The sequence below is a fragment of the Pimephales promelas genome, chromosome 12, assembly GCF_988280905.1.
Source record: "Pimephales promelas chromosome 12, fPimPro1.hap1.1, whole genome shotgun sequence".
Lineage (NCBI taxonomy): Eukaryota > Metazoa > Chordata > Actinopteri > Cypriniformes > Leuciscidae > Pimephales > Pimephales promelas.
The window spans coordinates 24,823,485-24,895,573 of NC_142780.1; the positions used below are offsets into that span (position 1 = coordinate 24,823,485).

General features: G+C 38.6%; 1 long non-coding RNA gene across 1 annotated transcript; it reads left to right on the forward strand.

Annotated features, from left to right (window-relative positions):
* Nucleotides 1-18,915: 18,915 nt before the first annotated feature.
* Nucleotides 18,916-44,088, forward strand: LOC120484658 (uncharacterized). The gene is made up of 3 exons (XR_016145866.1): nt 18,916-19,018; nt 23,075-23,175; nt 43,957-44,088. It is a non-coding gene; the product is annotated as an uncharacterized LOC120484658 (long non-coding RNA).
* The last annotated feature ends 28,001 nt before the right edge of the window (nt 44,089-72,089 follow it).

The window sequence follows — 72,089 nt, forward strand, 5'->3', positions numbered from 1 at the left end:
CCAAAACAATTAAGCCTACATGTAAATGTGAGTGTTGTACAGAATGTGTGATTGAGGGGAGGGCCTCTTATTTTATGTCTTTATAGGCTACATCACTTATTGCATCAGTATCACTATGTGTTGATAAAGCATGGAAAATTAAAACCTCAGCAAAAAAATACTGGTATTTTACAGCTGTGAATGCGTTGGACATTTTGAGTGAAATAGAAACTTTAGATATCCATGTTTCATATTCATTTGTTTATTCATTTACGAGATGCTTTTATTCAGAGTTAATTATCTGTCACTGCATACTGAAGTTCTTTGCTACTTCTTTTTTTACTATTCTGCTTATAGTCTATATCAATACCATAATGAGAGTTAGTTGACATGTAGTTGCAAAGTTACTTATAGTTAGTATGACTAAAGTGAAATATCGAGATAATGTAACATCGTCGTTTCACCTTTAGTCTGTATTTGCATGTGCTTTTCTACCTTTTCCAAATCCAATTTTCCTTGTCCCATGAAACTGGCAAACTTTAAAGTGACTACCGTGGCTCAACTATGTTTATCAAGCGACGAGAATACTTTTTGTGCGAAAAAACGATCAAAAAACGTGAGAATTGCGATCTCTTTCAACTACCTCAGTTCAGTTCTCGCGCATGCGTCGTGGAAATCTAAGGAAGTCTCGTTTCAGGCCAACAATGAAGAAAAGGAATAGTCGAATAAACTCGTTATTTTTGTTTGTTTTTTCGCACAAAAAGTATTCGCGTCGCTTGACATACAAACATATAGTTGAGCCACGGTAGTCACTTGGGATATTTAAACATTTTCTTCATTGACTTTCTGGGCCGTCAAGAGGCAGTCCCCTAGGCAGCCAATGTGGTAGTTATACAGCTCTCAAATTTAATCAAAAATATCTTCATTTGTGTTCCGAAGACGAACGAAGGTCTTACGGGGTTGGTACAGCATGGGGGTGAGTAATTAATGACTTAATTTTCATTTTTGGGTGAACTAACCCTTTAAGACCTTGTTTTAGTGGAGATAAGCAGACAGTCCATTCACACTATAAATTTAATGCAGTCCCAAATATAGCTTGAGTGATTGGATCACAAAATGTTTCAGGTCTTGTTTTCCTGTGTTTTGTGCAGATGAAGATGTTCACACCTAGTATTAAAAGAACATTTCACCCAAAAATACAAATTCTGTCATTTACTCACCCGACAAAAAACAATGAGATGTTCCTCAGAGTATCTTCTTATGTGTTCCACAGAAAAAAGAAAGCCATACATTAACAGATTTTGTTTTGTTTTGTGGTGATTCATTGCCTTGACAAGACAATCACTGTTGCACCTGTGGCTAAACGGTTAAGACTAGGTTTGTCTCGTTGAGCTGTGTTGCTTATTTGAGGAATGCGAGTTGAGTCCTGGCAATATTAAAGTCTGTCATTAAAAGGCTGAAAAAAATCATTTGGGACATCCCAAATTTTGCCAAGACTCCTAACGGCTCAACACCCCTAACAACAGAACCTTCATTTGTCTAATCTGGTTCCCACCCACTCCAGACACACGCTGATTTTATTCCCATCTGTAAATGTGTGTCCTAACCTCTCATGCATGTCCGTCTGTGTGTGTGTGTGTGTGACTGAGTGTGTCTGTCACCTCTTAATGATGTATGCCTGACCAGTGGAGAGGTCACTGTCATAGACGGGATGGTCAATTGCCCTTGTTCCGCGAGCAGTGTGGTGAACGCTCTCTCTGTAGACTCTGCCATTAAACAGCACTGCGGCCCGGCCCAGACAGAGACGTATTAGCTCTCTATCATTCTTATTGATCACTGGAAGGCACGAGCTTCTGTCTAATCAAATGCCCATTAGTCTGTGTGTGTGCGTGCAGTGCTGCTTTTTGTAGCCAGACAGACAGTGAGATCATGCTATTCTCACTGTGTGTGTGTGTGTGTGTGGCATAGAGAGAAAGGGTGTATTTGCTCATCGAAGGAGCTCTAATGAAGCTTAAGCAACATTGACACAGTCGCCGTTTCCCGAGTCCTGGAAGTGCAACGTTGTCTTTCTTATTCTATTTTGCATTCCGAAGAGGATCTTTTTAACTGTGGGATGTATTTGGATGTGGATGGAATTGAGTGAGTGCCGTTCTGTCTTTTGCCGTTTGGCCTGAATTGTGTTTATTGCTGGGATTCTGCTAATGGGTTGCTGTGGGAACTTAGCCAAATGTCCACAGCGCTGCAAGCATCACGGACCAAACCAATGGCTCTTCACATGAATTATCATGTCCTACTTAAAAAAAATAAACAAGCTTTTGGGCCCTTTGGGAGCCTTTCACACGTATAAGTTCAAACCCAAGAGTTGTTGAGCATTCTAGTATTCTGGTGCTTTTGTTTTAAATGCACAATCTGGAACTATGTGTACATTATATCAGCCAGCACAACAAAACACTTGACATAATCTGTGGCGTAGAAGCTATTATTACTGTCAGTTCTAATTAAAAAGTTGACTGTAGTATATCTCTGCCAGTTACAATGCACACACATGATGAAGCGCAAAGCCGTTTTTAATATGCAAGTTTTAGCTGTGCTCCAAACCCTAGTGAAATGCTTAAATAAACAACTGCCAACCAAGTCAGCATGCTAATGCTAATGCTAATGCCTACTGAAATGCAACCTCACAAATGCCTGAAGGACGGCAACTTAAGTGAACAATTGGTTTTAATAGAGTTAGTCATTAGCATGTTGTTAAGCTTATGTTACAACGCATTCTCACCCCAAGGCGTCACCTTTGACCATGCTTCAATATTTGACGTTTTAGGCGCCCTTTAGCGTCACTTACATGATGCGATCCTACGGCGTCATCTAAATGACGCTAAAGGAAAGCGTCAGTTAGAGGACGCGGTTAGGTTTAGGTGTGGGGTGGGGGTAGGGTACACGCGATCTTAGGGCGTCATCTACCTGACGCTAAAGGGCGCCTAAAGCGTCAGATATTGAAGCATGTCCAAATGCTTCCCAAGGCGTCAGTTAGGTGACGCCTTGGGGGTGAGAATGGGCTGTATGTTAGTACAGACATATTTTTTTTATTTATATTTTTTTACTCAACTTTCAGAAAAGCATACAGTCACATTTACAATCAAACATAAGCCAAATAGATATTTAGGGAAACATAATAGATCTTACATTGTACAGACTATAGAGTAAAACATTAAATAAATAGTACTTACATAGTACACACATATTTCATAAAATAATACATTTAAAATGTACTTTTTAATGCCTTTTACTGGATGGATACATGCTAGCTACATTTTTCATTGTTCAGCAAATTTTCAGTGATTTCAATAGAAATCAATGCGTGATCGGGATTTTTAAGGTCGAAACATTTCCCCATGCAGATTAAGCATCAGTTTGAAGTTGGTTATGTTAATTCATTGCATTTGACCAACAGAAAGCTCCTTAGTTTGAAAGTGACTTCTATGTGAGCTGTCTTTTATACATAGCCACACTATTGACAATTAACAACGGACCATTTTTGCTCATGAAATTATGTACTAGCCAGGATCTTTTTTTGCTCATATACTACCCAGGATCTTTGATTGGGTTGTGGTGTAGCGCTTGTGTCAGATGGAGAGGATAGAAAACAAACGAGTCTTGGCCTGATGGTCATCAACGGGGTCATTAAAGCCACCTTCACCTACGCGGGGTGCTTAACATATTAAAGCGCAGAGCTGCCCTCAATCACTGTGTATGTGTGTATTTATGTGTGTAGGGCGTTTATTTGGTGGGCACTTGCTTATTCTGATCAGAAATCGTAGGTGTAAAATATCTTAAATTACTGTAAGCAATGCTGGTTTGTGTTTGCCATTAATGTTCTTAAAGGGATAGTCCACCCAAAAAATTAAAATTCTGTCATCTACTCATCTTAAAGGGGTCATGAACTGGCTTTTTAGATTTTATTATATAGTTGTCTGTGGTCAACTTATGACGTTTGCTTGGTTTTTGCATTCAAAAACATCAAAATAAATAAGTAATTGGTTATTTTCTACCCTAGTTTTGAGCCTAGCTGAAAAACGCTCATTTTTTATGGGCGTCTCGCAATGAAGACTTGGAAGTAAACGCCCACTGCTGTGAGTGGATAACAGTTTTGCATATTATAATGAGTTTCAACTCACCTCGTCGATGCACGTGGGGGAAATTGTTCTGAAAACGTCCAATGTTGTAAAATGGCAACCGGAATGATTCGCCCATACATTGGTGTTGATCTTCTTCTGCGGGGGTGGGGTGTTTTATCCTCTTTGTCGTCATAGTTCCCCACTTTGAAAAACGAGTCATTTGCTGAGGCTGGTGTCAATAAAAGCTTTTGGACTAACAAGGACGTTGTCAGTTCTGAAACTTACAGGATATTCTTATAATATGATGACCTCTTAGATGTCAAAAACTCAAGGGACATTAGATTTCTCAGTTCATCACCCCTTTAAGTTGTTCCAAACCTGTATGAATTTCTTTCTTCTGCTGAACACAAAAGAACATATTTAGAGGAATGTCAGTAACCATACAGTTAATGGGCCCCATTGACTTCAATACCATCAACTGATCATCAACTGTTCCTTTATGAGTAAAATGATGCAGCTTTTCCAATGTTACAGCTTATTTATTTATTAGAATATATTGTATTATTTATTTATTAATTAATGTATGAAAATGTATGTAATTATTTATTCTTTTTTTCTAATGAAAATATGAATCCAGTCACATTTACAAATTTTTAAGTGTAACTTAAGTGTCCACAGTTGGTGACAGTTAAGTGCAGCTGCTGTATGGTCTCCCACCACATCTCAAAGTGCAAAACTTAAAGGCTGATCTTTGATTAAATTATAGAATTTATGTATGTAGGGTGGAAACCGAATACAAATTTGGTAGTTTTATGTTATGCCACTTGCATTCTAAAAAGTATGTGAATATTATGTGACATTGCATCATTCGAGGGGCTCCACACAGGTGTGTTACTATCACCGCAGGACTAAAAGAAACTCTACAACTGGAATTGTATTTATTTTTTATTTTACCTATTATTTCTGCACATTTGAGCGCTTACTGACAGCCAGTCACCAGGCTGTTATATCGAGACCAGGCTGTTTTTTGTGTGTGTGTGTGTATTTTTTGCTATATTTTAGAGAGTATTTTAATAACATTAAGGCGTGGGTAACGGTATAAGCACCTGGGAGAGAATGTGTTTGTTTATTTCTGAAGTGTGTGCGTGTGTGTTTTTGTCTCCGCTGTTTTTCAGAAGGGCATGATTACTCACGTAGCTCTGCGGCGAGCTTCCATTCTCTGTGCAGACAAGAACGTGCCTGTATCACCCAGCCGGTGCCTTGCTTTCACTCTGCCGTTGCCAGCGAGGCTCTGCGTGAGAGGCAGAGGGAGAAAGACAGAGTGACGTGGAGAGAAAAAAAAAAAGATGGAGAAACCGTAAAAGAGGTGAGGGAGGACGTGAATCTGTTGATGAGGCGATACCTTGTCCGTACACGCCAACACAAACTGTGCTGAGGTAATGGTATGGTAATGATATGCTAATGATATGCTAATCCAGCAGCAGTATTCTATATCAGCGGTGTGAGAGGATTTCAGTGAGGCCCTTCACCAGTGGGAGGAAAGGAAAGACCTCCTGATCTCACTGTACACACACACACACACACACACACACATTCACCAAATGGATGCACTCACACACTCATTTTTTTGAGTGTAGACAGTTTGGTGAGTCTAGTAGGCAGTATAAGAAAGAGTTGTGGAGAAGCTGAATACCCAGCTCAATTTCGACAAACCTCTCTGGCCCACACATACCTGTGTTTTTCTGTTATTCCCACTCACACTAGCCACAAACTAAAATTACAGATGTTTTCTCTACTCTAGAAATTCAGCTTGTACACACATCACACAAGTTGAAAGATTAAGCGTTGTGATGATGCGGCGACTGTGAGGAGGAGGAGGAGGATGATGAACTGATTTAGGCCTGTCTGTTTTTATCTATTGCATTATTAGTTGTGCTGGAATCTCTCAGGTGGCTTCAGCCTGCAAGTTATAATGCTCTTTAAACCATTACCACTGTCAAATGAAGAGTGTTCAATATGGAATTGCATGCTTTGACATCACAGGCATAAATTACATTTTTAAATATATTAAAAAAATACAATTTCAATTTGCATATTGATTGTACATTGTAATAATATGTCACAATATTACTTTTTACGGTGTTTTGATCAAATAAATGCACCCTTGGTGAGCACTTTTGAAAGTATCGTGGCTAAAATTGAGTTTGTTTGCCCAAGGAATTAGGAGTAATTCACACAGAATGTGTTCTTGCACTTAGCACCAGTTGATACTATAGATGTGACTCAATTTGGATACAAAAAGCTTCTTTTATTAATTGATGGCCATTCAAAAGTAGCGGTACATGTAAATGTACTCTCATTAAATAATTATATTTTCAAGCAACGTACTGTATCTTATATAATTCATTATACTAAATTATGGGTGATCGCTAGTAAGAGGTTTGGGACTGTGTGATTTCTTGTGGTGCCATCAGCCACTCAGCATTGTCATGATGTAATTTCTTGTGACTCCAGAGTGAGAAGGCATTTATGGCACAGATGATTGATTGGCTCAAACACTTTTGCTGTCCCATGAGCAACAATGGCAGATTTTATTAACTTTAGTGCCATGCAGATTCTGGCTATGCAGATTGAGTTATTCAGAGGGTCGTTTCTGGGCCTCTGTAGCGAGCTTGAATCAAAGCATCGGAGCTCGGATGCATTGTAAGGGCTGGAATGTGTGAGCACAGTGGCCTGATCGCATTCTGTGTGTGTGATAAAGAGAAAGCCATTCCATCACTGAAAGCTGATGTTCTACACAGAAATGTGTGATTGACAGTTCCCCCTCACATACACATCTATTAGTACACACACACATACATTCCTATTGGCACAGTGGGAGCTTTCCTCCTGGAAGTGAATGAACCAGCTTTGTAATTGTCAGTTGGGCTTTAGCTCACATTTTTGTGATGGACAGTGTCGATGGTTTGAAATGGTGAAGCTTGCAAGTGTTTTAGATATTATTATTATGTGTTTTATTTATTATGTATTGCTTATTATTTAATACATTTATAATTAGTAAAATATAATACTAATTATAATATTATTTTATTATATATTTTAAAATAATAATCAATGTTTAATTTAATAATAATTATGCAATAATTATTATTTTTCACTTAAAATGAAATAAATGTTTAATTTATAATAGATATTATGATTAAATTCTACATTTTTTTTTTTACTTTATAATATTGTAATATTAAATTAATAAATTGAAATATAATAATGAAAGCAGTAATAATAACTGTTGATATTATTATTATTATTATTTAGGTTAATTTCTCCCCAAAAGTATGTACCCTCTAGCACTTTTGATATTTCTTTCTTTATTTGTTTTCACCTTAAAACAGCAACCGTGTCTTAAAGGGATACTCCACTTTTTTTGGAAATAGGCTCATTTTACCACTCCCCCAATTGGGTTAATTGGGTTTTACCGTTTTCGAATGGATTCAGACGATTTTTTTGATATTTAGAGGAATATCAGTAACCAGACAGTTTCTGGTCTCATTGACATAGTATGTAGTTCCCTATCGAGGGAACTCAACACTGCGTCGATAAAATCGACTCTTTGGGGACGCTCCCTAAGCGTGCGCCTCTGAAGTATGAATGAAACTAATCCAATCCTGATTGGTGTTGCGTCGTGACGTAACATGTGACGGCATACCCGGAAGTATAAAAGTGACGCTGTCACAACACACACTAGCTTTCGCTCTTCAGCAAGCGCTTTATGTTGAAACTGTTTGTCTTATTTGGTGTTGTTTGTCTTATTATTGAAAAGAATGGCCAGTGAGCAGTTCAAGAAGTGTGTGCATCCCTGCCCTCGTTACATCACGGGTGGGGACGCACACTCTCTTTGTGTGAATTGTTTGGGAGTGCAGCACGCACGGGCAGCTCTCGAGGGGGCTGCTTGTGAAATGTGTGAGGCTATGCCTATTAGAGTGCTGCGCTCCCGGCTGGCGTGCTTTGACGAGCACGGTCAGGCTCGCGTTCCCCAGGGTTCCGGTCCCGCATATGTCGAGGCGATGCGGCGACTGAGATCCTGGGGTTCGCAGCGGGATCTGGCGGAGGAGAGTGAGAATGCTGAGGCATTTTCTCGCTCTCCATCGGCTGATCCCGCGGCCTCTGAGAGTGGTGTGGGAGCCCGCGCTGCGGTTTCTCCTGCCCGCGATCAGGTCCCGATGCTTGAGCTGTCTGCTTCTGAGGAAGTGGACGTGCTCAGCATTGATGCGGACGACCGTGATCTCAGTGCGCCATCACGCGGCCTGAATTATGAGGAGCTGGTGGAGGTTGTGACGCGCGCTGTGGCCAGACTAAACATCAGCTGGCCACAACATGAGCAGGAAACGCAAGTCACAAGTAAAATGGACGAGCGTTACCTGCAGCGCAGGTCACAGCCTCACCGCCGGGGTCTGCCGTTTTTCCCCGATCTCCATAAAGAGATCGCGAGATCGTGGGAAAGACCGCATTCGTCCCGTATTTCGAGTCCCAGTATAATAGATTACAGCAATGTTGTGGGGGCTCGAGATATGGGATATGGGAAGATGCCGAAGGTGGAGGAGGCTTTAGCGAGCTATCTCTCTCCCGAATCGGCGTCTTCCCTAAAGACCCCGGTGTTGCCTAGTAAGCCCTGCAGGGAAACATCTGCATTAGTGGGCAGGGCTTACATGGCGGCGGGTCGGGCTGGTTCATGTCTGCACTCGATGGCGATTTTGCAGGCATACCAGGCCGACCTCCTGAAAGATTTGGATGAGGGGGAGGGGCCTACTCCTGAGGACATCGCGGAGTTGAGGAAGGCCGCAGATTTGTCTCTCCGGGCCACTAGGGAAGCAGCCAGCGCTATTGGCCGCTCTATGGCGGCCATGGTGGCCACAGAGAGGCATCTGTGGCTGAACTTATCTGGAATTAAAGAAAAGGATAGGTCTTTCCTGCTGGATGCGCCGCTTTCGGCTTCTGGCCTGTTCGGCGACGCCGTTAATTCGGTTGTCGACAGGTTTCAGGAGTCGAGAAAACAATCTGCGGCGTTCCAGCAGTACCTCCCCCGGAAAGCGAAGGCCAAATCTAGTAGGGTGGGGCAAAGCGATCAGCCCCAGCCATCAGCCAGCTCCTCCCACAGGGCAGAGCAGAAGGAGAGCGTTTCCTCTAGAGCCCCCCCTCCGGGGTCTTGGCAACAGAGGAAACGCTCCCAAAAACCGAAGTCCTCCGGCCAGAGGGGCGACCTGAGGGACGTCATTCAGGCTAGGAGGACTTCGGAAAAGAGGTCCTAGCCACGGCAGGACTTCAGAGGGCTGCCCCCTCCGCAGTGAGTCAACCGAGGTTGTTCTCGCAGCGGGGCCCTCTAGGAAAAGATGCAGGCCCGCCGTTAACAGCGTTTCGGGCCGCATCAATTTCCAGCGAAAAGACGATTTTAAAACATCGGTTATGGTCGCAGGGACCGAATCGACTACAGCCTGCCAATATTCAGCTTCAGGTAGTCGAAGAGAATACCCTGAAGACACCAGAGGCCAGCCTCGAGAGGCTGGTACCCTTAGTAGATTTTGTAGAGGGATGGTATCATCTTCCCAACATATCTCCATGGGTCCTGCAGATAATACGAGTTGGGTACAGACTGCAGTTCGCGCACCGCCCCCCCAAGTTTTCTGGGGTGGTGCTCACTGCGGTGGTCCCAGAGCAGGCTCAGGTGCTGGAACAAGAAGTACAGACTCTGCTGTCGAAAGGAGCCATAGAACGTGTTCTTCCGGTAGACAGGGAGTCCGGGTTTTACAGCCGGTACTTTATAGTTCCAAAGAAGGATGGGGGGTTAAGGCCAATTTTGGATCTCAGGGTGTTGAACCGGTCTCTGAGAAGGTTCAAATTCAGAATGTTGACCATTCCAACAATCGTGAATCAAATCAGGTCCGAGGACTGGTTTGTCACGATAGATCTGAAAGACGCCTATTTTCACATCTCCATCCTTCCATGTCACAGGAGGTACCTGAGGTTCGCTTTCGGGGGCGAAGCATACCAATATCGGGTTCTTCCGTTCGGCCTAGCACTCTCTCCCCGCACATTTACCAAGTGTATGGACGTGGCCCTTGCTCCCTTGAGACTTCAGGGGATTCGGGTATTGAATTATCTCGACGACTGGCTCATTCTGGCCCAGTCTCGGGAGATGGCAGTTCGGCATCGAGATGTCGTTCTTGGCCATATTCAAAAATTGGGGTTAAGACTCAATTTGAAGAAGAGTGTGCTAGTACCGTCCCAGGGCACGACCTTTTTGGGAGTCGTGTGGAACTCGATTACAATGCAGGCACGTATGTCTCCCGCACGTATCGAGTCAATTCTGGCGATGGTATCCAGGGTGAAGCTAGGCCAGGCCGTCACTGTGAAACACTTTCAAAGGATGCTGGGCCTCATGGCAGCGGCATCCAACATTATTCCTCTGGGCCTCCTTCACATGAGACCCCTCCAGTGGTGGTTGAAGACCAAGGGGTTCTCACCCAAAGGGAATCCGTTCCGTATGATCAGAGTAACGCGCAAGTGCCTTCAGTCTCTGCAAATATGGAAGAAGCCTTGGTTCCTATCCCAAGGGCCAGTGTTGGGGGTGTCATGTCGCCGGGAAACCGTTTCGACAGACGCCTCCCTTACTGGCTGGGGCGCGGTCATGGACGGCCGCTTTGCCAGGGGTCTGTGGCAGGACCATCATCGCACTTGGCATATAAATTGCCTGGAAATGATGGCTGTGTTCAGGGCTTTGAGGAGCTTCCTCCCAGACCTCAAGGGTCGCCACGTCCTAATACGGACGGACAATACGTCAGTGGTGGCCTATCTGAACCGACAAGGGGGACTCAGATCGCGCCCTCTGTGCAGACTGGCGCATCAGATTATCCTTTGGTCCCAGGGGAAGATATTGTCAATAAGGGCAATGTACATCCCAGGGGTTCAGAATCGGGGAGCAGACATCCTGTCGAGGCAGGGGCTGAGGCCCGGGGAATGGAGACTTCATCCGGAGGTGGTGAAGTCGATATGGGAGAGGTTCGGACCGATGGAAGTGGATCTGTTTGCGTCTCGAGAGACGTCCCACTGTCCACTTTGGTTCTCCCTCTCACATCCAGCCCCGCTGGGGTTGGATGCCATGGTACAGGCTTGGCCGAAGCTTCGCCTGTATGCTTTTCCCCCGATCGCTCTGCTCCCAGGGGTCCTGGAGAGGGTCCGTCAAGAGGGCATCAGTCTACTTCTGGTTGCCCCGAGATGGCCGACACGAGTATGGTTCTCGGATATAATATCACTCCTCATAGCTCCGCCGTGGCCGATTCCTCTGAGGAGGGATCTATTGTCTCAGGCGGAGGGCACAATCTTCCACCCTCGCCCAGAGTTGTGGAAGCTGTGGGTCTGGCCTCTGAGGGGGTTCAGTACCTGAATGCTGGCTTATCAGCTGAGGTGGTTGAAACCATACTTAGCTCTAGGGCTCCATCTACCAGGAGATTATATGGCCTCAAGTGGAAGGTGTTTCTCACTTGGTGTGAAGAACGAAGGTTGGATTCAGTAAACTGCCCAGTGGCTTCAGTTCTGGAATTCCTTCAGGATCGTTTCTCTGCGGGTCTCTCCCCGTCCACTCTTAAGGTGTACGTGGCTGCCGTTTCGGCTTTCCACGCGCCAGTAGATGGTGGACCTCTGGGGAGGCACCAATTGGTCATTAGGTTTCTCCGTGGTGCTTGGAGGATGAGGCCGGCGACCAGGTCCAGGGTTCCTGCCTGGGACCTGGCGATAGTTCTGGAAGGGTTGTCCCTCGCTCCCTTCGAGCCTTTAGAGTCGGCTTCGCCTAAGGACTTAACGCTAAAAATGGTCTTTCTCTTAGCGATTACCTCTCTTAAGAGGGTGGGAGATCTCCAGGCCCTGGCGGTAACGCCAGCTTGCTTGGAGTTTGCCCCTGGCAAAGTAAAGGCCTTTTTGCACCCGAGTCCGGGCTACGTGCCTAAAGTTCCTTCGAGTACGGCTCGCTCTGTAGTCCTTCAGGCATTCCATCCTCCACCTCATGTGTCGGCGGAAGAAGAGAGGCTTCACTTGCTCTGCCCCGTCAGAGCTTTGAGTGTATACCTGGAAAAGTCTGCTTCTTGGAGAAGATCTGACCAGTTGTTAGTATGCTTTGGGTCACCTAAGAGGGGGCTCCCGGCGACCAAACAAACTATAAGTAACTGGATTGTCCAGGCTATTACTGAGGCTTACAAGGTGCGCGGGGTTCCTTCACCTTTGGCCTTGAGGGCTCACTCGACTAGAGGCATGGCTTCCTCTAGGGCCCTTCTGTCGGGAGTACCTCTGCAGGAGATTTGTGAGGCAGCCGGCTGGGCTACCCCGCATACTTTCATCAGGTTTTATAGTCTCAACCTTCCCAGTACGCCCGGTGCACACGTACTCGGCCCTTGCTGAGTGCCTAATCAGTTTCACTCTGGGGCGGGTCTGTTCGGTGCGTGGCCTAGTGGGTACTCATTCCCCAAAGAGTCGATTTTATCGACGCAGTGTTGAGTTCCCTCGATAGGGAACGTCTCGGGTTATGACTATAACCCTTGTTCCCTGAGAAGGGAACGAGACACTGCGTCGTGTTGCCACGCCCCTTTTTTAGACCCTTGAGCGTCTTGCTTCATCGCGAGGCTAGTGTGTGTTGTGACAGCGTCACTTTTATACTTCCGGGTATGCCGTCACATGTTACGTCACGACGCAACACCAATCAGGATTGGATTAGTTTCATTCATACTTCAGAGGCGCACGCTTAGGGAGCGTCCCCAAAGAGTCGATTTTATCGACGCAGTGTCTCGTTCCCTTCTCAGGGAACAAGGGTTATAGTCATAACCCGAGACGTTTTTCCTACTATGAAAGTCAATGAGACCAGAAACTGTTTGGTTACTGATATTATTCTAAATATCAAAAAAAATCGGCTGAATGGATTTGAAAACGGTAAAACTCAACTGTTTAACTCTGGGGGAGTGGTAAAATGAGCCTATTTCCAAAAAAAAGTGGAGTATCCAGTTGCGTGAGTTTGGGGTACGTGGGACTACCTGTTAATCCGAACACTGTAGATGGGAAACAGTTTAAGAAACGTGTTTGTGATCCTGTTTGGTGTTGCTATTTGCTAGTTGTACAGTAACGAATGCAGAGTTATACTTGCTGTATACTCAGTAACACTCATTTGTTGTTGCACAGCTCATTTTGCGCACCGGCACACTACTTGGTGTGATTTTCAGTGCTCGTTAAGTTTCATGAGATTTTGCATGTTTGTGTATTTGTCGACCTTGTGAAGTGTGAGGTGGGGGGGCACTCGCTGCTGCTGCCTTCCCCCAGCGTGAGCCCCCTCAGTGGGTGGGTGAGGCTGTGGATTCCCCCGGGTCAGTCCCGCCGCTGGACGCTGGATCCATTCATCTGCCAGAGATCTTTTCTTCTCCACTACAAAGCAACACTGCTCCCCTGACAGCAGCTCCCCTGCTGCGCTGTATTTATCTATTGTGTTTAGTTAGACTCATCTGTGCTCCCTCTCCCTCTTACTCTCTTTCTCATTCTCTCTCTTTCCTTCCACTTCGTCTGATCAACAACAGTGCACAAAAACAAAAATAAATCTCCAAACACTCGTGTTAAATATCAGATTGGCTGGGTGCATATTGAAGGCTGGCATTTCAAGCGAGGTCCCTTTTGTCCCTCTGTGTTGTGCAGCTATTGTATTAGTTCAGAGAGTAGGTGCGGACTAATGTGTGTCTCTCTCTCTCGCTCTCTCTCTCTCTGTCTTTCTCTGCATGAGGTTTATTTTGGAGCTCTGTTCAGGAGTGAAGACAGACAGCCCCCCCTTCTTGTCGAGCTCTTAAGTGCACTGTTTATTAGTGCTGCTGTATTGGAAAATAATAATAACCCACATACAGGGTTCATACTTTTCTGCTCTACAATGTTGTGTCAAGATATTACTAATTACATTACATAGTTTTTTTTTTTTTATGAAACATATTTTGTTACCTTTTCTCACCTTTGGCTGAATGAGATTTTCTCTCTTTCTAAGTTGAAGCGCTGTGATTGGCTTAGAGGCATTTTTTGTTTATCCTACATTGTTTGCATGTAATAAAATATGGGGTATAGTAAAAGTTTATTAGCTTAAGGACAGAAAATTCATAGCTTCTCTGAGGCAACTCACAAATTCTGTTAATGTAGACAACACAAATAACACATTCAGGTTTATTTGTATTTGCAAGTATTTTGAAACATTTACCATGACTCTGTATCACTGATATACGTATGATAGTCACTTTGTGAACTTTAAATACGAGGAATGAAGAGGGTTACAATTGTGTTTGTCAGTATATTATATTATAATAATAGCTCTATTTGTAAAGAATTAATCATTGTAGAATGATTGGGGTGGTCAAACCGTTCTTGTCTGTCAGTCATATAATGGAGGTTTATGGGGTCCACCCTGGGTCCACCTCATAGAGCATGCACAGAGAAGTCCAAATTAAACATGATTTAATGACTCGTAATTGTAAGTACACATTGATGGCCTAAGACACGGAACGAGTGGTTTGTGTGAGAAAACGAACAGTGTTTATCTTGTTTACCTCTTGAAACCACAGCCATGTCCAAGTGATCTGAAGGCACGGGCGCTTCGGTCTGCGCCAGCGCCGGAAGTGATCTCTTGCGCGGTTGCAAAAAAAATCAACGTTGTCTGTTGATATATCGAAATCGTCTTCCATTGCAATTTCCTGTATATCTAAATATTTTTAGATCTTCACAGTAAAGGATAACACTTCTGAAATTTCTGTGTAAACAACGAGTGACGTACACACGTGAGAGCTCACTTCCGAGCCGTGGCTGTGGTTACAAGAGGTAAAACGATATAAATACTGTTCGTTTTCTCAGGCCATCAATGTGTACTTACATTTACGAGTCATTAAATCAGGTTTAATTTGGACGTCTCTGTGCATGCTCTTTGAGGTGAACCCCATATACCTCCATTATATGACTGACAGACAAGAACGGTTTGACCTAAAAATATCAAAATTGAAAATACTGTGGAAACAAAGACACCTACAGTAAATCTTTGATGCCCTTGAGGTAAGCTAAAAAATATAAAAAATGTATTTCTAAGTGAACTATCCCTTTAAAAACATCCAAGCTTACCGCTTTGAATCGAGCTAAGGCAAGCAGATAGCTTTGAATACTTACTGGTTACGTACTTGCTCAATTTTGGATAATTTTTTACCCAAAAAAACTTACTGACTGGAGCTTAAAAACATGTGCAAGTGATAAGCTGATGGTTAATCTTTGCCGAATTGGAACCGATCAACTACGATCCATATTTGGCATCCCACATCCTTCGTGCAATGTGACTCGCAGATGCTCACATCGCCATATCGATGCTGTGGAGCCCTATTTTATACAGTAACAGTATATTATAGTAGGATAATAAATTGCATTTATTGAATAAAAACATTGCAATGTATTTATTTAAATTAATTTTAAATAAATAACAGAATTACCTAAACAACACCCCTCTCTCATTCTTCTCTGTTTTCCAGGTAGTTTCTATTGATTTTTTTAAGCATTTAATGAAGGCATCACAACCAGGAAGCAGTGAAAGTAAAGTTTTTTTTTTTTTTTGACGTGTTGTTCTGTGACAGCACAGTGTGAAAGATGTTGTGCAAAAAAGGTGGAAAATAAGGTGTTTTATAAGATGCTTGTGTTCACGTGAAGACATGAGAGAGAGAGAGAAAGAGAGATAGAATTTAAAATGTTTCATGTGAAATGGCTGGGTAAAGGTGCTTCAGGAATGTTTTTTGTCATGCATAAATAATGAGTCAAATTTTAATTTAAATCAGAATGCAAAGATATCAATAATTTTACAAAGCATGCCTTTAGCCGTATATACTTTATTAAACTCTACTTGAATTATTCCATTACTGGTATTATGTAAATGCTTTTATTTTTTTCAAAGTGAATAATACATTTCAAACGGTTATTTTCATGATCTCTCTCAAACATACACTATTCTCGTCTTTTTGTTTTGCATTTTTGTTTTCCAGCCTTAAACTCAGGATTATGTTAGCTAATGCACCCCCCCCCACCCCCCATTTTTTCTTGTCAGATTCTGATTTCAAGGTGAATCTAGTCATTTCTGCAACATTAACAACCACAACTATTCACAAAGTCAAGCTTCAAATGGTTTACTTAAATTTCTCTGCACACCAAAGCTATTTTTTTTTTAAAGCTAAGTCTCTTTTGGTCCCCTTCACGTGTTAATTTTGGACCCCTAGTAACCTCCACTGTCTCAATTACAGTTCAAAGATGCATAAATCCAGCCTAAGGCACTATTATAGACTGGATTAAAGAACGTCTGATTGTGAGATTGTTCTGAACTCTAAGCTCTGCTCATATAAAATCTCCACTTTTCATTTTCTGAGATTTATAATTTTCTCAGAGACCACTTAAATTACTTTATATGTGTGCGGAACAGCTTGTTTGGACCATTGCACCTCAGAGAATAAGCCATTCATGCTCATCGATCGTGTATTGTTACTTTTGAGTTTAAAAGGCAGGTTTTCTGGAAAGATTTTCGAAAAGGAAAATTAAATAATTATACCAAGGGATAGTAAGAATCGAAAGAGCTAAAAATCTTAGACCAAGCTTTTTCTCTCTCTGTGTGTGTGTGTCTCTGCTTGAGTGAAGGTACATTTCAGTCAGCCTGATCTCCTCTCACTCACAGCACAATGAGAGCTGTGCCCATAATGGCTGCTGGAATATCAAGCTACGGGGGGAAATGAGAAAGCAGCATCTTATGGGCTCATTCATCAAGAACTAATTGAGGCCTGGGTACACTCAAGTGCTGATAAAAATGGATGAGTGTGTGTGTGTGTGTGTGTGTGTATGTGAGTGTGTTTTCTTTTGTGTTGTCAGCTGGTATGCGAGTGTGCGCATTGCCAGTGAAGAGAAGAGGAATTCTGCTCCACAAGAGATGTTTTCCTGGTGGAAGGAAGTGACTGCGTGTGTGGCGAGCAGAGGATGCGAGCAGAGGACCAATGAGGTTGTTGGGGGGTGCGTGGGTAGCTCTGCATACTAAACGGGTCGGGGGCTACGGAGGGAGCAAGGGAGGGGTGGGGGGCAGCATTAGACCTGCTTCACTGGACCTCTCATCTGGGGCTGGAGCTATTGTGCTACACTCCACTTCGCTGTATTGATTCCACCAGGCGGGAATTCGGCGCCTCTCTCTTTTTCTCTGTCTTCCCTCCCTGTTCCCTCCTTTTCACACTCTCATTTGCTCTCTGCCACCTTTTCCTTTTTCCCTTTCCCTTTCTATTTACCTGTTCCGCTCTCTTTCTGCACCAGTCGGACTATTTTTTTTTCCTCCTCCAGGGCCGTTTGACAGCAAGTCTTTGGAGCCTGAAGGATCATGTACACACACATCACCTTTAGCCACCTTTCAGTCGATGCTTATTGATTTTGATATCACAATGAAATATATTATTTTCCCTGCGCTGGCACTCTTGATCCTTTCTTCCTCCATCCCTCTCTTTTCAGTCTAATGTAATCAAGAGCCAAAATTGTTCCACATTTTTCCGACTCAATCAAATTTACCTGCCTCTCGAGTATATGCGGTATGTACGTGTGAAGTGAGGCGACGCGTCAGCTGCAGGTGTGTGTGCATGTGCTAATGTGTAAAAAAATATTTGGGGGGGGGGGGGTAACTGAAAAATTATCTAACAATGTTACCATTAAAACATGTCAATTGGTTTACTGCCACCATATATGGTGAAAAATATATTACAAATGATTTAAATCATGATTTTTTTTGGAAGTTTAGTGTGAATGGTGGATATCTATCTAATCCATCTCAATCTGTATGTTAATAACTGATACATATAATCGTGCAAGTGGTTTTGCATGCGCATGGCTGGACACACTTGTTTCTCTCAGGTGTGTGTGCGAATATCTCTGTTGTCTGTTGAGAAGGTGTGCGTGCATGCTAATGTTTTTCTGTAGGTTTGTGTCTGCTTGTGAAGTGATTGCTTGTGTATGAACAGCTTCAGTTTTTCCATCACTGGGTCTATTATGTCTTGATTTTGATATTGATCTGATTTGAAATGATGTCAATACGATATTGACTTAGTTCTTTTTCTTTTCGGAAGAGGTGAGTGTATTCATACATATGAATAAGCCTGTAATTTAATAAGGTTTTGCCAATTGTGTCATTTCAAGTTAAAAATGAAAAGGCTAAGCAAACAATCCTTACTTTAATAACTAGTGACGCTCATTATTGTTGCAATTGTGTATTGTTAGTTACACATCATAATTTTATGCACAAGGGATAGATTAATGAACAGATTAATCAGCTAATGGTTGGAGAGAGAGTGAGGCATTTAATTGTCCCAATGTCTGTGGTAGAGGAGATCACACAAACATAATTGTGTGTAATGGAATTTATAGTTTTAGCAAAAACTCTTGCAAAATGATCCTTCTGTTGATTATAGTTTCTAGTTTGGAACACCATTTACATTATACTCATCAACAAGTGATGTAGCCTATGCTTATGTTAATATACTATTTCTTTAATAGCAAATATATATTTACAGTATATGTGAGTGTAATAAGCATAATATATGCAGCTTTGGTTTATTGTTTATTCTTTTTTTTTTTAATTGGTAAAAAATCTCTCTTTATTTATTTAATAATTGTTTGTTTGTTTTTACTAACACCCCTGAGCATTGCTTTGCTCAGTTTTTATGTGACCAGTTTTTGATGAGTTGTGTAATCTGTAATTATTCTGTTAATTTCCAGTTTGACCCATTCAGGACGATTTGTGGATGGTTGCATACAACTCATTGATAGTCTCTAGGAGGCCCCTTGTCATGTGACTTCGCCTGTACATTGAGCTTAAGGTAAGCTGTCTCATTCTGAAACTTTATCCACTGTCGCTTTAGAATGTGTATACATGCATACACTAACATTATATATATATATATATATATATATATATATATATATATATATATATATATATATATATTTCCAAGGGGGGAGTGGAGTCTTTTCCCCTCAGAGAGAACACCCCTGACACACACACACACACACACACGCATACTTGCATTGATTTGGCAACCTGCTGTCAGTGCTTGCTTGTACCGTATCTCTTAGCTACAAATCATGATTCAGAACAGGGTCGGTAAACACAAAGACACCCAGCGCAGAGACTCAGTGGTGTCAGTGTGAGGTGTGTCGTCTTAAGCTAACCTCCGCCCTTCAGGATATGACACTGGAAGACAAAGTGGGATTATCTTTTCTTTCTGATCTTCTGTCGCAAAGCCTGAACAAAATAGCAGCTAAAGATAAATAGTAGAATGTTAGATACACATTTCAATTTGAACGTTTTCATTTGCACGTTGGAAGTAATAGTGACACATGTAACTGAATGGAAATGGGCTGTAAGGAATCAGATAAGCGTACTGTATATTATAATGTGTTCCACAGAATTTTACAATTGATGATGTATTGATTTCATGATTTTGCTAAATTTGTCACTGGTCAGTCTTATACATTTTTAGGTAACTATTTGTTGTTATACAATTGCTTAATCTAAAACTTAATCTTATTTATATTTATGATAATAAGAATGTTACTTGCAACAATCAGCCTAATGATATCTGAATTATCATGTGACACTGCAAGACTGGAGTTATGGCTGCTGAAAATGTAGCTTTGCCATCACATGAATAATTAATTATTGTAAAATATTGAAATAGGAAATGGTTATGTTGAATTATAATAATATATCCATATTTTTACTGTATTTTTCTTATCAAATAAATAAAGTCTAGGTGAGTATAAGAGACTTTGAAAATCATTAAAAAAGTATTTAGCACAAAACCTTTGAACAGTACTGTATTTCCTGATATACTGTACGTTTATCTCTCTTAATTTTTTTAATGAGGCCAATGTGGTTTAAAAATAGGTTATTTTATTGTTTTATTCATTATTTTCTTTGGACAAAACAAAAGTCTTCTTTTTTTGTATAAAGTAATTTTGTCTTTTTTAGGGCAGTGTATATTTTTACTGGAAAGGAAGGCAAAAATACTAATTACTGTAATAAATGATTAGAGCATCTGGACGACATCACTGAAGTGTGATTGTGTATGTTCACATGCGCTTTCACAGCTCATTGGCTGTGTTGTGTTTTGGTCAAAATGACACTCGCCGGCCACGTAAAAATTCTTGTGACGGAGGTGAGTGTTCGGAGTCAGCATTTTTCCCCCTTCTCTGTTCTCTCTCCCCCCACCCTCCCGCTGTTTAATCCATCCAGCTGCTGTCACGGCAGGGGAGCAGCCAATCTATCACGCCATCGAGACACATTCTTCTCACCTGCTCTGTGCCGGCACCGTGCCGTACCGGCCCTTTAATGAACAGCCAACATGATCCCGGCTGACAAGCAGGAAATGGATGCAATAAAGATTGTTTCTGCATGCTCTTTGCATTCCTGATAAATCACCTTACTGTTCGACAGACACCAGCCAGCGCCGCACACAAATCTGATTTCACGCAGAGAGAGACACTGAAGGAAGGGGCATCGGGCCAGGAGGGGTCAGTTCAATTTAAATGCAGGCTGGCTCGGACACAGAGCCCATGCGACTGTTGATTGTGTGTGTGTGTGTGTGTGTGGCGGGAAGCCCTGTGTGATGGACCCGTGACATACCTCGCACTTCACCTCATTTCTTTGGACGCTGTGGGCAGCTACTACGCACACACACACACACACACCCACAGCTTCAAGTCCAGGAGAGGGGTTTATTCAGTCAAGCAGACCTGCTCTGCCCACTAGAACGCTTTACTCTCTGCAGTTCTGCGGATGATATGGGAACACGCTGGCCCTGCAACCTTGGACACTGCACTGTAATGAAAGATGAAAGCAGACTAGGGGCACATAGGGCGGAGGGAAGAACAGGGAGGGGGGCGTAAGGTGTGGGGATGGAGTGAGAGATGAGGAAGAGATGCAGATCTCTGGGCGGGTAATTTATGATCTAATCTTATGCAGCCCGTGCCTGCTGTAAGTCACACTAGGGAGGGAGAAAGAGAGAGAGAGAGAGAGAACAGTGTCTAAAGAAGTAAGGTTGTAAAGTCTCTGAATCTTGAAACTGAGAGGTTTAAATGGAGACTGGAGCCTAAGAATGAGTCATTAACTCTTTTAAATGAAGCAGACAGAGCCATTTAGATTAGGTGCTATCAAATATATATATATTTGTGTATATTTAGTTCCTAACTTACTTGCCTTATTGCCCTATTTACTTTCTTAATGCATGTTCTGTGTATCAGAATGTAGCTACTAACTTTCGCCGCATTTGAAAGGAATTTCCTTTTCAGCAGGCATCATCAAGCCCTCTCATTTTTTGACCACTCCCCTCCGACTAAACTTTTCATGATCATATCACTTTCTTAATGGATTTGAATGATATATGTATATATACTGTATATACATATCTCACATAGAAGTAAAATGGGATATGAAAAAAAAATATTTATAAAAAAATAATAATAATTTATATATATATATATATTTCAGATATTAAGATATATTTTATTTTCCAAACTTCTCTAATTTCATTAACAAATAAATGGCAAATTTACTTTTCTACTCTTTTTGAACACGCACCTTTTTTTCGAATGTTTTTTTAAATAACCTTCGTAATTTTTCTTCAATTTAATTTGTAACTTTTAAAAAAAGTTTGTAATCGTCTGTTCTGTTCCCAAAAATTTCATAAAAATGATTAAAAAAAAAAAGAAATACTAGAAATAAAAACATCTTTTTTTGTAATCTTACATCTATCCATTCATTTTAAAATCTTGTTTATCTAAAATGTTTTTGTAATCTTCCTTTAAAAAAAAGGGAATACACACACCTGCCATATAAAGATGCTTTATGAATTCATGATCCAATCAATTCATAGAATATTAAATCAGGGTTTGCCCTATAGTTTTTTCCCCCCCTCATTGAAGATCCTGTCAGGAATACACGAAAGTACAGTAAAATGGCTTGTGACCGCCGTTTCATCTTGACAAAAGGATTAAAGAACCGCCCTTGGAGGACTGCATTTTTTTTTTACATTTTATGTCACCTCAGTGCCACAGTACGCCTCCATCTCCACTGTTTACATAGCGCGCCAAATGCAGTTTTCTTTATGATTGTTTGTCATATGGAGAAAGGAAAAAGAGACACACAGTGTTCTTTGTCTTCCTCAGAGTGCTGTTCTCTTGAGGAGCATTCAAGGAAATTGATATTGGCAGCACTGCAGTGTGTGTAACAGCAGCCATATCGACTGTGTGTGAGTGTGTGTCAGTGACTGGCAAGGTGGCGTGGGAGTCATTGCCACACTCTAGGGGCCTGGAGCTCATTTGAATGCATCCCGACACTATGACACCCCCCTTCACTGCTCACACGCAGTACTCCCTCTACCTGTTTGGGCTGCAATCATTTGCATGAAATAAGATGGAAATGGAGCCCTTATTTATTTCAGCAGAAATGAACTGTATTATTAAGGGCACCATTGTGCAAAGCACCGGCCGCTATGATAATACATTACCCAGGCTATTTCTGGAGCGCGCCAGTCACACATACTAGCTAATTTACTCCATTCTCTACTCATATCGCTGCTTTGAGGGGCTGCCGCTTGGGTGGATTCATTGGTGTGTGTATATGGGTGGTTGTAGTGTTGAAACAATTCTTGCTTGTGTGTGTGTGGGCAGCGCCGACATGTATGAGTGTGTGAATTATGCATTTCTGCTGTGTGTTTGAACTGAAATCATCGCTAATTCAGTGACATCACCCTTTTTATCAGCCAATAGGGTTTTTCTTTTCACCTCTGTGGCCTGTGAACAGGAAGAGCACACAATCACCATTTCCTGTTCCTCCTTCTCCTCATTAATGCTGAATGTTTTCTCCACTGCAGGAATGCTTTCAATATTACACTGGCTGGACCCTGAATCTTGGTGGATGTCTCTCAACCCATGATCTGATATAGAACTGGCTTCCTTTACCTCTGATGTGCAGGTATGCAGTCCATCACTAAATAAGTTTCCATACACGTTGTTTATTTGTATGCTTTCCATTTCAATCCAGCATTTTTTTTTAAATAATAATAATAACAAAATAATATATTTTATTTGTAAAGCACTTTTCATAGTTAAAAACAATCCCAAAGTGCTACAGAGTATAAACAAAAATACATGCATGGAAACCCAGCCTTTGATTTTATTTATTTATTTATCTATTTTTTAGACCAAGGGTTGCGATTTATGTGACACAAGGGGCAACAGTTGGCATGCAAGCTATTAAAGAGAGATTCATTTTAAATGCATTTTATTTTATTTAGTTAAATTTAGACATGTTGATTTCCTCATATTTACGTGTCAATTTGGCACAATAACGAACAAAAAAAAAATACACAATGTCAGGTGTGTCTCCTGGGTTGCTGACTCCTGGTGTTAACAAAAAGGGTTTACAGTATTTCATTTTAAGAGATATTTCACCCAAATGTATAAATTCTCTCATTATTTACTCTTCCTTAAGTTGTTACAAACCTGTATGACTTTAAGTAGTGGAAAAAACAACAACAACCATATTTTCTCAGTGTTGTTTTTTTGTGTGTGTCTCTATACCTACTAATGAAAGTCAATGATAACCAAAATGATTTGGCTGCCAGCATTCTTCAAAATATCATCTTTTGTGTTCCACAGAAGAAAGAAAGCCACTATGAGTAAATGATGACAGAACTATCACTTTAACATCCTGTTCCGTAACGAATATCAGTTCTCAAGGAAGTGATATAATTACCTAAAGCAGATATGTTAATAAGGTAGCTAGCTATACACATGCGGACAGTATATCTAGATTTGACTTACTCTGCAAGATTCTCTTTAAACTGCTGCTTCCCATGTCAGTGAAGTGAAAGAGAAAAGTGACCATAGAAGAATAGCTGCAGCGTTGAGAATATGGTGCACACTTGGTTGCGTTCTAACACACCCGCTGTGTATGTATGCACACACACTGATTTATGGCTGTTCATTCCTTTAAAGCCTTTCAAATGGAGTTTATTAGCATCTGAACAACATTTTAGAGCATATGAAATCTGTCCTTGTTGAAGGGTTGGCACTTTTCAATCTGGATCTGGAAAAATAGTCTTATTAGAGGCCTATTAAGCTGAGAACTCGCATGCACATTCACAAAGAGTTTGAAAAACATTACTTGATATTTTCCAAGTGAAACATAAGACATCTGTGATGTGATGTACTAATCTCTGGCTGACAGAAACAGCATCAACTTTTAAAGACATAATCTGCTCTTATACAGCTGTTGGGCTTGACTCATTTGATGTTCTTATTTGGTAAATTCTCTCTCCCGCCTCCCTCATCTGTGTGTCACATTTGTGCACATTAGTTCAATGTATATGTTAGTGTTTGTAAATGTGTGTGCATGCGTGCATGTGATTGCATTCAACTTTTGCCATGTGTTTTGGAATAGAAAAAAAATCTTTGCTCATGAACGACACTTTCACTGTATTGATATTTTTGTGGCTCTTTCAGCCTCTCTGCAAAATTCAGCCAATTTCAAGTTATTACCATTGATCAGAGGCAATGGCAGATCTCAATGTGAAGACCATTGGATTATATGACACACAGCTAAACACCAAAGTCTGTAGAATTTTAAATGCAGTATCTAGCTTGTAATTACTGTAATAGCCTAAAGCCTATACTAATGTACTAAGGTTTTTAATTGTGGGTGGACTGTTTACATGTAGTACATATTGTTGTAAAAGGGTGCTTTGTCAATGCTTTCTTATGTATTTTCTGCAATCATTACTAATTTACTCGTTTGTAATTTTGATGATGCTGCTTTTTGAATGCACTTACTACAGGTTTGAATCTACAGTCTGTCAGAAACTTCTAGATCTGATCCACTATGCTAGCCACACAACCCATTTAGATGCAATTAATTAGGGCTGTTGAAATTAACGCGTGCAATTAATTGTATATGTTTAACAGAACATTATTTATTATTATAATGTCATCGAACCTCAACAAACATGACAACACCCACAAAATAAAAAAACCTTTTTGTTATTTATTTATTTACTATGATTATATATGAAATTATGGCAGATTTGCATTTAATTCAGAGCATTTCCTATGCATTAAACAATTTGTTTAAAATTGGAATTTTAAAAGTGCATTAACTTGTTAACAGTAATTTAAAATGTAAGTTGTGATTAATTTTATTATTTATTTATTTAATTGATTAAAAATTACTTAAATAAATACCTTATAAATATGTGTTTGTGATAAGGAACACCATACTAATACTGTGTTTGACCCCCTTTCGCCTTCGGAACTGCCTTAATTCTATGTGGCATTGATTCAACAAGGTGCTGAAAGCATTCTTTAGAAATGGACATGGTCAGAAACAATGCTCAATTAGGCTTTGGCAATTAAACAATGCCCAATTGGCACTAAGGGGCCTAAAGTGTGCCAAGAAAACATCCCCCACACCATTACACCACAACCACCAGCCTGCACAGTGGTAACAAGGCATGATGGATCCATGTTCTCATTCTGTTTACGCCAAATTCTGACTCAACCATCTGAATGTCTCAAAAGAAATCGAGACTTATCAGACCAGGCAACATTTTTCCAGTCTTCAACTGTCAATTTTAGCCTCCTTTTTTCCTATTTGTAGTGGAGATGAGTGGTACCCGGTGGGGTCTTTTGCTGTTGTGTTGTGGCTTCACATATGCTTTGCTGCATACTTCGGTTGTAACGAGTGGTTATTTCAGTCAAAGTCGCTCTTCTATTAGCTTGAATCAGTCGGCTCATTCTCCTCTGACCTGGATGTTTTTCCCTTTTCACACCATTCTTTGTAAACCCCAGAAATTGTTGTGTGTGAAAATCCCAGTAACTGAGCAGATAATGAAATACTCAGACTGGCCCGTCTGGCACCAACAACCATGCCACGCTCAAAATTGCTTAAATCGAATCTCGAATTTAGTGATCTTAAAGAACGCGATGGATTGTAGGGAGATAGAAGGTCCATTAAATACACAGGAGCTTGACCATTTAGGGCTGGACCAATAAGTAATACACTATATTAATTCATATTCAATATTTTACTATACACCCCTAATATATAATATATTTGTGCATACTGTATATAGATGTATAGTGTACATATCAAATGAATGCACACTCAGAGGCATTAATTTGATAAGTGTTTGGCCATGTTTATCAATAATGCCATAATTAATGTTCTTATATCTATGTGCATGCATAGTCGTTGCTTTATACATCAGTGTAGTGATGGATCATGCCAGATCTGTGTTTACCTAGTTGGTGATTTGGGTGTGCTCGTGGCAGAGGCGTGGAGCAGGCCAGGATGGATGAGGTTTCCAGGGTTGAGTGAGTGCTCTCCATCATGCCCCTAGCTGCAGCTCATCGCCTCCCAGAGGCCGACACTAGTGCTGCTAATGCATTTCTTAATTATTATAGCACAATACGTCACTTAGCGGGTTGTGGTACTCATGTTCGCTTAGTTTGCCGTTAAAGCATGCTCAAGAATTTAATAATCGTGACTTTAATTGTCAGCAATTGTGAAAGTGTGATTGTACTGTTTGACATTAATAGGTGCAAAGTTCAAGAAAACAATACAAAGATACAAAGTTCATGCAGGCTGTGCTCTATAGTATAGATTATTCATTTTGTGAGTTTAGCAACGGCCCTGCTTTCAGCTATTAGAGTGTGATTGTATCGTAGTGTGTAATGTGTTATAGAAAGAGCTTGAGAGAGATTTGATGTGTGTGTGTGTGTGTGTGTGTGGTTTTTGTATGTGTGTGGCGGTAAGGGACAGGAGGGGCAGAGCAGAAATCAAATCACTTAATTGCTGCATTTTTCATCTCCATCTTTTGTTTTATGGCAGAGCGGGGCTCTAGAGTAGCCGCATGTGATTCATGGTTGTCAGGCAAGCAGTGAGCAGTGCTATCCCTCACCAGGCAGCGCCGGCCCTGCACCACACCAGCGCTATTACCCAGATGAATATGACTGCTCTGCTTCATACTCCCCAAAGCCCACACACCCAAAGAGCTAATGCTAACGCTGAGCACAGCTACTGGGACAACAAACTGTGTGTGACAGAGGACTGAACAGAAAGACAGAGAAATAAAAAATGTGGGCATGGCAGAAAGGCTAATTAAGACATTTCATGACAAGATTTGATGCGTGTACAAATAGGATAATTCCTTTTTAGGATGTATCGTTTCTTTTTGAGGATTTATTAAGCATGACCTGGGTTCAAATCCAGACCTATGTAGTTTTTCTAGTAAAAAAAAAGTGAAATTGTTGCCAATAATCCTCATGCTTTTTCATTGTAAAAAAAGTAGGTTTTATATTTTATTTTATTTTGTAGTTTGTGAGCCATAGATGACAGAATTATAAATCTTTGTCCTCCATTTTTCCCCCATTTATTTTATAAAGCACATTTCAATACAAGGTTGCCCTGTGCTGTAAATCAATAATAATAAAATAAATAAATAATGAAACAAGTAACAAGGAAACAACATAAAACTATCACACACCTAAGAACCCGGGTGATTGAAATCCGTCATTAATAAATTAGCTTTTAGCAAAGATTTAAAACTGGAAATGGTCTGAGACTCTGAGCAAAGTTTGTGGCCGGCAACTGAAAAAGCACGATCCCCTTTTAGTTTTAATCTGGATCTGGGAACCAGAGAAACTGAACAGATGATCTCAGGGGCCTCACAGAGGAGTGCCAGTTCACTAATGTCTCCAAAACTTCAAATAATAGCCCTGGCTTTTATTTTCCCAAATCGTCAAACTGCACCAGCTTGTATTTGAGACAGGCGTCTATATGAGACTGGCCTTTGTAGTTTAGTGTTGAGATGTTTTTCATTGAGTTTCTAATGTCTAAAAATCTCCAAATGCTCCATGAGAAACTGCGGTCTCCCAACCTTTTACTATTGTGTCAATTGATTTGATTAATATGTGAGGGTGTACGCTCGTGGCTGGGGGTTTCTCTCTCTCTCTCTTTCTCTCTTTCACCAATTTGCTTTGGCGGCCACAGAAAATTTGCTTTTCTGAAGGTTTTAGAAGATTAACAACCCGAAACTTGAAAACAGACCCGGCCTCTATTTGAGACCTGCTTTTATTTACCCAAACCTGCAGGCACACAAGGCGTGCAAAAGAGATGGGAGTCTATTTGGGACTCGGCTATTATTTGAAGTTTTACGGTATGCACAAATATAATAGTACTCTAGACTATATCATATATTATTGACTGAGATTAAAGCCATTATCGATCAATATTGGACAAACACTATACCGCTAAAAATTTTTGAGTACGATTTTTAAATTAATTTTTGAAAGAAGGCTGCACTTATTTGATGAAAACTGCATTTATTTTCTATCTGATAAAACAGATTTTTTTGGGGGAAACAATGTAACAATTGTAAATACAAAATTCTGGCAATTCAGCAGCATGTCTTTCTCACAGCAACATGTCGTGCATGTATTGGCAGTAGCAAATGCCGCACTTGCACTGCCGCCGCAGCAGCAGAAGTGTAACCAGATCTACTCTGCCAAGACCATACATACAACATTGTCATACCCATTACCATGCCAATCACTCCGAGAGATGTCAAGACAGAACTGTCACTTTTGATCAATTGAATGCACCCTTGCACATTAAATATGTATGTATTTATTTATTAAAATTAATTGTGTGTGCTCATTTCAAATGTAATATTTTTAGTCATCTAATGTTGCCTTAAAGTCTTTTAATTTATATTTGTCAAAATAAAATAATAATAATAATTTAATAACAGTTAAATGTATATTTTGCAAATCTCAAAATGAATACCCATTTTGTACATTGTAAAGTTATGGTGGCTAAATTAAAATAATTAATTTTAGTGTTTTATTTTATGTAGACAAAATTGTATTACATTTTAATATTGGCCATTTATTGGTTGAAATCCATTGACAATATTTATGTGAATGTGTAATTTCTGCCACAGCATTTTCACTTTTTTTCAATAAATTTCGCAATCTAGCAGATACTATTTCATGAATTTGCTCAATATTGTTTTAAAACAAATCTCAGATGGACATTTTTATTCTGAATTAACAGTTTTCTCTAAGTGTGTGACTCACAATATAGCATGAACTCTCATGCCTAAAATTATGCATTTTGTGTTTTTATTTTTGTGTTTCTGTAAGCTATATCATCTACTTTTTCCATGAGGTAACAGTTGTGGTGTGGTCTGTTGCTGCGAGTCAGACTTCAGGTCAGATAGAATCTGCTGTGAAGGTGCTTCTCTGGTTTAAATCAATAGACTGGTCCTTTTTCTTCAGCGAGCTCAACTCTTGCGCACTGAGAGTGTGGAATTGTGTGTGCCAGCTGTGAGAGGGAGTGCTAGTCAGTGGAGCAGCTTTCATCAGTCTAGAAAGAGAGGGAAGGGCTTTTGTCAGTGAGTTTTGGCTTTGTACACACAGACATTTTAAGAGGGAGAAACCTCAGTGCTGGGTTCAGCTCCACGCTTTTCCCCCTCGTTTGTTTGGAATAGATCTTCAAACAGCATGACAGTTGCTTACTTGAAGCGGGTAGAAGGTTCTGAAGATGGTGTAGTGGAGGATCGATTCATCTCAATGGCAGTTGCGCGGTTGGCGCAGAACTTCCTAGCAGCACTTGATTTGAAATCTTAGCTCTTTTTTGAATTTTTTGAGCCAATCAGCTGAGCTGTAAGTGCCATGTGACTAATGACTCTGGAATGTGATGTCAGTGCTGACTGGTTGATGGCAGCACAAGTATGAGCACAGTCTTGAGCTGTGACTTCAAAGGCAGCAGATTGAGAGAAATATAAGTCCATTTCATGCTTTAACATACATTCCTCTAAAGAAATCCATTCTCTCTCTCTCTCATTCCTTCTTTCAAAAATCTCATGGAAGGGCGAGGAAGACATACTGTAGTATGCTGTGTGTTTCTGTTTAATAAGGGGACTTGTGTTTAGACTGCCTGCATAGAAGGAAAAGGTGGCCATCTCTGTTACACACATGAGCACCTTTTCCTCAAGTCAGCGCTTGATTTAGTTTTCTGGTATGATGACGGTTATTGATAAGGAGAAAATAAATAGCAGTAGTTCTAATTGAAGCTATACGTTTTTAGTAGCATTACAGTAGCTCGCTCAGCTAAAACATGTATTAAAAAAATTCGTAAAAATTGAAATAAATCTGAAATAAAATAAAATGTAAAACACACACACATATCCTTTTGTTTTTGAAGTGATATACAAAATTCCATGGTAATTAGAAAAAAATCAGTGCATAATCCAACAATATTCCATAGGATTTCATATTTTGAGTTTACATTCAGGTATAACTTTATTTTTATATATTATATTATATTAATTATATTATATTTATTATATTATATTTTATTATGCCAATTAACCACAATAGTCGTAATAAATGTTTGTAAGATTGCACTGTAAAAAAACATTTTCAAGATTTGTCATCACATTTTTTTTCTTTTGTTAAATCAACTTAAATCATTTATTTAGTTGAGATAACTCATTATTTTGAGTTTCTGATGATTAAATTAATCTCCTTCATTGTATTAACTCACTTTTTTCCAGTTCAGTCAACTTAAAAGTTTAGGCAACCAGGTTACTTACTTTTTTAAGTTAAACCAACAATATATTTTTTTACAGTGATGATTAAAAAAATCTTTCTAATTTGCTTCTGCTTAGTACAATATGTTCTCCCATTTCCTTCATTCTTTCTGTTTTTAAATGTTGGGACTATTTAATAAGAATTCAACTAGCAGAAGCACTGAGTCATTTGGGAAATCCTATAAGATTTTGTAACAGAGAACTCTGTTGAATTCAAATGGTTTGATTCACATCACACTCTCCACTTCACCTGTCTTTGCAGCTGGTTCAGTCAGAAAGTTGCTTTGTCCCACTTTTGGACTGTTTCCCACTTATAACAGAAAATGGCAGTGTATTCTTCAGAAGAGAACAATTTTGAAATCACAACCTGTAATCAAATTTAATAGCACTGAGAGAATTTCTCTCAGTCTAGACCTTCATATTACCTGCGTATAGTATGGTGAACTTTTTTTTTTTTTTAAAGGTAACTTAACTTTTGTCAAACTGCTTTAAATTACGAGTAGCTCAACAAGCTACAGTTTCAAAGTAGTTTCCCCAACACCAATGACAGTGAAACAACAAAGGCACATGTAGCTGCCCTTTGGCACTCATGCAGGATATCACATTTCCTAATGAAGAATCAACGTTTCTCTCTCTCTCTCACTCACTCACACACACAAACCCACACGCACTTATATTTATGATGAGTTTCTTCACAGAAGGCGGTACGTTTTATTTTTTATTCTGTGTGTTTGTACACAGTCTTTAAATATTCATCTTAAGGTCAAAAGGAGAGAGCTTTTGATGTTCATTTCATGCTCTCTAGCCGGATACTCAGTGTTTGTATGTTATCCCTGACGCTCGGCTTTCAATGTCATGGGTTTGTGTGTGTAAATAGTATTGTATTTTCAATGTGACTGATCCAAAATGCTATGTGGTTAAGTGGCCTGCTTCTGGGAGTCCTTATTATTCAAGTAATTCATCACTCCTTACCACACACACACACAGCTAGGCCCAAAACGCCACTAATACGTTATTTACTCGACTCAGCTGTCACGACCCAAAAGGAGAGAGAAAGAGAGAGAAAATGAAGTCGGACCATCACAGGACTGAATGGAGAAATTAATCAGTAGACTTATGAGCTAAATCTGAGCGAGTTTATAATGAGTGGATGTACGGCGAGGCTCACACTCTTATACTCTCAGTAAGGATGAACATGTTGTCCATCTGAGATTTATCCATGCCCTCTTATCTTTCTTAAGCTGTCTCACACACTCTGGACCATAAGTCTTTGCACTCTGTGATATCGTCTTGTGCTTTTTTCATATATACACTCATATTCAAAAGTTTGGTTTGGTAATATTTTTTGAGAGAGGTCTTATGCTCACCAAAGATGCATTTATTAAATCAAAAATATAGTAAAATTTGTAATATTGTGAAATATAATTACAATTTAAAGTGTAATTGAAGTGTTTTTTTTTTGGTACCATGTCTTTACTGTCACTTTTTGTCCATTTAATGTGACCTAGCTGAATAAAAGTATTAATTTCTTAACAACATTGTACTGACCTCAAACTTTTGAATATTAGTGTATAATTCATCAAAATATAATCAGCATTTTTACCGTATTTGCACAGCGCATGTGTTCCTGGTGCATCGAGCTGTTTGAATTGCATTATTGTAATTTACTTTATTCCACAGCTATGACTAAATGTTACTATACATATGTATTGATTAATTTTTCATAAATATACATGTTAATTATATCCAGTCTGAGACCAGAATATAAATATGTGTGTATAATTTGAATGTAATGAAATGTGTGTGTATGTGGTCCACGTAAACACTACATTATGAGGTCAAAATATTTTTTGGTCCGATTATAATTCAGACTAAATTATGTTTTTTGCAGAAAAACAAAAGGTTTTCTGTGATAGGTAGGTTTAGGGATAGGGTTAGAGAATATAATATACAGTTGGATAAAAAAAAAAACGTCACCTATGGAAAGTCCCCATAAAACATGAAAACACAACGTGTGTGTGTGTGTGTGTGTATGTATACTGTATGTGTGTATACACGCACACATATTTCATTACATTCCAATAGCTATGCTGATAACACTGTGTAAAGTTCAGAATTTAGTATTTGGTACTGAATGTGTCCCCCTTTTGGCAGTGTCACACATTTTCTTCATTAATATTTCTTAAATAATTTGATGTCACAACTTTTTTATTTTTTTTGGACCTTGATCTTAAATGAATTTATATAATGGCATCAGACATATCTCTTTCTCTGCTGAGCTGTGTATGACGCAACTGCTCTCTTTCTCAGCTCTCGCTGTCATAAGACGCTTCACTGTAATGTCAGCTAGCAGAGCAACAGCGCAGCATCAATAGCTTGTGTCACTCACAGTGCTGTTTGAATCAGCAGCCCTGTCAGACGACTGTTGTTCTCTCTGATTTTACATGTGTCACCAACACAGACATCTGATGCCATCACTCCACACAGTCAACCGGCACAGACTCCGAGTACACAAAGAGCACAGTTGACGCACTGGTCTTGTTTTCCAGCGGTTAAATTTGTAGCTTTTTAGTCATCAAAGTGCTTATTGACCAGAGCATGAAAAAACCTGTTCTCAAGATACACATGCCATTCAGTTTTGGCACAGTTACAACTGTTCCCACAAGGGTGTGAAGTGACATTTGGCATCAAGTCTATTTAGTTCCAAAGCCCATAGTGTATTGTTGCTAAGCTGTGTGGGGATCTCCTAACAGCTGGATTCATGTGTGACTTTATATAGGGCTCAGCTGTTATTAACCCTTAGTGAGTTGTGGGCTGCATCCAGGGGTGTTTTGTTTTGAAATGTGGAGGATAATTTGCAACATTATTAATTGGCACAATTAACATTAATGACATTTGGTACATTTGAGATATAATGTCACTCTGTGAGATTTAAAGACATTAATATAAACAAAGTTGCAACCACGAGGTTCGCAATGTATCCTATATCATATCTCACATAATGAGACTATATCTCACAATTTCGAATAATTGTTGACACTTTTTATGTCCCAATTGTGAGTTTACAAAAATGTGACTTATATCTCTCACTTACAGTACTTTTTTAACTTTGTTTCTCAGAATTGCAACTTTATATCTTATAATGATCTTATAATGCAATGTGACTTTTAATCTCTCAATATGACTTTATATTTGGCAGTAACAACTTTATTTCTCACAGTTGCAAACTTGTGAATAAATAACCCAATTGTGAATTACATCTCACAATGTCTTATTATTTTGCAGTTTGACTTTAAATCTGGCAATAGTATCTTTTTTTCTCATAATTATTATTTTTGTTTCCCTTCTGACTGTACAGTAAGTAACTTTGAAACTACATGTCAAATGACTCTCAGTTGAATTAGTAGACTGTCAGCGTAATGTATGCTTACTTGAACATTTTACTGACTATAAGAAAAGAAACTTTGCAACTACACATCAACTTATTTCAACCCTAACCCTACCAGTCTAATACTGAGGCCACATCTACACGAAGCCAGAGCTTTCCCTATCCGATCTTTTTTCCGTAAACACAGCGTCGTTCACAAGACGTATTTGCGTATACATGAAACTAGAGCCAGACCGATTTATCGGCTGGCTGATATTATCGGCCGATATTAGGCAATTTCCAAACTATCGGTATCGGCAGTTAAAGTGGCCGATAAAGGAATATTTCAAAAATAAAATAAAAACGGACGAAACACGCTTCAACCATGTCATGAGTGTTGGAGTTGTATAGTTTGTCCACCAGAGGGCACTCCACACCATCCCTGTTGGCAACACTCGTGTATATTGCGCCACACATCCTGAAACCTGCTGATCCAGGTTGTAGGTAATGTAGGGACTAATTATTTTATTTATCAGAACTTTAATATATTTTTATGTTCCTCTGTTCTGTTGTGACAATAAAAGAAACAAGCTTCTTTTTAAAATGCATTATATTATTTTAGTTAGCTCATAAATAACTACAAATTAGGGAAATCTGTTAATGTTTTGTTGCGCGTTTCTGGAAAATAAATAAAAAAATATCGGCCGATACATCGGAATATCTGTATCGTAAAATATTTGTATCGTATCGGCCTTCACAATCCTTTATCGGTCAGGCTCTACATGAAACCACTGAAACTGACAGAAAACGATGTATGCCAGACCAGACAAGTATGTGGTGCTGTAATTCTGCCGCAGAGATACACTAAACAAGGAAATTTGGAGTATACACATAACCTTGCGCGCTCTATACGAACCCAGCACGACAGCAAGGTGAAGACGAAGATTGCTCACCGTAGTAGCATAGGAGTAGATGTTGCTTTAGTAAAGCTAATAGGCTCAGTAGCTTCTGCAGCACAATCACAAACATATAGGCCGCCATTAAGTGTGACGTAACGGTGTGTAACTAATACTGATACGTGTGTGATGACATCATTGTTTCACAAAATGCACCGATTGGCCGTACACACGAAAACGCAAGGGTGTCAGTTTCAGATTTATCCATGGGACCCGGTTAAAAAAAAAAAAAATAGCGGTTTCACTGTCCCAAAACGCTGGATCCGTCTGGACGAAACGTTAATACGATACAAAATTTGTATTTGTGCTGATTTTCTGAAAGGCAAATGTTAAGAAAACATAAGCATTGCTAGCTACAGATTATTATTTTTTTACTGCAGCCAAGGCCAACTAACCTTTTTGTACTTATTTAGGGCGTATGTGTTGTTGGGGTACGTCACTGTGCATCTCTAGCGTTGTATTCAGCTATTTTGACAAATACATGTGAGGGTTTCTTGTCAGTGGGAGGGTGGTGAGATTACGGCAGGGGTTGTGGTGGGCTGATTTGGGGGGAAGGGAGCGGTGGGTTCGAGGTGTTGAGTATGGAGCTGACAGGAGGCTGGATGGGAAAGAGCCTGAGGGGGGCTTGGCAGGGGGCCTGGCGCTGACCCAACATGGGCCCACTGGTCTTTGATGCTCCTGGGCTTCCAGGGCAGCTGGGGGTGGGAGTGGGGGGAGAGCGAAACATGTAGGGGGGAAAAAAGGTTACCTGTGGATCTGCCGACCTTCAGTGCGGAGTGGGGAGAGGAAGCTTTGATGTGAAGCCAGGTTGGAGAGCAGCATCGATCGCCAGGGAGCAGAAAGAGAACGAGGGAGTTGAAGTCTGAGATATAGATATTGAGGATGGCACAAGCAATAGAGAGGAGGGGAAGGAAGGAATATGAAAGAGGCATGGTGAGGGTGAGATGACGAGACAACACTGTAAAATGTAAGGCATATTTAGCTCTTCACTGAGGTGTCGAGACTTATTTCACCACACTGGATGGATATCTGTGTTTTATTTGTTTATTTTTGGCCTTTTGCCACTCTATTGAAAGGTGAGAGAGCATTCATAAAAATTAGAGAGAGAGGATCGGGAAATTGTGCAATCCAGAATCATACTTGTATATTTCATAATACTGAATTTAATTTTCACATACAGTAGTATCATCACATAATATCAAAGTGAAATTTGGATAAGATGAGATTTACTAAAGATTACATTTAACAGTATAAAATTATTAATGTTAAAGATTAATTTCATGTACAAAATAGATTCATAAAAATGCAGTATAACTGTTTTCAACATGTTTCAGAATTGCTAAAACACATTTCTCGAAAACCTCAAATGGTTAGTTCATTCAAAAATGAAAATTAAGTCATTAATTACTCACCCCCATGCTGTACCAACCCCGTAAGACCTTCGTTCGTTTTCGGAACACAAATGAAGATATTTTTGATGAAATTTGAGAGGTGGATCACTGCTACATAGGCTCCTAAGGGATTGAAACTTGACAGCCCAGAAAGTCATTGAAGAAAATGTTTAAATATTCCATGTGACTACAAAGGCTCAACTATAAGTCTTTATTCGACTATTCTTCCTTCTGGGCCTGAGACGAGAGTTCAAGAGATTTCCATGACGCATGAGCGAGAACTGAACTGAAGTAGAGTTGAAGTAGATCGCAATTCTCGCGCATGCGTCGTGGAAATCTCTTGAACTCTCGTCTCAGGCCCAGAAGGAAGAAATGTGTTATTAGACAAAAAGTTCATTTTGGAGTTCTCCTTTAAGGCTATTGAGAATTTGGTTCAAAGAATGGGGTTTAGTGTTTTAGCAATCATAAAAAAAATAACTGTAATAAGAAATGTTTCTTGGGCACCAAATCAGCATATAAATGATTTCTGAAGAATCATGCGACACTAAAGACTAAAGAGTAATGATGCTGAAAATTCCAACCCAATCTACAGGAAATCATTATTATTTTACAAGGTGGCGATTTTGTATGAATTTGTACAAAATGAATTGTACAAAAATGTAAAATTATTAGAAAAAAGTAAGGTAAAGCTCCACCCCTAACCCCACCCCAATTGTCATTTGGGGGGTAAGCGGATCGTACAAAAATATACGAACGAGATTGTACAAATTCATCTGAATTAGCCCCCATATAGCACATACTGTTATAAATTCTATTTTAAAATGCATTAAAACAGAAAATAGGTATTTTAAGTTGTAATTAAACCCCACATTTACTGAATTATACTTGCTTATTCCTTACTTACACAAAAAGGTATTTGTGTAAGACATATCCAGATGTTGAATAGGGAAGATTTTATGGTTTAACTCAGACAGAGATCACCTTAGAGTTTTTGTTGCTTAATGACTCTAATGTATGGATTTAGAGCCGGAATGTCATCTCTTAATGTGCTTGAGCAGATGTTCTTAGTGTGTGTGTGTGTTGGGGGAAGCGCTGGAGGAATAAAGTCAGTTATGCTGAGTACTGGAAGTCTGGCTGTGCAGGAGCAGATCAGAGACATGCTGTGCCCAGGCTCCCCCTCCCCTCTCTGGCTTTACATTTCTCTGCACAGGTCCTTACTGAGATATGACTCCCACAACATGCCCTGCTCCTCTCCTGCATCCTATCCTCACCCATGTCATGATTTTTTTCAGCAGAACTGAGTCCTTTCTGCTGCATGGAACCTTAAAACACAAACACTGAGCTTGCCTGTAGACCACCGGTGGGTCTCAGCTGCTTTTGTTTAAGGGCACAGATACTTGGACATCAGGTGACGACTCAACACAGAACCAATATTGCTATGTATATCATACATTAGAATCAAACCTTGAAAGGACTGCATATGCCCTTCAATTTGCAACATTTTAATTGAATTGAATGTTGGAAAAAAAGCTATAGCCTGTAAAAATGAATGGAATAAATATGAATGTTATTTTCCGTTTCATACATTTCAGTTCATTTCATTCACTCACTCACTCACTCACTCACTATTCATTCATTCATTCATTCATCAATTTCGGCCAGGGCAAATCAATAGGGTAAATGTGGAAGTTTCATTTCAATTGATACTCACGTGACTGTAAAGTGAATACATTCCATTCCGATTCATTAGTTGGCTGTGCAAATCAGTAGGACGTATGTAAAAGTTCAATTATTTGCATTTTATTTATGCATGATTATTCTAAGTTCACACCACAGCCTGTTTAAATGTACAGGACAAATGTGGAAGAGTATTATATATTTATTTGATTCTTTTTTTTTTCTTCCCCTGCTGTCTGTGACTATCAAATCCATGGCCCACCAGTTGAGAACCATTGTTGTCTACATAATGACTTCATGAACGTCTGCAGTGTTTCTCCTTTCTCAAAGTATCTTTGCTTCTCGAGTGTCAATCAGATTGCTTCTAGAGCTGAATGTTTTCATGGCTTTTGGATCTCTGCTGGGATAAATGGTCCATCGTCTGGCCCGTCTCTGTGAGACAGTCTCTTCCCAAATTGAACAGGCAGCAGCTCAGCTGTGAGCACTGAGTGTGTGTGAGCGAGAAAAGGAAAAGAGAGAAAAAGTGCTTGTAGGGAAGGGGCAATTTCCCAATGTAATCTGAGGAGGTTCATTACTCTTTTTTTTTTCTTTCTTTCTAGCTCACCTCACTCCTGCTGCCCTCCAAAACCGTATTTGTCTCTCTCTCTCACTTTCTCTCTTTAAGCTCCCCTCCAGCTGTGCGTCTCTCCCTCCACGCTCCAGGCCTCTGCCCATCTCCCTATTCACACCTCCATCCCTACTCCCTTAATTATGATGTCATCTTTATGGGACTGTCACGGCAGGGTGAGATAAAGAACGAGGCGCTCGGCAGCATGTAAAGCACTGTAGGGTGTCTGGCACAGATGGGCTTGCCGCAAAGAAAAGACTCCATTTTAGACGGACGCTTAATTACTGAGAGAAGGATTGTGAAAGCAGAAATGAGAGAAAGACAGAGAAGAGAGAGAGAGACAGAAGGGAGTCTGGGGGTAAAAAAGGGGGTTTTGGTGGTGGATTATTTTTTTTCCCCGCTTGCAATATCAGCCTGGCACTTTTACTTATCTGCGCTATTTATTTGCTAAAATGAGAAATATGGATTTTTAAAATGCTATTCAATATCTTAGCTTGATAGAACTGCTTTAATGACTCAATTGTAGCTAGTTTAGGGATGTAATGCTCAAGCTGCCTGTCCTTTTGTACAAGTTAATGTGTGTTTTATATGTCTGCAACCAATGGGGTCACTTGCAGAGCCGGTGTGGCTTCTGTAACACCCTGTTAAAGTAATTGATTTTTACATTGAAAAGTTGCCAGCCAAAATCAAGCAAATTGCGCATGCCGGCTGTAGGTGTTAGCATGAGATTTTAAGATGTTGTTGGGGGTTGCGTAGTGGGACGGTTGCTGCTCCTGCCCCGGAGTCGGTCCTATTTAATGGACTGCCGTGAAATCATAATTGCATGTTTATGAACAAACCAGCTGGCTGTGGCAGAGGGTAATTGTTTTTCTACACACTTATGCTTGACGTTCATGTTGTGAGAGTGTGCCTCATTGAAGTTACAAACTAAAAAATAAAACGTATAGAATATAGGTTTTCACTTGTTTCACTCTTTTAATTTTTAAATAAATAGTCCAGGTTCAGTACAAGTTAATTCGGTGTAACACTGTAAATCCTAAAATGATGACTACATGTCTATAAATTTCAGCTATAAAAAAATTCAAAATGTTCAATATTCGTTTAAAAAAAAATCAAATTCAGAACTATTTAAACTACCACCTACAATTCAATTTTGTTAGATTACACTAGATTGCAAATAATTCAAATTTACACAATTCAAATTCAAATCATTTTGTCATATTATTACCTCCGTACGTTCACTTCCATTATAAGTGATCTTTTCATTTCAGCAAAAAAGCATGTGGTAATCAACTGTTGATTGAGCTGAAATTGTATTGAACTGGGAATATTTCTTTAAACCTTTCTATTCCCACCTTTTAGCTCATTCATCCATCTATTGTCACCCACCCTCCATCCATACTGCAGTCCTAAACTAATGACTCTCACCTTATGTATTTACCCCCATTTACTGGTTCCATTTAAATGCTGTGTGCTGGGAGTGAAAGGGTTAATTGGAGATCTCGCTCAGGGGTTAGTTCGATGACTCCCTGCCCTTATCGGCATTGGCGGTGACCTGCCGTTGACTAGCCCACCACAGCCAACCCCTCCCCTGTCCTGCTGTATTGATGGAGGATCTATCCTTTGGGAACCCTCTCTGACACTGACCCCTTGCTCATATGTACTCTCCACATCACAGCTGTCTCCAACCTGAAGACACTGATGGATGCTCGTGGAAGAAGCGTCCTGACCCACCGCACGCCCTCTTTCTCCCTGACACCAGCCTGGAGTTATTGGCAGGCTTGTATCGATAGTGCCTTTGACCTGACACTGCACGGCCCATCGTGTCCTAAATCACAGCAGATCATTACAGATGCACGACAAGTTGACGCCAACTTAGGTCTTGTGTTGCGCTGCATAAAGACCTTACGTTTGATGCTATATTTTCTTTGATGTAAATTAAAATAGGGGTTTTAAGATATGTATGTACTTTAATTTTGGATGCGATTAAGATAACATAAGTTAAATGGATAAGATTTTGATGCGATTAATCGCGATTAATAGTTTGACTGCCCTAATATATATATATATATATCCAAAATTAAAGTTTGTGTTTACATAATATATGTGGGTGCACTGTGTATAATTATTTTATTTATATTAATACACACACAGGCTTGTAAATATTTAAGAAATACTGTCATGTATATACTATATATAGATTTATATATAATTTATATTATATATAAATATAAATATTTTATATATAAATAATATATTTTTCTTAAATATACAAGCATGTGTGACGTGTGTATATATATATATATATATATATATATAATTATACACAGTGCACCCACATATATTATGATTATGTAAACACAAAATTTTATTTTGGATGTGATTAATCACAATAAATCGTTTGATAGCCCTAATATATTTACGCACACACACACACACAAATTAAATGAACTGTTTTATATTTTTTTAAATATAATTTTTAATGTTATGGTAAACCTGAATTTTCAGCATCATTGCTGAATACACACTCAGTTATATGCATATTATGCAGACTGTATATATATATATATATATAATTATATATATATATAAAATTGTTACTATATACTGTATCTAATTCTCCGAACATTGCTGCAATGAGATGTTTAGTTCTTTGTTGTACAATAAGCTGGATGTCAGCGGCGGGTGATTGAGAAGCATTCAGTGAGTTTGGATTTGATTAATGACATTTAAAGCACTCAGCATGCTTTTTGTTTTAATGACTTCTTTGTCGCTTAGCGCAGTTCTTTCCTGCCACACTTGCAGCACGTCCTCGAGGCTGTGTGTTTTAGCCTGTTTCAGGTTCGTGTGTGTTCCCATCAGTGTGACTTCACAGTGCTTATGGGCAATGCCTTTTCACTACCTCTGATGGCAAAGCTCAGTGGTGCACGATCACATGCGCGCACAAACTCCAACACACACATGCTATCTCTTGTTGACAGGGGAAATTGTATGAAGAGCTTTTAAGGCAATTAGTGCATTGAGCAGAAGCTTTTCTTCTATTCATACTCTTCATTAACAGTTTCTTGAAAAGGAAAAATGAGATGCTGATATTGTCATCACTCCTGCCTGCTGTGAAGAGGCTTTCTTTAGATCCACTGAGCCTGTATGTGTGTGCGTGTAAATACATAGGTGTGTGTGTGTGTGTGTGTGTGTTCACCATGAGTAAAGAGGATATACTGCATCCGTTTTTCTGTGTGAATTAAAAGCACATAAAAAGTGTATTTACTCAAAGCCACAATTGCATTCAGACTGTTCCCTAGAGCATGCTTTGCTGTGAAAGATTGTATGCGTGCCCATCTACCTTATATTGTATCCCCTGTGTGTGTTTGTAATCTTTAATCTGAAGATCTTTAAGCCTGTATGAGTGCGATCTGTTTAGTTTTTCAATAGAATTAGCTGTCTAAATGGCATTTCAGGAACTGTTAAATGATTTTTCAGTCCAATTTATTCGCCCTCATGTCATGTCACTCTGTGAAACAAATAAATACTTTATAAAGAATCTTAACACCTCAAATCAAATATGGCATCTAGTCAATAACATCTAACCTGCGCATATGTGCCATTTAATTTAACATTTGTGACCGAGGTGAATTTCGACTTAAATTTTTCTAAATTCTTCTTAGAAAGTTATCATATGGCTACAAAAGACTTGAAATATAGTGCTTAAGTCATGTGAACTACATTTTTTTGTGCTGTTATACTGCCCCTGGTCTCTACAAAGTGTTGGTACTGTATGTAGAAAATATCTGTGAAGATTGATAGAAAGAAAAAATTAACATTTGGAACAGCATAAAACTGAGTGAAAAACGCAGGCACACACTGTCTCACATGTCCTCGTCTCAGTATAATGTGGAACAGAGACGCATAGCAGGGCTTTGATTAGCAGACGACCGAAGATCTGCATTATTGATGACTGACACATTAACGACACCAACACGCATACAGCCGTGCACTCCCAGGGGTAAGCGTGTGTTAAAACCTCTGGTTTTTGGCCCCTCACGATGTGTCTGACCCACTTGGGAACAGGGTAGACCTCCTGGCATCTCTATTATTCAGAAGTACGCTGTATTTGATCCCAGCACTGAATCTTGCTCGCAGTCAATCATTAATGGCTATTCACAGTTTTTTATACAATTATGTCCACAATATCGGTGCCTCTGAGGATTTCTTTTGTCGGATTATTAATATTAGCATTTATTATTAATCAAGTAGATCAACTTGTCCTTAATACCCATGTACTTGATACATGTGATGTTGAGATGCTTGGTACAATGTAGCTGTGAAGTAACATTGTGACAATATATAAAACAGTGGCATGTTTTAAAGTTTTATATTACATTTACAGTAGTTATTCTTGAGAGATACATTTTTCTATTCAGATATTATTTCAATTATTTGTATTTTTAAACAGTATAGCAGGTTTCGGCTTGACTTTTTAAATTATACACCAAAATATTTTTTGATTGTTTTCGAAAGTCTCTTATGCTTATCAAGCATTAATTTGACCAATGCAGTAAAATTTGTATATTAATATGTGATTTATTCTTGTGATGGCAAAGCTACATTTTCAGCAACCATTACTCCAGTCTTCAATGTCACATTATCATTGTAATATGCTGTTTTGGTGCTTAAGTAATATAGATAGATTGCAGTAATATATATATATATATTATATATATATATATATATATATATATATATATATTACTGCAATCTGTTATATTACTGCTATTATATTATTATATATTACTATATATTTATAGTCCAAGATTTAAATAGAAAGTTAAACAGAACATTATTTATTTGAAATCGAAATATTTTGTTGCATTTCAAATGCTTTACTGTAACTTTTATGATTTAATTAATTTATTCAATCATTGCTGAATAAATGCATGTATTTCTCACTGAACCTAAACTGTAATGTTTTTAAGTGTAAAAATGCATGTTAAATATAAAATGAAATATTATTCAAAGAAAGGAGATGTATGAAATAAAAACTCTGAAAAAAGCAAGACAAAACAAAAACCAAAACTCAAATTCTGGTCTGATTTTGAACCTAGGTTGGTGGAAATGTGGTAGAAGTTATTGGCTGGTGGTGACCTAAAGGCCCAAGGTTCAAACCCCAGGAATGCCAATGTGACCTTGATCAAGACACTAAACTTTCGGCTGCTCCTAGGGGAGCTTTTCCGGGGTAAGTTTACTTGTTTTTGATATAAAACGTCTGCTAAATGTAAAAATATCCCAATAATAACTAGCTGAAGTTGCCAGAATTCACACTTTAAAAACATGAAGATTAATCCAAATTATCATTACTGGAAAGTCTTGCAGAAAGTGCCTCTCTTCATGAATGTTTAACAATTAATGTGAATCGTCATTCCCAACCCATTTTACTTCTTTAATGTGATGTATTTCTATTTGAAGTGGGATATTCTTTTAACAAAAAAGGTAGTGTTGGTCATTATTTTGTCCTTTGAGAATTCATTGGATTGTGAAAAGTGAGTATTAAAGGAACCAAACTGAATGTTAGGTTGTTGGCTATTGCTTAACATTATCCAGTACATACACTAAACAATTTTGAGTTTGTAATTGTATATACTAATGAATTATTCTCGACTAGGCAAACAACTAATAATGCCAAGTCCATAAAAAGCAGTGGTACAAATACTATCCAAACATTTCATGGACATAATTATTCCCCCCAAATTTTCAAAAGCACTTGTTTAGACGAACTTTTCATGAAAAAGATTGAAAAACTGCTAAACACAGTCTATAAGTTCATCTTGCAGTGGAAAATATCCTCCAATCTACGTTCTTCACACATAATGGAAGCCACTGCTAGACTTTTTCTAGAAACACACCTTATCTTCCCTCTGAAGAAATCTTTCGTGTTTTTCCCCACACATTATTCCTAAAATAAAAAAAGGCATTTTTTTGAGAACACCGTAAACAACACCTCCGTTTTCATCTATGATATTTTAGTTTTCACAGTTCCACCAGGCATAACTGTTAGCTATTGAGGCTGTCACGTGAAGTGCAATGAACAGAGGGCATATGTTTCTATGGGGATGTTTATAACTCTATAAGTTCTATTGGGGCGGTGGTGGGGGCTGCAATTTGATCAATATGTATGTACATCTTGTTTTGTCTTCTTTTTTGTCTGCATGTGCTTTTTAGTGAAAGTGTGTGTCTCTGGACCTGTGGGAGCAGTTATCGAGTACTTTGCATATCTAGCACTTTTTGTCGTTTGAATTGAACAGGTAGTGTGAATGCTTCAGCGCTCTCATACAGCTGGTGCTTGACCCACCGCTTGGCAGTGGAAAGCTCTAGAACGAACATATTCAAGAGCGCGTTTTTTTAAACTTTGACCTTCCTATCTAGTGTTTTTCACATACTCCATATACCTATCCAGGGACTCATGGTCAATCCTGAAAAGTAAAGATCGGAATTATTCTGAGATTTGTGGTAGTTCGTTTTCTCTCCCTACATGCGTTCCCCGTCATGGCCGGTGCGCGGTTGCTATGGCGACGGCGGTTGGGCTGGTGTCGGTGGATGTGCGTGAGGTGCTGATCTCCTGTACGTGTGTTTGCGCGTGGCTGTGCCCCCTGCAGATGTTCTTCAGCTCCCCCGTGCTTCCTGCCAGCTGCTGCAGCCCCCTTCCAGCGCCTCATTAACGAAGAGAGCCACCGCACACGCATCCATAATTATACGTGCACACGCGTCACAACACTGTAACACTACTAATTCCAGCCTAGACTCGATTAACCACATTTATTTAAGTTGCGGTTGAGCGTCGGCAATCTCTGAAGAGCAAGCACACAAGCAACCCCTCACGCATTTTTATTTATTACAACTATAGATTCTTATTATTCAACATACTTTTAGAAGAGATTTGTATTCCTAGTACAGTAGTAGAAAGAGAACAGATCATGATGGGGAGATGGATTATTGGGTGGATTCGAACTCAAGGTCCCTGTATGGCTCACAATGTAAAAAACAAAACTCAGAATCGAATAACTGACTTCCATTTCATTTGTGAGTGTGAATTTGAATTGATTTAGTTAGTCCCCAGCCCACAGGACATTTAGTCTAGAGCTACAATAACCATCATGTTTACATACATGCAACGGCTCTGCACTTACTTACGATTTCTCTCAACATGGGGATGGGAGAGATGTCATTCAATAAATGGGAAAACAAGTCACTAGAAAAAGTAACTGTTTTCTTGCAAATTTAAAAGTAATGCATTACTTGACTAGTTACTTAAAAAAAGTAATCTGATTACTTGACTCATGTTGCTTGCAATGCATTACCACAACACTGTTAGCATTGACTTACATTGTGTAAAATAATAAAATCTCAACTTTTTTATGTTCCACAGAAGAAAGTATAAGTCATACAAATTTGGAACAACATATGGGTCAATAAATTATCATTTCTGGGTGACCTATACACTGTAAAAAAATATTGTTGGTTTACCTTAAAGTAAGTAACCTGGTTGCCTTAAAATTGTAAGTTCATTGAAATGGAAAAAGTGAGTTAATACAATGAAGGAGAATGATTTAATCATCAGAAACTCAAAATGATATGTTATCTGAACTAAATAAATTATTTAAGTTGATTTGACAAAAGAAAAAATGTACTAATCATGATTACTAATCATGAAAAGATGTTTCTCTGCAAACATTTCTGAATTTCTTCACTTCCACTGTAAAAAACATTACTTACTGAATTAATCATAACATTTATTAACCATTTGCCATCAATTTTAGAACATGTTTTCCAATGAACAATTGAATTTCATTCCTATTCTATTGCGTCTTCTATTATGTTACTTTCTGGTCATTATTGTCCCTTGAAACTTTTCTAATCATGAAATCATTAGATTTCACTAATTATGCCTATTTATTCCTGATATAATACATTCTTTTCCCCCCAACTGATTAACATATTTCTCCAAATTAATTTAAATACTTCCAAAACATTTTACAAAGCCAAGAATTTTATAGTTGGACATAGAACCACTAATATTTGTAGGTATCATCATAAAAAGGTTACATAATTAATGGATCTATGTATGACAACACTGCTCAAATGAATGTGTTGTGTACTAATACTATTGTAAGTGTATTAATGGTACGTATCTCAGAAATGCAGATATGAATTCCACTTCCTGTTTACTACCTTAATTCAAATGAAATTAAAGAATTACATTGGAATTTAAAGAGCTCTCTCAATTGTAATCTCCATTCTTAATTGCTCACAACAGTGGCATCCACTGTAGGCCATGGCTTTTACTCAAACGCACTGTTACTACACCACTGTCTCCCCCTCTCTCACTTTCACATATTTCTATCTTGCACTCATTCACACGCTCACACACATACTGGAGATAGTTAATAATTTCCTAATTTCCGCTCTTCACGGCAGTGGAAGGTGTCTGAGATAACCTGATTTATCAGATGGGTATTGGCTGTATTAAAGTGGTGGACATTAATGGGTACATCGTTTAAACCACAATGTGAGACTAATGGATTTCAAAATGAATTTGTAAACATCGCAGCCGTGAATACAATAGCTGAATAAAAGTGAAGCGATGGCCATGACCCCGGGCGTGTTTGAAGTGTGTGCATATGAACGTGGATGTACGTGGATGTTCTCGAGGGTTTGAGAAACCATTACGCCAAATCCTGACCTTCGTTCTGGTTCATGTTTGCTATGTGACCTGTAACAGCAGTGGATGGAGTTAAGATGGCTACGGTTTCATCTTGAAACCTAAAAGTCCTAGCAATGAATTGAATCACTCCTTATCATAGATCAGTTTTGTATTTTCCCCTCATAGTTGTCAAGGTTCACTGAAGAAACTAATCCTGAACTTTTCTCAGACTATCCCTGTCTGCCTTTTTTTAATCTACATGTCGTTTGCATACGACAAGTTGCTAATTTGATATACTATAGCATTGGATATTGGCTTTATTGATGATGTGAAGGAAAGGTCGCAGTTTCACCCTGATAAACAATGCACTTGTGTTCTTAGTTCTCGCTGTTTCTTCTTTGTAAAGTGTACGAATTAGTGTGCAAATTGCCTCTGTGTGGGGGCTGTTATAGGCCATTAGAGTGTATAGATGTGTTTACTCTGCATATGGAAGTTTTGTTTACTTATGACTGAGATGGCTTGTGTTTGGTGATGCATGTTGCCATCAGTGAGGCTGCTGGTGTAATGTTATTACAGATTTGAACATGACGCTAGCTGCTAAAAACATTATCACTCATCTAGCGCAATCACGAGTGAGAGAGAAGGGAGACCGACAGAAAGAGCGAGCGATTAATTTGGAGAATATTTAGAGTTCTGACAATAGAAGAGCACAAAGGGAATCGTCACAGCGAGAACCTGCAATAACAGATGATCTCTGTTGCTGCGTGTGTTCTGATGACTATTGTGCAAAGACTAATTCTCATGTTATTTTTGCGCCCTTGCTTCTTTTTCTCAGACAGATCAGAGGGAATAACAGGAAATAATTTAGGAGAGGATTCAGGAAACATGGTAGGCCGGAACATTAAACATTTGTCATTTGAATAAGCACCAGAGCACAACATGACAGGAGAGTTTGTGATAATCACTCTGCCACAGTCACCATTTCACACCCTGTTTTTCTTCAGGAGAAATTGTGTGTTTTTGTTTGTGACGGTGTATACATCTATATGTGTGTGCAGCAATTGTGCTTAATAAGATGACAACATGGACGGTCTGTATCAAAGCAGAATGTGTAAAACAGGTCTGCAGTCACATAAATATTACCTTACACATTGTTCTGTAAACACTGCTCTTTCATTAGAAGGAATGGTCATAACATTTTAAGCTAAACCCAATAGACAATAAACCTTTATTTGCATTCTGTCAGTGTATTCAGTGTGCACATCATGTGCGTTTTTCCTTTTAATTATGTTCTTTTACTTAAAAATACCCAAAAATTTACCCAAAAATAAGGCTATTAAAACGTTTAAAAAAATGCACAGTTAATTGAAATTTTATTTTGTAAAGTAAAAATTAAATTACTAAATTAAATTACTAAATTAAATTTATATATATATATATATATATATATTGTGTTATGGGTGAGTTTTTTTTTTTTTAGGAAAATCCTACGAAAAAGTATTTTACTGAAAGTGCTGATACCCGCAGATACCCTAAATTTGCACATTTTTGGTTGAACACATAAACTCATCCAATATATCAAAAAACACATAAAAAGCCTGAGCAAATATAGCATTGCAGCAAGCTGAGGTACTGATAGTCAAGTGGGGTCAGGCTGGTCTTTGGACATTGAGGTCTGTTATGTTTGTGCCCCCTGTGGGAGCTTTGGTAGACTGTGCCCGGCTGAATGCTGGCCTGGTGGCGAGTAGGGAGTAGAAGGACAGCAGGGGCGCAGCCATTTCTCTGAATACTAATGTGCCACTTTACCACCGCCACACACAAACTCTCATATATAACGCATGGCGCAGGATCATAGCTGCCTCACTCAGATACACATATTCAGATTCAGCAACATATAACACATGCACACAGCCTTCTAGCTTTTGCTCACACCCCGCCTCTCACAGCCAGCCCTGAACACAGATCCCTAATTATCAGTAGGCTCGGAGTCCGCCTCGGCACTCTTTAACAACACAGTGATTAATTAACAAGAGGCACAGGGGCAGGAAGGTAGATTCACCACAGAGAGAGAGAGAGAGAGAGAGAGAGAGAGAGAGAGAGATGGAGGAAGGGGGAATTGTGAAGCCTAACTGTTATTTTTACAGTCGATGCTCAAGGTACACAATTACACGGAAGTATAAGGAAATTAAAATTTTTTAGTCCACTTTCGAAAACATGAGTTCAAAAGGGTGGAGGATTGGTTTTAACATTGGAAATCAATGAAACTATACAGGTCCACCATTGTTTTTCACTATACTCTGAAATGTGTGTATAAATGTATCTATGTGTGTACACACACACTGTATATATAATTTTATGAGTTTTGAGCTTCATCTTATTCACAAGTATTCATAGATATTCGTACATCGCGACTGTGAATATTAGATGTTGGTTATTTTATATAATTGGTAAAATTGTATGTATTGACAACATCTAAACCATAGAAGTATGCGCTTGAAAAAAATCTGTAGGAATCAATATAAATTATATGTAGTTGTTACACTGTAAATCATACCATTCTCAACAGTATATTAAATATATATATATATATATATATATATATATATATATATAAATACATTTAGAATGTAATGCCTTTTTGCTTTAGTTGTGTCACTGCCACAAACCATGATGTGTTGCTTTGGTCAGATGCACATTGCTTATGGGACATTCTTAGGGTATAGTCAGATTCGCTTAATTTTGGTGAAATTTCAGTTGGTCCAATATCAATAGTGTAGCTTTGTATGAAACATTGCTCACTTTCAAACCAAGCAGCTTTCTGTTGGTCAATGAAGAAAATTCACATGAACGATCGGAGTTTCCTATTGAAATTACAGAATGTTGCCTGTGAAGTTTTGTCAAACAACAGTAAATGTGACTTTATTCTAGAGAGCATTTGTTTGGATAAAATCTCTGTAGTGGTTGCTATATTGTGTCATCATCATTGATTTTGGTCCATTTTGTTTGAAGAAAACTGTCAAATTAGTTTTAAATGTGTATTGCTTCGTTTACAGCCATGGTCTGTATCATTTCCAAGTATAGTGTATAGGTGATAACTGGCTGTACTCCTCTTCCTATGTAAGAAAAGTGTGTGTGTGTCCAGTTGCTCTACCGCCTGAGGTGGGGGTCATCTGAATTCAAGGCCCCGCTATTCATCCTCTGTTTAACTGAGGTTCACCTTCAACTACCATTGTAGCTCATAATGTTTCTGCCACTTCCACCTCTGTGTCAGCGTGTGTGTGTGAATGTGTGCATAAAATAGTGTTTGAGGAAAGGTGAAAGTATGTGCTCAAGGCATATCTGAAATGGGTATAAAATCAACTGCGTGTGCTTTTGTAAGGTGTTGAGGAGGTCATTAGCCTTTCACAGGCAACACAGCGACACACTTATACAGACGCACACACCTCAGTGACGGTTATCATTAACGCTGTAGTTGGTCCTATAGGAGCCACATCTTTTCTGGTTCTCTTCATTTTCTTTCATGCCCTTCTGTTTGATAGTGAAGTGTCGGCATCCCGCTCAAAGCTACAGCATAATTGACGCTGATGCATACTCTACATATTCTAGTGCACACTACAGTGAGCACTCTAAAGGCATGATTTGTAATCAATACACTTTGCCACATGCCAAAGGGTTTATGGATGTAATAGGGAACGAATCGGTAAATGTTTCAAGTGCACAAGGTTTTGCTCTTATCATCATACTGTTGTGCTTCTAATATAGCATTGTTGTGGTTTTTTTATGCATAGGGTAAGGAAAAGTATAATATATTTATATTTGGCTTGAATTAAATGTAATATATCATTTTGCTTAATTATGTTCAGTTCGTTTTTATTCTTATTTCAATTTCACACCATTAGCTTAACATGCTAAACTCATTCTATTGAAATCAATTATGGCTCTTGCATCCTTTGTGGAGTGTAGATTGATGCCTATATAGGAGGCCAGGAAGCAAGTGAAGTACAGCTACAAATGAGGGCTATGAAGTATAATAGTCGATGTCAGAGCTGTGGCTAAGCGGTTAGCATGCATGTAGCTTTAAATTGCACAGTCAAAGTTTTGACAATTGACAAAGGTTGCGTCCAAAATCACATACTCTCTGAGTAGGTAGTTCTCGTAGTCGCCAAAAAAAGTATGTTATATATGGTATGAATGTAATGTGGACAGACTATATCCACCATGTTGTTATTGACATGTGACCTACCAACGTCAGTTGCATCACTCCACTGGCATTGACAAATTCTCTCTCATGGCCTCATGGGATAGTTAAGTGTCCATCAGATGCACACTTCAGAAACTTGCAGATAATAATTCATCACTTACTGGGCCCTATTTTAACAACCTGAAACGCAAGTACTCAAAGTACTCAAGCACGAAGTGCAAGTAACTTTTTGGGCGGTTCTTGGGCGCTGTTGCTATTTTACCGGTGGGATAAATGACTCTTGCCCCCGACGCAAGTTTAAAAGGGGTTGGTCTGAAATAGCTTTACTATTCATAGGTCTGATTTGGGTGTGAAATAAACCAATCAGAGCATCATCCAACGTACCTTTTAAGAGGAGGTGCACACGTTGTATGGCGGATTGTTATTATCATGGCCGATTTACCAGGCACACGTCAGGAGCATGCACAGCCGTGAAGACCGACGTTCTTGTCAGGGCAGTGAAAGACAGAGAAGTGACGTTGTATGGGGATGAGAGTTTTAAAATAGCATTATGAACAATGCACATCGTGCCACTGATTTTAGACTAGTTTTTTTTTTCTGGTCAGTGGTGAAATTGTTTTCTGGAACTGCAAAATAGCACTAGGGAATCTTCGCGCCGAAACACGCCTCCTTTTTGTGCCGGTTAATATCCTAGTTTACCGACGTCCGTCTGTGTAGGGACTAGCCCGCTTTGCGTGGGTACAAAATAGGAATGATACATGCGTCAGTGTACAAAGTCATTTGCGCCGTGTGCAAAATAGCACATATTTTCCCTACTATATTATAGAGAAGTATACAACTTTTAGATAGAGCCAATGTTTAGATCAATTGTTCTCAAGGGGGCCTCATAAAACTTCCAGACTTAGATGACTTAAAATTATTTAAAATAAGATAAAACAACTAAAAATCAAGATATTTCATTTGAATTCACCCCCTCAACAATTTTTTTTTGTCTTTGTAGAACCAGGATATATGAATGGTGAATCCTTATTTTTAAAAGTGTAGACCTGAAAAAGCCATGTAAATAAATACAATTGTCTAACCCATTGTCTATTTTTATAATGAATTTATCTGAATATATCATGTATTGTGAGTGACAAATATTTTAAAAAAATCCTTAATCTTTATCGAGTAAATCATGAACTGGAAAAAGTCATGGGGGCTTTGAATTGTTGTTGTGACCACGGGGGGCCTTAGATTCAAAGGTTGAGAACCATTGGTCTAGATTTATTATATGGTCAGTGAATGTATTTTGGGTATGTGGTATGCAATCTAGGATTAAACTAGAATGTAATTCATAACAAATTGAGTTGTGGTGCTCATACAGACAACATGTTTATATCTGGTTTATATCGGTTTATATTTTTATACCTGGTAATCAGGTTTTTTTTAAAATATTAAATCAACAGATGAAGAATTGGATGTGTGCTCCTTTTTTGGTCGCAATAAATACACAAACTAACTCACCTGCTACTATGTTGTTTCAATGGCAAGAGCAAGCTAGTTGACCCTTTAAGCTCAAAATTCATAAGGTTCCCTGGAGCTCTCGCTCTTTTTTTTTTTTTTTTTTTTTTTTTTTTGCATGGAACCCCCATGTCTCGGTATTTGGCTCAACACATTTCACACAGCCGATAAAGTCTGCCATCAGAATGGTACAGCCGGCAATGAGAAATTAGATCTGTGGCGTGCTCACACACACCATCTTGTCCAATCTCGCGCCATGCATCAAACAGCACGACGACCGCTAGACACCACTCCATTTCTGTCACTCGTAATCTGACCACCATTCTAAAGATCAAAGCCAGTGACACAACATTTTATTTGTTTTTTTCTCTCTCTCTCAGCTAAAAGTGTTTATTGATTGTACAAACAAACAGTCTTCTCAACCAGGCGAGAATTGGGAGACTCATGGATCACAGACATGTCACGGGGGGCCTATTTTGTTACATGCTAACAATAGATATCTCAAAATAAAATGAGATGATTTGTCTTTGTATTCCTGGTTTTATGAATGAATGCGGTCATTTGTTGTGTGCAGAAGGTTTACAATTACGTTACCTATGAAGTCTTGAGGTATTTAAGGCACATTACATAATCTGAACCATTTTGGCTTGTACCATTAATTGAATGTTGCTCTGGCTACTTTTAGGACACATTTGTCTGTTCTGTGTGGCGTCCTGTATGAAGCAATGAAAGAGTATCTTTTTCTTTGCCATAGAATTTATTGTAAAATGCACATATTCAATAGGGATATTGTCACATTACAAGCATTATTATGCTCTCCTTGACTATTTTTAATTAGGCCTAAGTTAAGGATGGATGGATGGATGGAAAGACACCCTTAATAACAACTCGAATCAATATGTACAACTTCTGCTGCTGCATCAGAGATGATGGGTCAGAGAGGCTTGGAAATTTGGACTATATGCACATGTATGTGTCAGCTTCATTCTTTGCTTTGATATGAGACAAAAGCACAATTATTTGATCAGTTGTTTTCATGGTATGAAGTATTTTACAGGGTGTTGTCCTTCATGTCCGTAATAATGTCGACACGACCACATTGGATCAACCACCACATTGGCCCTGCCATCGTGGCGGTCACTCTGATTGGCACCAATGATGGAAACTCTCGACTGGTGAGGTTACCATGGCAACAGAGGGGTCCCTAGGGGCAAAAGCGGTACTGAAACGAAAAATGAGTCATCTGTTGATTAGGTTAGGAAGTGCATTTCAACCTTTTGCCAGTTCTTTTCCTGCTTTCATTTGTAAGCAAAACTACAGCGGAAGCAAAAAAAAAAAAAAAGCTATTGATTACTGAGTTGATGGACCATTTTTAGTTCCTTGGTCTTGGCAGTCAGCTATATTTAACACATTTAGTGAGCTTGTTAATTAACATGGAGTCGTGTATCGTCTGCCCTACTGTGCGGCCTGTATGTGAACAGCTACAGTTAACTGTGCGTGTGTGAGAGAGAGAGAGTGCAGTGTGTATTCACCTAAAGGAGAACTCACCTCTGGTTTAGCTCCTGTTTGACTCCAGTTAGAGCACAGGCAGTGTGTGATATTTACCAAAGCGTTCGAGTTGACCTAGGTGGTACCTGGTCGGTGGTGGTGTGTATGTGTGTGTGCAGGTGTTAATTGGGGGTGAAGTGGCAGTGTGAGAGGGAAAGGAAGGTGTTGATACGCGGACATGTGTGCGGTGGTGAAAGAGAGCCACAGGTGACATGACGCTTCTGTGACTGGAGACGCGCATCCAGTGCAATCTGCAGTCTCGCCAAAATTACTCCTTTCTTTTGTTATCTCTCTTTCTCTCGGTCTCTCTCGCTGTCTTTCACACTCATTGAGGCTTTCAAAGGTGCTAAAGTGGGTGTTTGTGTACGTGTTGTTCAGGTGACTCTATTCACAGTGTTCTGTCCTGGCACTTGTTCTGGAGGTCAGATAGATACATAGCCCTTGACATGGCTGTCTGTGGTAAACGTTACATACTGTATCTCTGTTGCCTAGTTTACTCATGACTGTAACATTTATTTTGGGTGATTTGATCAATATACTGGTGAAAATTGGGTGTGATGAATCATTGAAATGATTTATCTGATCTCTTAAAGGGATAGTTTATCTTGCAATTTTTATATACTGTTGTCTTTTTATGTATTTTATGGAAAGCGCTTTGTGCACCTTTCTGGGTGTTGTAATGGCGCTATATAAATAAAGAATGAATTGAATTGAATTGAATAGTTCATCCAAAAATTCTGTAATCATTTACTGATCCTCGTGTCATTTTAAACCTCTAATACTTTCTTGCTTCTTTGGAACACATTATATATTATTTCCATAAAAACTTTAAGCAGGAGAACTACAACCATAAGAAATTCTTCTTTAGGTCCAAATTAGCATATTATAATGATTTCTGAAGGATTGTGATAGGAGTAATGATGCTGAAAATTTTAATAATGTTTCACAAAATTTTGTTTTTACTGTATTTTTGATGAGCATCAGCATAGCAGACTTTCCAGAACATAAAAAATAGATTTTTTTTCTTAGTGAAAGTCAAAAGGGTCAATGATTTCTGATCCCCTGTGACTTTCAAAATGTCTTTTTTTGTATTCTCCAGAAAAAAATGTCATTCAAGAAAGTCTAAATACAATTTAAAACATACGCATTAGATATTATCAGGTTCTATCAGGTTGTATTAATCTTAAATGCCTTTATAGTTTTTTAAATTGTAGCCATATTTTGTATTGTGTACACTGTGCACGCAATCAGAATAGCCTTTTTGCTCACATTTTAGACCTGCTTCTTGCTTATGAGAGCGGAAACACTGACCTCAGTACAGTGCAACAGCTGTTCATGTCTCATCTTCTGCAGGAAACTAAAAGCTTTGCATGGTCGCTCCAAGTTATTTTTTTATTGACTGCTGTGGACACGAGCACACAGTGAGTTTGGCCTCTCCAGCAGTCGGCTGAGAGATCCTCTCCACTTGAGAGAGGGAATTAGAATTGTTAATAATCTGATTTGCTCTCACAGTTTCCCTCATTTACATGCTAGAGGCGACACCTGTGGAACATGCTAATGAACGAATTAAATTAGAATAATATTTAGTTTATTTGCCTGTCCATAGGCTTGTGTGGGCAATATGATAAGACATTGTGTTTATGTCGTCGTCCCACTCATGTGTACGATGACTCGATTATTGTGCACATCACACACTGTAATGGGCTCTTTCAGTGTTTGTGAAATGTGCAGAATATGATTCTCTATTGATTTTAATTGATTAGTTGTTTAATCAGTTCCGCTTTAGTTCATTCTAAGTATGTGTGTAAATCAATCTTGTATTTATGTTTTTTTGCGCCACAGTGTTTCCAAGCTTGTGTGTCCAAGCGGAGTTCCACTTCCTCTGTGCTGTTGATGGCACTGGGCCGAACTTGTCAGCATGAGGTTCTGTTATTTGGACAGAAGTCAGAGATTTTCTCTTTCTCACTTTCCCTTTCTCTCTTTCTCATTCTCCACACTGTCACAGAACTGTTTATCACTGCCTTACATTCATTCACCTGTTCCCATCTCTCTGTCACCTCCATCATCTGATTCTGATCTCTCTGTTGTAGACTTGTATTTCCAACGCATTCTCATCCCAAAGCGCCATATACAACGCTTTTGCAAAAGCGTAAATATCCAACGCACATGGCACCCTTTAACGTCTAATGAGACGCTTCGGTTATGGTTAAGTTTAGGTATGGTGTAGGGTAAGGGTTAGACCACTAGGGGGCGCCTTCTGCCCAAATATATCTGCGTCTCATTTTACGTTAAAGGGTGCCATGTGCATTGGATATTTACGCTTTTGCAAAATTTTAGCTCTATTTTAGCTCTTGATTTTAGCTCTAACAGATAGTTTCTTACCTTTTTCATCAACACCAGAAATGTTTTTCTCTTCATTTAGCACTATATTTGGTATTTTTACTAATATTAACTAAGCCACTAATATTATTTTTTGTCGATTATTTTATAGTTATTTTCATCTATCTATCTATCTATCTATCTATCTATCTATCTATCTATCTATCTATCTATCTATCTATCTATCTATCTATCTATCTATCTATCTATCTATCTATCTATCTATCTATCTATCTATCTATCTATCTATCTATCTATCTATCTATCTATCTATCCATCTATCCATCTATCTATCTATCTATCTATCTATCTGCATATCTGTCTGTCTGCCTTATCTATCTATTTGTCTGTCTGTCTTTTTACCTTGTCTTTTCTGTCTGTCTGAAATTGAACATTTAAGGAAAATAAAATTTCAATTTTCCGTTTTTTGGTCAAATAATATGCAAAAGTAATATCTGCTATATTTTAAGAACATATTTCTTACTTGTGTACAATAAAGTGCTAGATTTATCAGGTTTTATTGGTGTGGTTTGGCGTAGTGGTTACAGCTCAAGGCTGATAATCAAAGCTGCTGGTTTGAGGATTCGATTTCAATATAGCATTTCCCTGCCATCTGTGTATAACATGAATCTGGATGTGTGAAGATTATGAATACTTCGTTATGTTAGATGGAGTGACATTTTAGCACAGCGAGTCTGTAACCAACCTGTTTGTGCCACTCCGGCTGGTCATTGTCACCAGTTTACTTTTCCACAGATATGCTCTGTATATCTCTCCTATCATCTCATTTTCTTTTATTCTCCAGCATCACTATGAAGTGATGTTGTCTCTCTCTCTCTCTCTCTCTCTCTCTCTCTCTGTCTTTTCTGTGGGATGTAATCATTCTGTCAGTGGAGCCTTAGAGAGTAAGGCCACTCTTTAGGGATTTGACTAATCACGCTAGAATCTCATTGTAGATGCTACGCACGTGCCACGCTCCGCCTCCCTAATCGCTTTTAACACTACATCCAGCACAGCCAATCCCTCAGACACACACAAAAAACGAGACCTGCTTGTGATTTTTTTTTTTTTTTTTTTTTACGTGTGTGTTTGGATATGTCGTGTCAGAATCCTCTGCTTCTCATTCTCAGTGATGTCTGAAGCCGTGTCTTTTATGCATTCACAATTTGCCTCTTTTTTGATTTCTGAGTAGGTGGTACTGGTAATTTTGAAATGAAAAAGGTTAAGTGTGTTCTTCAGCCATTGTTGTTCTTTCTGCACTAACACAATGTGACGTCTCCACACTGACGAAAAAAGTCAATAGCGCTTCAGACATGCCGCAATCATCGTTTTATCATCATTTTTGCTGAATTACTGACATTTCTCCCTAATATTGCTGCAGTATAGCTCTCATTGTTGTGCTATCTCACAGAATGACCCATGCTGTAGCTGCAGGTGTCTGTTCTGTTTTAGGTGATTTAGATGTGCTATCAACACAAGCTACGCTAATGACTTTATCAATTAGCCCAGTCCAATAGCTACATGGCCCTGATTTCCTTTAAACATTCACCATCCGTGGCACGCTGATTTGTGTAGTTAATGAGAGCGTGTTACAGAGACACTGAGGGAGAGAGAGAAAGTGTGTGCGTGTGTAAGTCAGTCTGGCCATGCAAATACTGTGTCCAATGAAGATGGATATAGTATCCTGTCAGATCAAGATGACGGTCATGCAAATTTATGAACATGAAACAAGGCCCTAATTATTCAATCTGTCCCCTAATAATTATAAAGAAGTCACTTGTTCCGTGTTGCTCCTATTATTAAAGGTGAAATGTGTCATTTTTGCGATGTTAAAATGCTTTCATTTATCCCAGCTTAATATGCAGAGACATCAATAAGGAAGCCAATGCTCTGTTTCTAGTGCTTTTAAAACATTATTTTTTTATTGTACTGTAAATTCCATACCAATTTATTTTTTCAAATAGCAAGATATTAAATTAACCAAAAGTGACAGTAATGGCAGAAATTTACAAAAAAAAGGGTTTCTTTCAAATGAATGCTGTTCTTTTCTAACATTCTATTCATCAAAGAATGCGTATTTCCATAAAATATATTAAGTAGTTTTCAAACTGCTTTCAACATCGATGATAATAAGAAATAAGAAATGTTACTTGAGCACCAAATCAGCGCATTAGAATGATTTCTGAAAGATCATGTGACAATAAAGACTGGAGTAATGATGCTGAAAAGTCAGCTTTGGCATCAGATGAATAAATTGCACTTTAAAATATATTTAAATAAAAAATACATGAACAATATAATATTATAATATTGTAATATGTAATAACATTTCACAATATTAATATTTCTGTTTTTACGTTTTTAATCAAATAAATGCAGCTCTGGTGAGCATAAAAATAAGAATCTTACTATATATATATATATATATATATATATATATATATATATATATATATGTGTGTGTGTGTGTGTGTGTGTGTATATACATCCCAATTTAATGTTACACAAAATAAATAATATGAATAAATTTTGGTTATTGTATAGAAATATACTCCTGTCCATGCCTTTGCACAACATATGGTATAGATAAGGGTTGATATATGTTAATATAAATTTTACAAGGTTGTTTTTCCTCAAAAGATTTTTGGCGCCATGTACCGCAAGTCAAGATGATTTTAGGGATTTTAGGATGATTTTCCCACTTTATTGGAAAGACCAGCCTTGTTCATTCTAACATATATATTTTAACATAGGTCTATAAGTAAAACATTTTTTTTGTGGTTTATGTGAATATTTGCTGCTAGCTGTAACTGTGTGGTTCATAGGTGTACTGTAGAACTTGAAAAATGAATGACTAATTAATTATATCTTTTCATTTCTCTTGCTGTATCTGTACTGAAGAGTCAAACAAACTAGAGTTGTATTTAGTTGGATTCCTTTTCCAGATAAAGGAGAAGAAGAGTGTGACTCCTTTCTTCTCTTGTTCTGGTACCTCAACCCATTTTACACCAAAAGTCATATTAATATTGCGTTGTGCGTGTGCAGAAATAACAGTGACCTGGAATATTTGACGAAGTGTTAAGATTGTGGAAGGCTGCTAATTTAAATGGTGAAATAGGCAAGTGTGATTTCTTTTTCTGTAAATGTACTATAATATAATGGAGTGCAATGCCCCCCACTCACCATCCCACACCAGCCCCACCTTCTCTGGTTGTAGCGCAACCCCGCTTCAATAAATTAGTTCTCTGCATGCTCGCAGGGCCCAGAGCTGCTCATTTTACACGCGCGCTCGCACACACTCACTCGAGCCTCATTGATCTGCCCACAGTTCAACTTAATTGGAAACACAGTAACACCATCTACAGACACGTTTGCACGTACGAGGAGGAGGTGGGGGTGGGGGTGGGGGTTAGAGGAGGAAAAGAGAGGGAGAGATGGTTATGCTTATGCTACATACTGTACTGGAGAAAGTCATTAACACTTTCATGTCATAAAAGGTACGCAGACACATAGAAAACCTTGAGGTTCAAACCAGAGCTGATGAGGAGAAACTGCACACAGCGGAGCTGTAAGAGCCTCGGGATATTGATCTGTCCAGCGAGCTGACTGTCATGCAGCTAATAGATTCCATCAGCCATATCTGAGTGCTGAAGTCAATGAGGGGTGATCCTATTAACCGGGGATTTGTAAACAGTTGATTTGGAAAAAAAGAGGTTTTCTGACGCTTGCTCAGGCCAGATCGGGGTCAGATCAGGGATATCTGCCATTAGCTGTAAAGCCATGTCATGTTAGCATATGACAACCGGTTAGAATCTTTTTGCTACCCCGTTTCCACTTGGTTTTAAAGAGATTCACCCAAAAATGTCAATTCTGTCACACTGTATTTACTTGCTCTCATGTTGTTTCAAACCTGTATGACTTCTACTGAACACAAAAGAAGAATGTTGGTAACAATTGACTTACATTGTATGGACAAAAAAAATGCTGAGACATTTTTTCGAAATAACTTCTTTAATTTTCCACTGAAGAAAGGTTTGGAACAACATCAGCTTTAAAGATGGCAGAATTTTCAGTTTTGGGTGAATTATCCCTTTTAAGATGATCGTAAGTGATCAGGCGACCCCCATACGTGTTTCAATGAAGATGAGATTTTGAGGGTAGAGTCTCTTATTTCCTGATAAATGACCAAAAGTTGAAGTGTTATAAACTTATTAGTGTTTTTTCTCCATTTTAAATTTAAATTTCGTGGTTACAGTTTTTCTCAGTCGCTTTGGTGCATTTCTCACATCACTATTTACATTTGCACAACAGTTAATGCAGTTCTCAAAACAATTAGTACAAACTGCAAAACTTAGTTGATAACCTGCAAAAGTGTGTCACTTGCTCAAAATTGATAACTCATTCCTCAAAAGCAAGTATTCATGTCAATGAAAGTGTCATTGTCGTCAAGATGAAAAGTCCTAACACCAGTGTTTATGAACAAGATAGTCAAATGGCTTTGTCATGTTTTCATTATGACACTTTACTCTGTAAGTGTTTGCCAATGCAAAAAAAGGTGACACTACCTGAAAATGCTCAAGACTATTTTAAAACTATTTTAATATAAACTATTAAACTATAAACTATTTGCACAGCCATTTGAAAACTACAGTAAAGTTTCCCATTACTGTATTTAGTGAGGTACAGTAATTGAGTACGAGACACTGAATATGTATGTTTCACATTTTTACTGGTCTTTGCATTTCTACAGTAATTTGTTCACAACAGTGTGCAAAAGAAAACATACAACCTTATATGCAACAAACATAAACTCCCTTTGGGTAGATCGGTGCACAACTGTAAACAATATCACAGTACATATTGGAACTGAACTTACAACATACATATACTGTAAATCATTCATGCACATCTCTTCTCATCAGTGAAAGCTGAGGTTCACCTGCGAGAAATTGTTCAATTTACTGTAGGATAAAAAAAGTTCTTTTTAAAGATAATTTTTTTTAACGTAATTTACTTGACAGATTTTGACAACTAGTTCAACATTTTTGTATGTGATGACTCAAGCAATGAAATGAGGACTATTAGTTTTATATGGAATGACTATTCAACATTCACAAGTATAGTTAATTTGGACTGATATGACATAAGCAATTGATAATGTTATAAAACAGCAGAGAGTTGTATGAAAGCAATTGATGCATGTCCAAAAGCATTTGCAATTTATTGGAAGGAATGAGAAACTGCTACTATGATGTGCACAAATGACAAAATGTTTTGGAGGTTGAACTAACTGTTGTGCAAATGTAAATAATGATGTGAGAAATGCACCAAAGCGACTGAGAAAAACTGTAAATGCAAAGTAACACACATATTTATGCATGTTATATAAAACAAATACGATTTTTTATTCATGTTTTTAAAGATTAATTTTAAGTGAGCATTAGATGATGAAAAAGATATAATGATCTAGATGTGAAAAGGGCAGAAATTAGTCATTAATATCCATTGTTGATCGAAAACGATAAACAAAGAGATCTCTAAAATTGGCCATAACCGATATGATATCTAAATATAATGCACCCCTAGTTATTTCATTCGGATGGTTATTTACGTAAAGCCTGATTTATTCAGCAAAATTTAAACCTTAGTTTAAGTGCAGTGTTTGATTGACAGGTGAGTATGCGGTGGTGAAGCTCAAAAGATTTTGTACACCATTACCAGGTGTAAAACGGTGTGTGGAACTTCTTGCTGAGAACCATTTCTTGTTCTCCATTTGGAAGAAAAACAGATTGAAAAAGAACAGTAGCATAGTTGCCAATTTGCTTTTAATGCTTTTTGCAAATAAATAGATCTGTGTCGCTGCTTCTGCTAGGAGACAGCCTAACTTACGCCAGGATTCAATAATTAATTCCTGTGTTGAGAGTTTCAGAGACGTGCTGATTGGGCTGATTTTCTCTCCCCCCCCCCCCCTTCTGTTATGATACAAAGGAGGCCGTTTGAAGTAATTTGTCCCAGTGAGAGTGGCTTGGAATACCATACAAGCTTTGATTTAGCAAAGCAAATTTAATTTTGTTTGCTTTATGCAAACCAGCCAAGACCGAAGGGGCTTTCTCTGATTTTGCTTTGGGGTGGGGGAGGTATCCGGTTGTAATGGGAGCGTGAGAGGAACATGTTCACGAACGGATTCGGTATCTAATATAGCACACAGTTCAAAAGTACAGCACCCATTCGCCTCTTCCACGCCTTGAAATAATTGGCTATGTTGTCTTATTTCTGCATGTTTCAGACTAATATCGAGAGCAATTCCGGCTTCTTTTGTTTTGCTTTTAGAGAACTACCTAGTTCCTAATATGCTTAGCTAATCGTATGGTTGTGTGTCTGTGGTTATGGATCTATTGTGCACGGTTCAGAAACCTTTACGACTGCTCTCTGTTGTGTTCTAGTCCATATAGCAAGGCTTTCTCTTCAGGGTCACACAGTCTACTGTTTGTGAATTGTCTCGTTCAGAGCAGTACAAGCAGCCACTCAGGTTGGATTCTCAGCAACAGCCCTTGATGATGGCGGTTCTATAATGAAACGGACAAAAACTATCCCCAAGGTCACAACCTAAAAAACGTGTCTCTAGCTCTCATTCCTACATACTTTCGCTGTACTTAACAGCATTTTAGTTTGCAGTTCGTATCAGAATGGGGGGATGGAGGGGTGGGGGGATATAGAAAATAGGTGGTCCACTTTTGTTGAAAGACTATTCAAGAAATAATGAGTGAATAAAGCAAAAGCCCATTTTTATTGTTATATAAATATACAGAGAAACCTCTCCTTGACTAGCCTCAGTTCTTTTGTTATACAAAACTTATCCAATATCTTTCAAGCTCTCTCTGCAGTTTAAAGGTCTTAATTGGATTCCATCAATATATTGCTTGACACGACCTCGGGTCTGCCACATTCCTTCTCTACTCTGTGGAGGGAAGCCGCTTCATTCATTCCATCAGGCTTTGTAATGTCGTGAATATTCTTGACTAAATTGGCGGTTTTCAGAGCTATTATTTAAGCCTGATTGGACTGCAAAAGCATGTTTTAAATGAAGTGAATGTCAAGAAAGAAAGAAAGAAAGAGAGAAAATAGCACGTTACCTCTACACACGAGTCCGTATAAAGTATCTTGCTCTCTGTAGGCCGACTCGAGTGTAAAACTTTGTAAGTATATGTATGAAAGGTACAAATGACTAGGTTATTAAAATAGAATTAGGCTGCCAGGCTTTGAGTTACAGTCAACCCTGTCGCTCTCTCACTCTCCTGTTTCTTTCTTTGTTCCATGGCTGTTGACTGACATGGAATCAGACGTTTGATTTTGCCCGTACCTGACCCTGGCCCGATAAAAGTAGAAGCGTACCCCATCCATGACAGGTACGCCATGGCACAATGTATCTACTACATAATATTAAATGATTAGAACTCCTATACAGCAGGTGGCATTGAAATCTCAGCAGACTTTGGTAAAGATACTTTGACATGTACAGTTAGTCTTTTTAACAGACATCTTGTGGTCAAAGTGACTTGCAGACCTGTGGTGCATTGCATGAGGGCACAGTTTAGTATCCTGTACATGGTTTAAAACCAGTTACCTAGTAATTTGAACATTTTTTTATGGCTGGAATAATGGTATTTTGACTTAATTTGACTTGGCTTGGTTTACCTGATCATTATTTATTCATCTTGCACCGCATTAGGTGTTATATATAAGTGATACAAATTAGGCCTAAATATTGAGACTATTTAGCATAAATGTAATTTAATACATTACAAATATGAATATTTGAGTGAACATTTCATTTAATTTCTTAGTATTCATTTGTCATCCTTTTTCTTTAAAGACACCAGCACTTGAGTTTCCTCAATGTTGTGTAAAACCTGATGTGAAGTCTAAGTGGAAGAACATCTGACAATCTGTATAAAAAAAAAAAAAATCACATGACCAATTTTGTAAATTTTCTTACATTTGTTTAGTGACCTAGTAATATTTTAGATTCATCAAAAGCTTACAGTAATACTTAAATTGGATTTTAAATCCAAATATATTCTGGCTTTTGAACCCAAATTCTGACATGAAGATGATAGTTATTCCAAAATTAAATATAGTTTTCTTTTGTCCTTTTTTTTTTGTAACAGTTGACATTACAAGGGCATGTGAGTCCACCCAAGCACATTTGCTCACTTTGATTTACTATAGTTAGATAGCCGGACCGCTCATGTGACGTAGTTCTCAAAGAAATCAAAATGAAGGACATTTTAAGCACACATCCCTCAAGGCATCACATAAACACTTTTACAACACTTTTACAGTGTTTTTACAATGTCACGCTGTCAAGACGCCGGGTTTTTGACGCTATGGATTTTCCTCCAGCACACAGTGAATGATTTTCTCTCCCTCACAACCTAGTTTTTTTTTTTTTTTCTCCATGCAGAATCATATAATAGAATCCCTGGTAATCACAGTGTGGGGCTGAAATAATAGAGTAATCAGATTAGGATGATTCCGAACAAACAGCGCCTTTCCTGAAATGTATCGATGTTGTCTGATGTAGCGGAGGCCTGCTAATACCTCGATCACATTGCTTTCCCATGCAGATTGCGCTAATTATATGGAGGTGATAATGTCATGGATACTCGCAGTCTAGCGGCAGGATATAAGATGTTTTTATCAGGCCCGTTTGGGATGGATGTTGGAGGATTGAAAATTGCTAGCTCAATTAAAGCGGTGAAAAAAAAGTATGCGATGGGTAATTCTCTGCCAAATTATCAACTACCTGTATCGCAAGGTTGTGAAATATTGGATTCTATTTGGCTGATTTTAGTTTAGTAGTTAAGGATAAGTGGTCTTTGATTGGTCGAGAAGCTATAAAGAGCTAATTTTGCACTCAGCTGATAGCAATCTGGGCGATAAGATTAAGAGGGAACTTAAAATAGCCTGACAAAAAATATGCTAGAGGGTTAGCCGTGTTTATACATTTGGGCTGTTGCCTGGCTGAAGGACAGATGGCTCAGCTGCAAGGAGGGGCACGGTAACTGTGAAGCGTGACAATTTGTTAAAAAAGAAAAAAGAATGGCCGCATATCCCAGCATCCCTTGTGTGTACGTGTGTGTTTGTGACCTCAGAGGAGAGTGTGTTCTAAAGGCGTTGATGTGGAGGGGCGAACCCCTAGCTCCCATCTCCCTGCGACTATAAACACGTCAGCCGACACACGCCGCTGCAATCTGGAACCAGATTTACTGCCCAGGAAATATGGCTGCCTTTTTATTGGTCCAAATACTTGTCACTCATAATTTATTGGCTGTTGCTAGGCCTGCTGTGATGTCAGTGAATTGTCCCTGCCAGGAACATGAGAAAAAGTGAGCAAGGGAGGGAGAGAGAATCTGTTTCATTCATGAAGGGCTTAGGGTTTCGTCAATGTCATAGTTCTTTTCTGATTTGTCTCAAACACACACACACAAATGCACATACACTCATCCACAACATTTCGTTTCCTCAGATCCTCATTTGCATGTGTGGTGGACTTTTTACTAGTGGACCATTTGAGTGGACCAATATTTAGGATGGGAACTGTAAAACAAAAAGTAATGGCTCTGGCTTTGGTTCCTCTTATTGATTCCAACTCCATGACATTTCCATTATAAATCCTTTTAGTACTTTTTGTCACCTTTGCTATATGTTGTCATTTGAACAACAAATCAGTAACAACACTGATTTAAACTTCTTTGTTAGTTAAGCTGTTTGTGCTTGATTCACTAAAAAGCACTGACTTATTTAAAGTCAGGAGTCTTACACTTAATTTGGAAGTCGAAAACATTGTTTGGATTGTGGACAAGTGGAAAGTCTTTTTGATTCACTAAAAATAATCGATCCATTGGATTCATTTGTTTAGGAATCAGACTATACTGGTTGCACTTTATGTTTTTGATTCAGTAAAAAGAACCAAGTTTATAATATTCATTCATTCTCTAATCGGACTTCTGTTTTAGAAAGGTTTTAAAATTCTAAGTCAAAATATTATTATGATTCACATGAATTCTTGTATTGACATGGTGATCAGCCATTTTGCCTGAATTTATTTATTATTATTATTACATCACTCAGATGTAAGAACAATAAGTGCTTTACAGGCTGTTTTTTTTTAAAAAAATTTTTATGCAGACACTGCCTTCCATAACTCCTCAGACAAACAACCCTGATGTATTGCACATTCAGTTTGCCCGGAGAAAGATACCAAAATACGGTGCAGTCACTGATGAAAAACAAAGAAGTGCACACGAATCCCAGTTACAACTCTTCTTTCTTGAGCTAAACCAAAGAATGTACAGCGGTGAAAAGAACATCACGTACAAACAAGCTTAATTTCATTTAATCTCTTTGATAGAATAGGTGAAACCACGGCAATTATTGTGTCAGAAGTGTGCAGAAATTGGAGAAAAGAAAAGATCAAAGCAGCCTATCCTTTCTTGAAAAGACTAAATGAATATCAAGGAGAATGGGAGAGCAGTGAGGTGGGACATTTTAGTGTTAGAAAAAAAAGGCAGATAAAAAATGAAGCTAAATGCCAATGACTCTTTTGAAAAATGATGCACGATTTATGAAGGACTATTAAAATGTTTATATTTACAGCATTTTGTTCTGTATCGAAATAATTAATTGCCACCGTTTGCAAATTAAACGTACATTACAACGTAATTAAGAAAGCAAATGAGTCCAAAAGCATCCAGAGAGAACGAGAGCTTGAGAGCGAGAGAGATAGATAATGTACATTTTAAATGTGTTTGCGTTAAATAGTCGCAATGCATTATCTTATTAGATGTGTGTTATTGTTTTGAGGCATTGGTCTAGTGTTGTTATGGATCATCTGGGTCCGGGCTGTGTTAATGATACCACTTTGTATTTTGCACCGTTTCTTTACCCTGCTATTGCATCAGATATTTGATATGTGAAGTATTTCAAACATCCACCCTGATCTTCTCTTGATCTATAGGTGCTTCCCGTTATAATACAAACAAGTCAATACGCAACACTTCAAACAGGTGTTGTATTTTCTTGGCACGCTCACTCTCAGCTGCTGGAGCATAATAGGGAACGACGTCTATATCACAGCCAAACTGCGGCCCATAAAGTATCATTTTTTGCCATAACCTCCCCTCTTTAGAGAGAAAACAGATATAAAAGTATATAGCGTGTGCTTTACTGTCACCCCTTCACCTTGCCTGGCAGCGGCACGCACTGCTGATGGATGCCCCACGTCGCCTGCCTTTTAATTGCTCGTAAATTTTTGATCCAGTAAAACGCTGCATTCTTGGAGCACAGCGGTTCTAGGAGAAGCAAAGAGCTAAACCAATACAACATAGAAAGAGCAAGAGAGGGTGACCCTGTGTTACAGCAGTGAAGGACAATCTGCTGACTCTTTTTTCCAGTATAGGCAGGTGCTTAAATATATCACATTACATTACACAAATGCTGATTATACATGAATTAAATGTCATTAGTGTCTGTTTCTGTTTAAAGTAAATAATTGGACATAAAATGATGGCATAATAAGGATCATCTAGTAAATAAAAACAATACCCAGAGAGGGATTTTTCGCCTCAATCTAGGATTAATTTCCTTTGCAAAATGCAGTAACGCGGCAACAGAGATAAAAATGTCTGGTTTTGATTTGATTTGTTTTCGGTTTTAACAATTTCTCTGAATCTGAGCACAATTTAGCCAAACTCATTTGTCACAGGATGAAGCATAAAAGGATTTTTCAAACTGGGGTCTGCAAGAGGGTTCTTGATCATTTGAAATATATTTATTCTAAAATCTAAAATCATTAACTCTAACTCTAAAATCAGTCATTTGAAACAGTAATTCTGAATCCCAACTGGTCTCTTAAAGGGATACTCCACTTTTTTTTGGAAATAGGCTCATTTTACCACTCCCCCAGAGTTAAACAGTTGGGTTTTACCGTTTTCGAATGAATTCAGCTGATTTTTTGATATGTAGAAGAATATCAGTAACATATCAGACAGTTTCTGGTCCCATTGACTTCCATAGTAAATATTTTTTTTCTTCTTCATTTTTTCCATATTCTTCTAAATATCAGAAAATCGGCTGAATACATTTGAAAACAGTAAAACTTTAACTCTGGGGGAGTGGTAAAGTGGGCCTATTTCCAAAAAAAGTGGAGTATCCCTTTAAGGTTTGTAGGCTACATCTAATATTACATTCCTGTCTGAAAATGTAGTCCTAACTAACCAAATTCCTACAGCTATGTAAACCTAACCCTACCCGTAAGTTATCCCTAAAATCAGAGGGAAATGATAGGTGAAAAACACTGATGCAGAAGCACTAAACCATGGTTGTGAGCTTAAACTTGCACCCTATTTTGAAAGTGATTGCAGTACCAGTTTTGGCCACAATCTTGCATACAACTCCTTTAAATTAAATAGGTGAACAAATGTACGTACAACTAATCTAAGTTATGTAGTTCAACATGATGAAAAGTTAGAATATGATCTTTGTTATTCTCTTATGTTAATCTAGTTTATGCTGCATTAACACTGCAGGTCTTGATGCCCAAATCCGATTTTCTGACTATATCCGGGTTTTTTTGTCGACCCGCTTATCATCTTTTAAAAGTGACCCGTATCCGATTTTTGCATTTAGCCTACACTATACAATGCTGAAACTACCAAATGCAGACTTTCTGACCCGGAAAATTAAGTAAAACAGCACGAAATGCAATGGATGCAGATGCGATGCGAATAAAATTATCCAGTGTTTTTTTTTTCCCACAATATTTTGAAAAGTCATCAAAACATTTGTTCGATTGTACATTGTTTCCGTCAGTGTCACTATCACCTACAAACATTCATTCATGATGTCACTGCACATGGGTGGAGCTTTGCCTAGTGGTTCACAAGCGTGTACAATTTGTGGTTTCAGTAGAGTATATTTATTTTAGGCTTTTTGCCATTTTTATTCAGAGACAGAATAAGAAATGAGGAGAGAAGCCACTTACCAGCTTTGAACCTTTGTGTGTGAGAGCACATGTGCAAACACTATTCCATGACTCGGTAACACTTTACAACAAGGTTCATTTGTTGACATTAGTTAGTGTATTTACTAACATGAAATAACAATGAGCAATACATTTGTTACAGTATTTATTAATCGGTGTTAATGTTAGTTAATAAAAATACAGCAGTTCATGGTTTGTTCATGTTAGTTCACAGTGGGTTAACTAATGTTAAAATATACAACCTTTGATTTTAATAATGTAGTAGTAAATGTTGAAACTAATATTAATAAATGCTGTCAAAGTATTGTTCATTCTTAGTTCATGTTAACTAGGGTAGTTAACTAATGAACCTTATTGTGAAGTGTTACCCATGACTCCAGCACATTCACTTTAAGCACAAACTAAAATGTTAAAAAGAGTTCTGTAAATGAGCTACTCTTCATTCTCCTCTAACCTCCTTTCATCATCGCCTTCTCTCTCTTGTTCTCTCTCCCCTGCAGTGAGCATGTTTCTTCTCATCAGACAGGGCTCCAGTGGAGATTCGCAAGAGTGTGAGAGTCTAAATGGGGAATGTGATTTCACTAACATCCTTGTTGATCCTTGAACAACATTACAATCAATCATCAGATTTTAGGGACAAGTTTACAGTTTGTCAAGTTTAGGCCTTACAACCAGGGTCAGGTGCTTATACAGTACATTAGCGTTATTAATCATTGTGGTTAGGGTTAGGTATAGCCTGGTAATACCAAACTCTACTTCACTTTGCTTTGCAGACAGAGTCTGGAATGGCATAATTGAAAAGTGTTTTTGGTAACACTTTACAATAAGGTTCATTAGTTAACATTAGTTAATGTATTTACTAACATGCACTAACCATGAGCAATACATTTGTTACTGCATTTGTTCATCTTTGTTAATGTTAGTTCATGAAAATACAGCTGTTCATTGTTTGTTCATGTTAGTTCACGGAGCATTAACTAATGTTAACAAGATTTTTATCAAGTATTAGTAAATGTTGAAAATAACATTAACAAAGATTAACTAATGCTGTATATGTATTCATTATTAGTTCATATTAACTAATGTAGTTAACTAATGTTAACTAACGAACCTTATTGTAAAGTGTTACCGTGTTTTCTTTCTCGCGGTGGGCGTTTGTCTGAAGTATAAAATCATTGGTTACCCGTAAGCCAATCACATAACGCAATCACCTCTCTCTCCAATTTAAACATCACCTCCATTCAAAATGTTTAACTCTTCTTGTTTGGCCTTCAGTTTGCAAATGCCGGGAATATTCTCCTCAACAGAACGAATTGAATCCATATCTTGTCTCCATATCTGCGTCGATTTCCCTAACCTAAAATACAATCTTAAACTCGGCACTCAGCCCTCCCTCTGTTCGTTGATGGGCCGGCTGTTCAGGCCGTGAGATATGCTGATCAAAACTGAGTGCAGAAGCGAAGTGAAAGGGTTAGGTTTACGGGTATGGGTAGTGTTAGGACTAGATTTTCAGACTGGAATGTTGTTCCAAGATTTGTTGATCCAGGAACATGTCTGTCTTGGTAAAATCATAGTGGCCAAGTGTAAATGCATTCTCACTGATCAGAGATCAGCTCCTGCTCTCGAACACTTCCAGACCGGCTCCCACATGGCTTAGACTGGCTGTGAGTCAGATTACCCACAACAACAGCTCAGCGTCATGCACACACACGCTGACCAGTGGCCTGACAGAGAGTGAATGAGATGGGTTAGTGTAATCAACCCCAGTAATGTCACCCCCAATTACTCATTCTCTTAAAAGGCTATTAAAACATAATTGCCGAACGATTTACATCCCTGTTAATGCAACCACGGATAATTTATT